Source organism: Euprymna scolopes, chromosome 29 (assembly GCF_053919585.1).
Source record: "Euprymna scolopes isolate OS-2025 chromosome 29, ASM5391958v1, whole genome shotgun sequence".
Taxonomy (NCBI): Eukaryota; Metazoa; Mollusca; class Cephalopoda; order Sepiida; family Sepiolidae; genus Euprymna; species Euprymna scolopes.
This window is the reverse complement of record NC_136510.1, coordinates 114488051-114560139: the sequence shown is the minus strand read 5'-3', so window position 1 is coordinate 114560139 and position 72089 is coordinate 114488051. Positions and strand designations below refer to the sequence as shown.

General features: G+C 34.0%; 1 protein-coding gene and 1 long non-coding RNA gene across 4 annotated transcripts; one reads left to right on the top strand and one right to left on the bottom strand.

Annotated features, from left to right (window-relative positions):
* The first annotated feature begins 19052 nt into the window (after positions 1-19052).
* LOC145252832 (uncharacterized) lies at positions 19053-46039 on the top strand. Its single transcript, XR_013863684.1, has 2 exons — positions 19053-19263; positions 45727-46039. It is a non-coding gene; the product is annotated as an uncharacterized LOC145252832 (long non-coding RNA).
* LOC145252829 (uncharacterized) lies at positions 26872-69163 on the bottom strand. Of its 3 annotated transcripts, XM_080112803.1 has the most exons (4): positions 69023-69163; positions 55208-55248; positions 46398-46466; positions 26872-38716 (listed from the first exon to the last, which is right to left on the bottom strand). In XM_080112803.1, exon 4 carries the CDS (start codon positions 38564-38566, stop codon positions 35729-35731), a length of 2838 nt encoding a protein of 945 aa, XP_079968929.1. In that variant the 5' UTR covers positions 38567-38716; positions 46398-46466; positions 55208-55248; positions 69023-69163; the 3' UTR covers positions 26872-35728. The 3 variants fall into 3 exon arrangements, with proteins under 3 accessions (XP_079968929.1, XP_079968927.1, XP_079968928.1); XM_080112801.1 differs by lacking the exons at positions 55208-55248; positions 69023-69163 and adding an exon at positions 47309-47458; XM_080112802.1 differs by lacking the exons at positions 55208-55248; positions 69023-69163 and adding an exon at positions 47193-47226.
* Positions 69164-72089: the final 2926 nt, after the last annotated feature.

The following is a 72089-nucleotide window of genomic DNA, read 5'->3' as shown; positions in this document are numbered from 1 at the left end:
ATAATTTCCCCCACTCTATCTGTGCCTAAACCTAAATGTAGATTCCATGAGCAAAGCTTCTTTCTTAGAACTGCACGCTTATGGAAGTGTCTTCCGTTTTCCTGCTTTCCAGCTGACTACAATATAGTTGTTTTTCAAGTCTAACATAAGTTTTTGTTGAGCCATTCCATATAAGTTAACAAATTTACCAAATTTCCATTACTAACGATTACTATATTGTCCAATTTCTATGGAACACTCTTTATCTCTTATCCTCGAGTGGCCTCTTGGCCTTGATAAGTGGTGGTGCCTATGTAAAAAAAAACCCTAACAAAAACATATTTTTATGCTTTTAGTTCTTTTTGGAAGTGAGGAGGTATTCAAATATAGAATGTATAGTTTTTAACAGGTGCTTCTGCAGTTTAATTAACCGTTTTTTTTTTCAGTGAGTAATGTGCCAATATTAACCGAGCAGAAGAACTGTTTAATATTTCACAAAAATTCTGTTTACATGGGGAGGGGGAGCGATGGAGGACAAGGGTTTGATGGAGGTGCGCGGCTACACAACATCCTCGCTCCTCCATGGTATTAACTTCTTGATTGAACATGGCTTCCTTTCATTTCTGTAAGTTTTAAACAAATTCTTTTGTATTTATTTTTTCCTAATTAAAATACACAATTTTTTATAAAATTTACACTAAGTAGTACTAAGTAATAGTAGTAGTAGTAGTAGTAGTAGTAGTAGTAGTAGTAGTAGTATGAGGATTGTTCCAAAATAAAGCCTTTTATTTTTTGCAACTAACATAGTTTAAGAGCTACGAAAACATGAACTATACCATAAAAACGAGCGACTTTTTGTGTTCTAGAATTTATTTTTCTATATAGTCACCACCGTTCTCAATGCACTTCTGCTAGGAATTCAATGATGCATCCTTGCTTCTGACACACATTCATAATAGGGCTTGCTTTTTTAAAGTTATACACCATGAATATCTGCAACAGTTCAGTCATCATAACAATTTACAATCTTCTCTGATCCATTTGGGCAGAATAAAAAATAAGAGGTATTACTTTTGGAACGCCCCTTATAATAGTTTGACCCCATGGAATCTCTATGTTGCTGTCTACATCAATCTGTATAATTTACTCTTAATAATAATTGTAATAGTCAATAATATTAAGAGAAAATGAATTCCTTTGTAAGAAAAAGTGTTGTCAGCTAAATATGAAAATGAATATGTTTCTTCTTTATATATTAAAATTGTAATAATTTAATTTTTTTAAACAATAAATATTCATAGTTTTCTTACTGTAAATATAATTAAGAGTTCAATATTCTTCCACTTAATAAAACATTTGGGGAATCTATTTAAATCTATTCATCTATTCAATCTTTTAGTCAACAGAATAACATAATTTTGTTTTTAGAACAATTCATTTTAAAATCGGTAAAGTCCGAATATTTTACTTTTATTTTATCAATTTATCACCAATCTGTTTTTGTTAATATGTGTGAAAGGTCATAATGCATGTGCGAATTTGAAGCAAATTGTTTATACACTTTTTTGTATGCATTTTTGGTTTTGTTAGTAGTGGTTTGTTACTGAGCCAATAAAAAGAGTGACCACTCTGAGCCACGATATCATTGTGTTATGTAGCCAGTTGGAGTGTATATGTACTGTATGTATATATGATGTGTACATAACGTGTGTATAAACAAATCTCTACTTACTGTTAATGTGTCATCTATTTATATTGATGTATTTCATGTGATCATTTCGAGTTATGTGGTATATTTATAAGTGTGTTTTTGTGCATGTGTGCGTGTTCCCATATAACAATAAAAGGACCGATACAATTCTATGGAGTGTACATCGGAGAATAGGGAAACATAATTTCCATCCGGTTGAGCTTGCGTTGATGGATACTTGCAAAAACTGCAATATGAAGATTCTTACAACAGAAGTCTTGGTTGTATTTGCAGCATTTATTTTCTAATGCTTCTCCATTGAAAAAGACTCACTGGTGTTCAATTTTACATCTGCTTGGGGCCATCACGATTCATTGACTCTGATTGTCAACTCCCCATTACAGACTGATTCATAACTTCTGTCGTTAAATTATTTGAGGTTAATACTTCATTTCATCAACATGTTTTTCAACGAATCTGTGTTAGGTAAATGTTGGGTAGAAAGAATTTATTCAGTTATCTGTTTATCTATCAATTTATTTTTCTATCTAATTAGTTATCTGTCTATCTAATTAGTTATCTGTCTAACGGAGTAATTAACAGAGACTGAATCATGGTGAAACACTAAGTTCAGCAAGCATGCAGGTGCAAAAAGTCAAACGGTCATGTTGTAACATGTATCAAACTTGGTTGACCAGTCTTTAGTACTAGAAGTATCTGAATGGGGACCGGACGTGGTGTGTCAGGTGTTCCAGTTTGAATAAGCTGAGTTCAGTTTAATGAGTTAGGTCCGAGAAACCGAGGAAGCAAGATGGGTTAAACAGGTCTCCCCATAAGGGGATGATGGTCTCCAAATGAATGCAGAGAAACGCCACAAGTTTGAGATCGTGGATTTGATTTCATTCCATGCTGCGGAAGATGAGATACCTGGAAATAATAATAAAAACATTATTATTTGTGTATCTTGCATGCGTGCTTGTCATAGCAGAACCCCGCTCTTCCAAGAAGTTGGTGAATTCCCCAGGCAATGGCCAAAAGACAGAAGGCCACACTGCAACAGGTATGTCATTATAAATGTACTGTAAATTATATGTAATACACGTACGCACTCATGAACACTAGATGAGTCACAGGCCGTTAAAATAGACATAAAAGAAATCTAAGGACAAATCATCCATTTAATAAGCACTTAGATAACACATGGTTTGATAACACATGGTTTGATAACACATGGTTTGATAACACATGGTTTGATAACACACGGTTTAATAACACAGTTTGATAATATGGTTTTATAACATGGTTTGATAATATACATTTGATAACACGGTTTGATAACATAAAGAACAAAATACGCAACAGGTGCTCGTCTGAACTCCAATCTTTGGTCCCCCCTCACCAATCTTTCACGAAAAACACCCGTCTAGTTGAATCCACTGTGAAAAATTTCCCCCACTCTTTATCTGTGCCTAAATCAAAACGTGGATTCCATGATCAAAGCTTCTTTCTTAGAACTGCACGCCTGTGGAACTCTGTTCCGTCTGCCTGCTTCCCACCTGACTACAACTTGGATGTCTTCAAGTCCAACGTTAACAAATTCCTAATGAACCGCCCCCCCCTTAAGTAAACACTTCATCAAATCTCCACACTAACGTAATGTACTTGCAATAACCCTTATCCCTGACTGGCTTCCGGGCCTTGATAAGTGGTGCCCACCGTGTAAAAAAAAAAAAAAAAAAAAAAAACTGTACTTGTTTAGACTGAAGAGAATTTGTACTAATGAATCACCACTTTTCAAGGCAAAAATTAAATTTGATGAATGAAATAAAGTTTGATTATGCTTCATGACAAATACTTTTTATTTTGCATTTGAAGACAACTGTTATAGTCTGCTAGGAAACAGCCCCATAGTAATGTGCAACAGGTCACGTTTGAATACATTTGGTAAAAAGAGATCAACTACTTTGTTATAACTTTCACCTTTGCCTTGTCTTGTGACCAGAGATGAGAATTCTTAACCCAATTATTTATAAAGCAATTTACATCACTTTTGTGTGACATTCAAATCGAAAGACTACAATATATGCAACCCCTAATTTTCACCGTTTATATTTTTTCTTGATATTGTTTTCTGCCAATGGTTATAATGATCAATGGTTATAACGATCAATGGTTATAATGATCAATGGTTATAACGATCAATATTCCAATCATTTTTCTTGAAGATGATCGTAATAGTGACATGCAGAGAACTGTTTTTAGGGCAGGTGCTCAACTGAAAAAAATGGTGTCTCGGTGGGACACAGGCCTATAATACATTCCTATGAAAAGGGCACTTTTAAAACAGGAGTAAAAGGGGCGGGTGCTTAGGCACCCCTAGCACACACACCCTCCCCTTCTGCACGTTCCTGAAACGTAACAATCTTACATCCTCCCAAATGATATAATGCCTACGAGGATTGTCTCTTTGGGAAAAAATGTACCTTTGGACAACAGGTTAAATACTGTCCCTAGATATCCAGAATGATTGCCAAGAATGTCTGATCATTTCCAACTGTTCTTTTTTAGTATATGTTCCTAGGACTTGCCGCTACACTGAATATTCAGCTTTTTACAAATAGCCTCATAGAGATATATACACGCTCCATCATGTTGCATTGTATAATAGCCATTCTTCATCAAAATCTTACAACTGGGTGTCAAATGGCTCACACTCTCTATTTCTGTATGGCAGAATCTTCACTTGCTGTCATTGCTGAGACCACTCATCTTAAAGCATTGATCATCTTGGGCAGCAGCCATTATCATTCTCTCCTTATCATAGTAAAGAGATCCTCTTTTATATTGAGAATAATAGCAGAACACAGACGGTTAATAGAGACTTATTATGTAAAGAGTGACATGCATGTTTGCAAATTTTTCCACTGTGAATACATCATAAGAAATTTTATTAAATTGAATGGAGATGAAAATGAATACTGAATATTCCCATTCTTTCAAGATAGACAAAGAATACAACCGAATCTCCATAAACAGGTGGCAACAAAAGACGGTAAAGACTTCTGAATTTTTTAGATGAGGACTAACTGTTTGTATTACTTGTTTTGATTGGACTATTGTTCTCATTTTGAGTGTTATTTGTGCAATGTTTTCACCGACCGAATGTTGCACAAATAACAAGATGAGAACAATAGTCCAATCATGACAAGTAATATAAAGACTGTTTAAAAAATATTCTTTGCATTATTTGGATTACTGTCCTTGAGTGTTATTCACACAATCTTTTGGTTGATGTAATCTCTCACCTTCAGTTGTATCCTGTCAAAGTCGAGAAACCTCACAGAAGTCTTAAATAATTCGCAATTGTATTCTTAGTATCACATGTACTGTAGATTAAACCTTCAACCTCCAAAAGAGTGTCACTTACAAATGAATGTTACTTAGTCCTTTACCCATTATGTCATGGGTAACACTTTAACTTAAGTCTTCTACCTAGTCATGGCTGACGGAACAAGAGCATTCTACATCAGATTTAATACAGGGTTCCATTCAGAATTCTGTGCAGATTCACAAGTTTGAAAAAAAAAAAGATTACCGAGTTTAATAAGATACACACAAAGAAGGTCTGCAAATGATGTTGTGCGAATGACATCCACGATGAGAATAATTTAAATAAATCAAATAATCCTCATCTCAAAAATTCAAACAAAAAAAAATATACATCAACAGTTGTTAACAAATTATAACACAAAATAAAGAGATGTGCAAGCTAGAATATTCATATAATTAACACAAGTTCCAAATAACATTGACTGCAAATTATTGTAAAAATAAGGTAAAATAACTTACATTAGCTTCAGATGTTGGGTCAAAAGGTTTTAGTTCGATGATGACCACACAAATAGAAGGAAAAAGTATAACAATCTGAAATATAAATATGATTTATGTATTTTTATATACAGATAAATATGGTTTCTTCACTACTTTTACTCCAGTGTTCAATTTTAGCTGATGTTCAAAGTTCAAATAATTAATTCTCTGAAAAGAATTAATAAAGCCCAACCAAAGATTCATGACGCCTTCTGACGGGATTATCTCCTCCAGGGAGCTGTTTGTGCCATGCCAGGACATAAAAGCTCTTGCAGAAACGTCTACCCCCGCATTACAAACCCAGCCCATGAACATATTACAATGCTATTTATATAGAAAAAGTCTATCAACAAATTAATGATTGTGTTTTTATAATTAATCTATATATCTATAAAAGTGAACGTGTCTGTCTGTCTGTCTGTCTGTCTGTCTGTGTACATTTCCCTACGCAATAACTCTGTCAATTTTTAGTTTATAGACTCGAAATTTGAAATACCGGGTACTGAGATTTGGGAAAATCGATGTGACGGGTGTCAGCCAGAAATTTGACTGTTAAGGGGTCAAATTTCAACGATTTGACCTTTAAGAACTCTACCAAACTCCTCCGACAATTTTGGGTCTAGAAACTTGAAATTTTAGATATAGGTTCCTTGAACCTGGATCTAACTTAATAAAGTGATTTGAGCCCGAAACTATAAATTTTAAGGGGTCATAATAGGGGTCAAAGTTTTAAAAAATTAACCATTTTTTTTGTTTTTTTACTTTTTTTGCACAGCATACACCTCCAAACACCTGAGCAACGCCGGGCACCCCTGCTAGTAAAAAATAAATGCAAACTTTTCTTGATCAACATTTGTAGAACCGTGTTTGTTCTGTACTAACAAATAATCTTTTTGTAAAAAATATTAACACTTTTATTTAAAAAATATAATATAAAAAATATTAACTCTTTTAATAGGGATGAGAATTCACCCTTTTACCAGAATTCAATTCTTTATTCAGAAAAGCAGATTTCCACTTAAATCGTTATTTTCCTGCTCTATCCAAAGGATGCCGACACGCTGACATATAAAAATATAACATCTTTATTTATTACATAAAAATATAACATCTTTATTTATTACATAAAAATATAACATCTTTATTTATTAAAAAGAAGGTACATACATGGAAATTTGACGAGTTCATTCTTCTCAGCCTAATTCTAAACCCACAATCCTTTTCAGTTGTTATCATATAAACATTTTTGACCACCTGAAAAGCTCATTTTGGGATGGCATTGTCATTGTAACCACATTACAATGGGGTTTTATTTGTCCATCCTCGTTCACTGAATTGACCTGACTTTTATTACATCCGTATAATCTATTTCCAAAAACGACCTTTCAAACATATTTTTAACTTATCTTTCTGACAATTTTAACTTTGTTGTTTTTACATGCAGAGGCATGTTAATAATTTTTTATTCAACTGACATTTTGGTGCATTTGACAGTTATTATTATTAATTCTTTTAACTTCTTAGTTAATCTGATTGGAGATGTTTAGGCCGCTCAGATTTGCTGCATGCTCAGCTTCCTTCAAAAACACAATTGATTTACAAAGTGCCTTCAATAATTTTCCAGACTTTTTTCATATGGGCACTTTTATTGATAGTACATACATGAAACTCTAGTCCCCTTCGAAATAATCTCCTTTGGCTGCAATGCACTTGTTGTACCGTTCCAGCAACTTCTGGAAGACCCCATGGAAGTCTATTTTTGTGAGTATGTCAATGACTCTCGTTACAGCATCTTTCATCGCCTCAATTATCTCATAACAACAGCTTCTAAGGTTTTACTTGAGTTTATAGAATAACCAAAAGTCACTGGGAGTAAGCCCTGGACAATAAGGAGGGTGAGGAATTGTCTTGATACCTGTCTTGGTCAAGTAGTCTATGACAAGGATGGAGCACCTTGGGAAAAACTTTGTGCAAATCTTCCACATTTTCAGTTCCTCACAAATAATTGTATTTACAGTTCCCACACTGACATCAAACTGTGCACTTATTGTCTCTATAGACACACAACGATCATTATCCATGAAATTCTTTATTTGGCCAATCAACTCCGGTGATTTGATTTCCTTACTCCTTCCACACCTCCCATCATCCTTCACGGACTCCCTGCCTTACTTGAATCTTTTATGCCACTAAACCATTTCATCACAGCCCAGTGATTCATCAGATAGCTTTGACACATTAACATAGTAACTGCTAATTTAACCTAACATTTGTTAAGTGAATGGTCACTATTATGGCTTTTTGCCTTTATTAAATAAAATTACAAAATACAAAGTATAATTTCCAATTCTTAAATTATATATATATATATATATGATTAGTTTTTTTTGGAAAAAGAATTCCAGCAGAGTGCTCAACTAACAACTTTCTGTACACAATATATATATATATATATATATATATATATATATATATATATATATATATATAAACAATTAAATAAAAAAGAAATTACAAACAAACTACAAAGTACAAATTGTAATTCTTTAAGTGAATAACTGTAAGCTGAAGTTCTGCACCTGCTGCTGCTCTACTTCCTCTTCTATTCTTGCTGCCTGCTCTCATAGTCTCCTCAGTATTTTTGCATCAACCTAATATATATCTTTTCAGTAGTCGAAGAATCTGAAATTGAAATAAAGTTTCTGGCAATAAAAAATCGTCACATATCAAAACAAATGGCTGCCAATAAAACTACACAAAATTCTTGTTATAGTTGTTTATGCTATAATTAAAAAAATACATATGTTCTTTTAAGAACTGGAAACGTTTCAGTGTAGAAAATTTTTGGAAATAGATGTTAGTCATACAAAAAAAACAAAAAACAAACAAACAGAAACTATGAAATAAAAAATATATTTCATAGAATATTTTGTACAAGTCTGTATGTGTAAAAATAAATGTAAACTTTTTTTATTCCAAATTATTTCTGCTTTTATCAATCATTTACTCGTTTTTTCTGTACCAAAAGTATTAGTTGACTATAGTCAGTTGTGTATGAAAAAATTCCAATTCCATATTTTCAATTAATGACAAACTAATGCAAATCTGCTTTATTTTAAACTAGCCTGGGTTCCTGTCGTTGCTCAGGTGTATGGAGGTGTGTGTTCACAAAAAAAAAAAAAAATAGTGGTAGTAGGCAGGTAGGCTCGAACCCATAGGAGGAAAGGAAAGTGAAAGAAAAAAAACATGACGTCTTTGCTGTTGCGTTCATCGCCAAACTGGAAGTGACGAAGGTTTAAATTGAAGATAGTCAATCGAAAAGAGGGGATGACTTTTGAAAATATCGGTGAAAAAAGCGACCCCCTCCCCTTTAGAAAAGTGGCCAGTTGAGGGTGAAGGAATTAATGTTTTTAGCCAATTGTTCAATATTTGTCATCTGAAGGATCAAGCTTCAAAATGACACCGATCTCGTGAAAATCCGTCGCCTTTGTTGAAAGTTTTAGGTACACATACAAACATACATACATGCATACATTCAAACAGACATGCGAGATTTATATTATAGATTAGCAAAATGTACCTGCCCCTGGCCAGCAATTAGTTACAGGAAACCTTTTTCCTTTACATATTGGTAATTTGGTGAACAACTATAAAACATAAAGGTGTTATCTATCTTTATATTCAATTAAATTGATTTCAGCATTTATAGTTATAATGACAAGCATTTCTTAATTCCAAGAAATATTCACATTTTAACCTTGAGTGGCTCTTGACCTTACTAAGTAGTGACCCAATAGTAAAAAGAAAAAAAAAAAAATTCTCACTAGATTACAATAACTCAGAACTTCACACTTTATAATAAAGTTTTATTTTTAGGTAAACAAAAATCCTCGCGATCATTCAAATTCTTTTCAAAGTTGTATTGCTGATGATTCAGTTAACAGAAAAAAATGTTTTCTACCCTGTAAGTAGATGCAATTTTCGTTTTAAATTTAATTCTTGAGAAAATCAAGGTTTCCACATCAGAAATATAGTTTTGTGGTGAAAGTAATGAAAAACGTGACTTACACAAGCGACGGCGCGTCTGTCTATCCTGTTGTGTGCGGAATCCAGAAAGGAAAGAGAAAAGAAAAAACTTTCGTGAATAAACAGTTTATTAATATACACATGGTAGTAAGTAAGAGAGAGAGAGAGAGAGAGAGAGAGAGAGAGAGAGAGAGAGAGAGAGAGAGGGAGGGGATTGGTGAAAATTACAGTTGAAGTCAAGAGTTGGCAAGAAGGAGTTTTTTTTTTTTTTTTTTTTTTTTAACTCTTAGATTCATTCAAGTTTCAAATTTCATTCTTAAAAAAAATGAAGATTTCCACATCAGAAACATTGTTTCTCTTTTGTTTCTTTTTTCTTCAAAGTTTTCAGAAATCAATGGTCCCTACTTCGTGTAGCTAAATTTGATCTTTATGAGATGCTTAGATATTCGAATATTCCATTAGAGTTCTCTTTCATCTCTCAATCGTTGAGTATAAAAAGTTAGAAATATTAATTTAACTCTCATTTATTGACCCGGTAACTATGTTAAAGTATCTCTTTCTTTTGATCTTTTAGTTTTACTGGATTCTAGAACAACAATTCCTCTAGTCTGGTGGAGTATCCAGCTTAGTGTTGTTTCTATTTACAAAATCACTTGTGATAAGGTGCATCACTGCATCAATCCTCATATAAGCTATACTGATGGGATTTTAGCTGTTCTTTGAATACAATGTTATTTTAAATACTTAGTCACGGTTTACTATGAGGCTGACGTATCCTCATGCCAGACTGTCCTAACAAACTCTTGTACAGAGAGACCTTAGACACTTCAGAAGTGTCTATAAAGCATTCAAGTCCTCACTTTTTTTTTTTTTTCCAATTTTCTTATCAGTTTGTTCAAGCTGGGAATGGGGCATGCTACTGGATGCCAAACCTGCTATGTCAGATATTTCACATGTCTTTTCCAGATTCATTTTTGAGTCAATTCGGATTCGTCCACTTGAGAGCAACATAATTTCTCTCTTTCTTTATATTAGTTCAGTTAGTTTTGAGAGATGAAGGCACCCACCGTTAAGGTTAACACTTTGTTTATAAATCACGCATTTATTCAAATATTCATTTAAATATATTTACCATTTCTCAAACCTTGAAGAATTACATTTTTCTTGCTAATTTTTTAGTTTCTTTTTCTTTAATTTTACACCAGTTATTTCTACACGATCAATGACTCCTTTCATTTAGATAGCATTTGATTTCTTTATTAGTTAAATTGATATCCGAATGCTGGTTTGAAGAATGACATGTCTTTTCCAATGTCATTATCTATACTTTACTAGAGCTTGGTCTTTCAAAAATTGTGTCTTGGTATTATTTTTTAGATTTTTCTTTTTGATTTTCAGATAATTTTGTCTCATTGTTTTTGTTTTTTTTAAATTTTTACATCAGTTTTAAGAGATCAAGGGGTCTACTCTTGGGGCAAACAATTAATTTCATTACGATCTGAATTTATATCCGAGGGCTCTTCTTTTAAAAATAGATGTGGTTCCCTTTATTACTGTTATCTGTATTTTGCTTCCAGGGATTGTGTCCAAGTATTTCTTAAGATTTTTTTTTCATTAGATCAGTTGGTCTTACAGCAACCGGCATGCTTATCTTTTTCGTTTTAAAAATCCTTCTTGTCCTGATACTTTGTCTCCTCTGTGACTCACCACATGTCTTTTAAATATGGTTTGTCTGGAAAAGCAATTCCACGTGGTTTCTCCTCCTTTAGAAAACACTCAATTTCTTTGGTAGCTAAATTTATATCCATATGCTCGTTACTTTAACAACCGTTTACTATTGATTTCTTATAGGCAACGACACTTGGTGCTTCCCTGGTGTTTGAGTGACAATACACCTTCCTAAAGTGCCAGTAGTCTTCACACTTTTACCCTGGTAGGGTGTAGTTGATGTTCTGCTTCAGTGATCTTTTATTCTCTTAGAACATTTTCTATTATATTGTCTGGTTAAAAAAATCTTAAGAAATATATATATATATATATATATATATATATATATATATATATATATATATATATGAGAGAGAGAGAGAGAGAGAGAGAGAGAGAGAGAGAGAGAGAGATATGTCCCATCGACGAAATGTCGTATCCCTCTGCTTGTTCTATGAGTATTTTAATAGTGGATGTTCCGACGAACTACAAGCCCTATTTTTTTTTTTTTTTTTTACACGGTGGTCACCACTTATCAAGGCCCGGAAGCCACTCAGGGATAAGGGTTATTGCAAGTACAGTACGTTAGTGTGGAGATTTGATGAAGTGCTTACTTAAGGGGGCGGTTCATTAGGAATTTGTTAACGTTGGACTTGAAGACATCCAAGTTGTAGTCAGGTGGGAAGCAGGCATACGAAACAGAGTTCCACAGGCGTGCAGTTCTAAGAAAGAAGCTTTGTTCATGGAATCCACGTTTTGATTTAGGCACAGATAAAGAGTGGGGGAAATTTTTCACAGTGGATTCAGCTAGACGGGTGTTTTTCGTAAAAGATTGGCGAGGGGGAACCAGAGATTGGAGTTCAGACGAGCACCTGCCATGGAAATAACGATAAAACAAGGATAGGCTCGCAACGTCTCTTCTATGGGAGAGAGGTTGCAGGGTAGAGAAAAGGGCATCCCCCACTAAGCCACGAAGTCGATTTTGTACTCTGTCAAGGTAGGATAGGCTGTTTTTAGAAGCTCCTGCCCAGATATGGCAGCAGTATTCCATCTTTGGACATACTTGGCTTTTATATAGATAGAGAATTGCATAAGTAGTGAGATCTCTTCTGGAGCAGTAGAAAGATCCCACCATCTTTCCAGCGACCTTGGCAACAGACTTGATGTACGTGTTCCATTTCAGATCAGGAGTAAAGGTCAAACCCAGAAGCTTGTCAAAACACGGGGCCTCTCCCAGACGAGAGGCATCCATCCCAATTGATGCCAGATGGGGATCAGAGCGTTGATGATGTAAGGATAGGAGTTTGGTTTTAGATGCATTAAAGGTAACCAGCCACGTCTTCCCCCACTGAACCACGCGCTCGAGATCAGAGGAGAGAGAATCAGAGAGAACTTTGTCATTTACAGCCTTTGATGTGTTGCCGTAGATGGTCGTGTCATCAGCATAGATGTCAACGAATGATTTAAGTATGTGTTTAGGGAGGTCATTGATGTAGATCAGGAAGAGAGTTGGGCCCAGGATTGACACTTGAGAGACTCCAGCATTAATACTGCAGGCCTCTGATTTTTGTCCATCGACCACTACTCTTATGAGCCTATCGGAGAGAAATGATTTAATGATTGAGAAAACATTTCCAGTTATACTGTAGCTGGAAATCTTGTGAATTAGACCCTTATGCCATACCTTGTCGAAGGCCTTTGATATGTCAAGAGCAATTGCCCTAGAAAGGAAGCCTTTGTCAAGAGATTCACTAATCTTGTGAGATATAACCGTTGGCACATCTGTGGTAGATCTTGCAGAACGGAAACCATATTGTGTGTCACTAAGAAGGTTGTTTCTGCTGAGGTGGTTGACTATTTCTCTATTTAATATGGATTCCAGCAACTTACTCATAACACACAGGAGACTTATTGGTCTGTACTGAGAGGGATATGACTTATCACCTGAATTCTTAAATACAGAGCAAACTGATGAGGTTTTCCAGGGAGTCGGAAAGCACTTCTCCTTAAGGCAGCGCTTAAACAGTTTCGTAAGTATGGGAGCAAGTTCTGGTTGAAGCTTTTTTAACACTATAATTGGGATGCTGTCAGGGCCAGTTGCTTTACTGGAATCAAGGTTCTTGATTAGCTTGGCGACCTCATGCACGGATATTTGTATGTTACCTAGTGTGTTATAGGAGGAAATATGGGGTGTTGATGGCCTTCGTTGTATAGGGTAGAATTAGCTGCAAAGTTCTTTGCAAATAGTCTGGCCTTGTCTAATGCTGACGAGATGACATCTGGTCCATCGATAATGGTTGGGATAGAACGCACACTTCTGTTCAGGATCCTATTTTTTATTTGCCAAAATTGGTGGGAACCAAGCTGTTGATCAGCTACCTTGGATTTAACAGACTGGGCATATAGCTCTCTTGCATTTTTTATTACTCTTTTGCAGTGGTTGCTGGCAGTCCTGAAAGCAGCTTTAGTCTCAGTGCATCTATTACGTTGGTAGTTATGGAAAAAGTGATTTCTGTGCGCGATAGCAGCAGCACATTCTGGGGAGAACCATGGCTGGCTGTTAGGTTTTTGTTGGAATTTTTTAGATGGTATGAATTGGTCTATGCCTACAATTAACCATTCGGTCAGATCTGATACTATAGAGGACACTTCCTTTTTAAACATGGAGTGCAGAGGTAAATCAGATATGAATGTACGGAAGCTATCCCAGTCAGCCATAGAGTATCGGTATACAGTACGGTGGCCCTTGTACCCTCTCGATGTTAATACCCCCAACAAACCAGACAACCAGCAAAATCCCACCTCTAAACAGTAGAGATCTCTAGATGTAAGAAAGCCTTTTACTCTAATAGTTTCTTCCTCAGAACTGCTAGACTTTGGAACTCCCTTCCGGGTTCCTGCTTTTCCAACTGTACAGACATGCAGAAGTTCAATTGTAATGTGAACAGACATCTAGCTGCTCGACTCCCCATATAGTATCCCTGCAACTACTGTCCCCGATAGTAGCCCCCTACATCAAAGTGGCACGGTGCCTTGTTTGCGTGAAATTGTAATAAAAAAAAATCAAAGGCTGGCGCCACTACATGCATGATTATTAGTAGTAGTAGTAGTAGTGAGAATGCCATGAGGACAGTTACGTATGCAACAATATTTGGTCGTGAGGATACTTTTCTTGTGGTCTCTTGGAATTACTACATCCGGGGACAAGAATACATCTAGTCTGGTAGAGTATCCAGCTTAGTGCTGTTACTATAGGTACTTAAAGAAGGTGCACTATTTCTTGTATAATTATAGTAGGTTAGTCATACCAAGGAGATTTGGGCAGCGAATACTATGTGATTTGGAATATTTGGTCAGGGTTTACTCATAGGGATTCATGCAGCCATTTTTTTTTACATAATGAAATCAATTGAATTTTACAAGTTAAATATTTTTCAATTTTTAAACTTTAAAAATCTATCAAAATTTTTCTACTGATTCAATTTTTACGATATTTTCAGGGTCAATGTGAAATTTTATTCTCTTTCCAATAAACCGAATATAATATTTTAGACAAACGTTTTTTTAAATCCCTCCCCTCCATTTTGAAATGTCTATTTAAATTTAAATAATGCTGGAAAACTGCTACTGTGGTACCAGTCTTCAAGAATTCTGGTGATCTGGACAAAACAGGGGAGGGTAGAGCAGGAGCCCTTGATATATCTAAGGCTTTTGACAGGGTATGGCACAATGGTCTTCTAAGGAAAATTAGATCATATGGTATCACTGGGAGAATAAACAATATAATTAAATCCTTCTTAAATAAGAGAAAAATCCAAGTTGTCCTCGACGGTCGTACATCTAAACAATATGATATAAATGCGGGAGTACCCCAGGGGTCTAGCCTTGAACCTTTATTGTTCCTGATATTCATAAACGACCTCCCTGATTAAATTGTTTTGGAGATGGGTATATTTGCCGATGACACCACTCTCTATAAGAGGCACGAGGAGAAAACAAATGAACACATATCTAAGGAAATGGCAGAAACACTAGAGGATGACCTCCAATCTGTAGTGGAAATGGGGACAAAAATGGATGGTCACATTCAATGCTGCCAAGACTAAGCTTGTTTCCTTCAATACAAGAAACCTTTTCTACCACCAATAGCAATGGCTAAGAATACACTGCCTGAAAGTACTTCCTTTAAACTCCTCGGCCTAACGTTTACAGGGAACATGAAATGGAATATATACATTGAGAGCATTGCCAAGGCTGCTGCAAAGAAGTTGGGCTCTCTCTACTGTGCTAGAAAACTACTTACGCCTGAAAGTATCCTGTACCTCTATAAGGCCACCATTCGCCCATGTATGGAGTATTGTTGTCACATTTGGGCTTGGGCATCTGCTGCTTGTCTCTCGCTCCTAGACAGGGTTCAACAAATACTTTAATGGTGGCTGCTCTGACGAACTGCAAGCACTCGTATCTCCTCGACATGACTACCCCCGACGGACATGACTCCAATAGTTTCTTCCCCAGAACTGCAAGTCTTTGGAACTCCCTTCCGGGATACTGCCTTCCCAACTGTACTGATATGCAGAAGTTCAAGTGTAATGTGAACAAACATCTTTCTACTCATCTCCTTTCATAATGCCCCCGCAAATTGTCCCCGATAGTAGCCCCCTACTTCAAAGTGGCACTTGCCTTGTTTGGGGTGAAGATTGAATAAAAAAAAAAATAATAATTAATGTAACAAAGTTTTATACATCACAAATTGAAGATAAAAGATCAATAAATAATATATTGTAAATTAAAACAAAAAAAGAAGTGTTTTTTTTTTTTAATTTACCTGTAAAGTCCAAAGTGTAAATTTTTTTTTTTTTTTTAACCACGTTGATTTTTTTTTTTTTAATTGGAAGCCTATGTTCTGCCTATATTGTCCAGTAAGTAATGGACGATAACATTTTTTTTTTTTTTCATTCAATATTTTCTCTTTTTAGATGATAAAAAAAAAAAATTTCACTCAACAAAAAGAATGAAAATATAATAAATCAAAAATTTATGTATTTCTTTGAGAAAAGAAAAAAATTCCTGGAGTGTTTTTTTTTCTAAAGGAATAATCTTACGAGTAAAATTTGACTATTTTTAAACTATGGGAACACATATTTCTCCAGGTACAAAGCCACACGCCTAACGCAAACGTGTGGTTTTTATGCTTTTTTGTTCATTCGTAGTTCAAAACAAGGAGAAAAATTACTTCTGGTTGTTCGAAAAATGCTTCCATGATCGCGCGTTTTTCAAATAGTCGTTTAAAAAAATTCTTTTATTTAAAAAATAAATGGAATTTAAAATATAGCTATGAATAAATTCTTAACAATGAAGAATGGAACTATACATTGAATATTTTTTTTTTTAGTTAAGTGATTTTTTGGAATTTATATCGATCTTTTATACCCGAAGTAAGAAAAATTTTGTTGATTTTCTTCAAATCTTTTTTAAAGAAAGCCGATTTAAAAAAAAAAAAAATATTGCATAATTTACTATTAAACCTGTTATTTTTTTAAAAAAAAAAGGGTATTTTCTCCTTTTAATTAAAAAAAAATTAGGGTTTGAATTACATTTTTCAAGTAGTTATAAGTTTGTAAAAATAGGAGGTCGAATTATTCAACTTTTTTTCACGCATTCTTAAAATCGCTTTCTGTCACTGCTAATACTTTACTGTGGCGATCTTATTTAGGTCTTATTTGTGATTTTGAATATTTAGTCACGGTTTACTTACAATTAAAAGTATCCTCATGACAACCTGTCTTGACAAACTCCTGTACAGAGACACTCGAGGACAGTGTCCAGTAGGCATCCATCCAATTTCTTTCCAGTAGGCATTCAAGTTCTCCATGTGTGTGTGTTAAATAATTTATTTTTTTTAGTTCGTTTTAGTCTTCCCTTATTATTATTATTATTATTATTATTATTATTATTATTATTATTATTATTTATTTTAATAAATGTTTGGCAATTTGGAAGTTTTACTGATTGTTCTAAGGGAAATAACTCTATTTTACTCAGAGATTCGTTAAGTTTTTCATACGATAATTTAGGACGCTAAACATTCGAGGAATTGTAAGATAGCGATGCATGCGACTATTTTTTCCACTACTTTATTTAATAAACAGAGTTTTTAAAAAAATGCGACCGTATTGTAATTTTTCTTAAACAAAACATTCGAAAAATTGTAAGAAAAATTTTTACTACTTTATTTCATGCAACAAAGTTTTATGACGTTAATAAAAAAATATATAAACTTTAACATCACAAAAAAGATTTTTTTTAATTCTTCTGCAATCATCGTCATATTTTCCTTCTTTTTTTTTTTTTTTTTTTTGTAATGTGAAAACTTAGTTTTTTGTTATTAACGTTATAAAACTTTGCTACATTAAATACAGTAGTTGGCCTTCGGTACGATGGAAGCTACCTTTCTAGGGCAATTGCTCTTGACATATCAAAGGCCTTTGATAGAGAATGGCATAAAGGTTTACTTCACAAGATCTCCAGCTACGGTATAGCTGGAAATGTCTTCTCACTTATTAGATCATTTCTCTCTGATAGGTTCATAAGAGTAGTGGTTGATTGGCAGAAATCAGAAGCTCTTAGTATTAATGCTGGAGTCCCTCAGGGTTCCATTCTGGGCCCAACTCTCTTCCTGATCTACATTAATGATCTTCCAAATCACATCCTTACATCATTCATAGACATTTATGCTGATGACACTACTATCTATGGTAGCACAAGTAAGACCGTAAATGACCAAGTTCTCTCTGATTCTCTCTCCTCTGATCTTGAGCAAGTAGTACAATGGGGAAAGAGGTGGCTTGTTACATTTAATACATTTAAAACCAAGCTTCTGTCTTTATATCATCAACGCTCTGATCCCCATCTGGCATCAATTTAAATGAATGGCTCCCATCTTTGGAGGCCTCATGTTTTGACAAGCTTCTGGGCTTGACCGTTACTCTGGATCTTAACTGGAACAAATACATTAAATCTGTTGTCAAGGCCGCTGGAAAAATGGTGGGATTCTTCTATTGATCCAGTAGATATCTCACTGCTGATGCAATTCTCTATCTATATAAGAGCCAGGTACGTCCAAGGATGGAGTACTGTTGCCACATTTGGGTAGGAGCTGCTAGAAAGGACTTATCCTGCCTTGATAGAGTTCAAAATAGACTTCATAGCCTCGTAGGGGATGTCCATTTCTCTTCCCTGCAACCTCTTTCTCACAGAAGAGATGTTACGAGTTTGTCTCTGCTTTATCATTATTTTCATGGCAAGTGCTCGGCTGAGCTCTAATCTATGGTCCTCCCTCGCCAAACTTTCACAAGAAACACCCGTCTAGCAGAAAACACTATCAATAATTTCCCCCACTCTATCTGTGCCTAAACCTAAATGTAGATTCCATGAGCAAAGCTTCTTTCTTAGAACTGCACGCTTATGGAAGTGTCTTCCGTTTTCCTGCTTTCCAGCTGACTACAATATAGTTGTTTTTCAAGTCTAACATAAGTTTTTGTTGAGCCATTCCATATAAGTTAACAAATTTACCAAATTTCCATTACTAACGATTACTATATTGTCCAATTTCTATGGAACACTCTTTATCTCTTATCCTCGAGTGGCCTCTTGGCCTTGATAAGTGGTGGTGCCTATGTAAAAAAAAACCCTAACAAAAACATATTTTTATGCTTTTAGTTCTTTTTGGAAGTGAGGAGGTATTCAAATATAGAATGTATAGTTTTTAACAGGTGCTTCTGCAGTTTAATTAACCGTTTTTTTTTTCAGTGAGTAATGTGCCAATATTAACCGAGCAGAAGAACTGTTTAATATTTCACAAAAATGCTGTTTACATGGGGAGGGGGAGCGATGGAGGACAAGGGTTTGATGGAGGTGCGCGGCTACACAACATCCTCGCTCCTCCATGGTATTAACTTCTTGATTGAACATGGCTTCCTTTCATTTCTGTAAGTTTTAAACAAATTCTTTTGTATTTATTTTTTCCTAATTAAAATACACAATTTTTTATAAAATTTACACTAAGTAGTACTAAGTAATAGTAGTAGTAGTAGTAGTAGTAGTAGTAGTAGTAGTATGAGGATTGTTCCAAAATAAAGCCTTTTATTTTTTGCAACTAACATAGTTTAAGAGCTACGAAAACATGAACTATACCATAAAAACGAGCGACTTTTTGTGTTCTAGAATTTATTTTTCTATATAGTCACCACCGTTCTCAATGCACTTCTGCTAGGAATTCAATGATGCATCCTTGCGTCTGACACACATTCATAATAGGGCTTGCTTTTTTAAAGTTATACACCATGAATATCTGCAACAGTTCAGTCATCATAACAATTTACAATCTTCTCTGATCCATTTGGGCAGAATAAAAAATAAGAGGTATTACTTTTGGAACGCCCCTTATAATAGTTTGACCCCATGGAATCTCTATGTTGCTGTCTACATCAATCTGTATAATTTACTCTTAATAATAATTGTAATAGTCAATAATATTAAGAGAAAATGAATTCCTTTGTAAGAAAAAGTGTTGTCAGCTAAATATGAAAATGAATATGTTTCTTCTTTATATATTAAAATTGTAATAATTTAATTTTTTTAAACAATAAATATTCATAGTTTTCTTACTGTAAATATAATTAAGAGTTCAATATTCTTCCACTTAATAAAACATTTGGGGAATCTATTTAAATCTATTCATCTATTCAATCTTTTAGTCAACAGAATAACATAATTTTGTTTTTAGAACAATTCATTTTAAAATCGGTAAAGTCCGAATATTTTACTTTTATTTTATCAATTTATCACCAATCTGTTTTTGTTAATATGTGTGAAAGGTCATAATGCATGTGCGAATTTGAAGCAACGTATGATAATGAAGATAAAAAATAAATAATATAAAATGATGTAAATATAAAAATATAATGAAATAATGTAAATATAAAAATATAATAAAATTATGTAAATATAAAAATATAATAAAATGATGTAAATATAAAAATATAATGAAATTATGTAAATATAAAAATATAATGAAATTATGTAAATATAAAAATATAATGAAATGATGTAAATATAAAAATATAATGAAATAATGTAAATGTAAAAATATAATAAAATGATGTAAATATAAAAATATAATAAAATGATGTAAATATAATAAAATGATGTAAATATAAAAATATAATAAAATTATGTAAATATAAAAATATAATGAAATTATGTAAATATAAAAATATAATAAAATGATGTAAATATAAAAATATAATAAAATGATGTAAATATAAAATATAATAAAATGATGTAAATATAAAAATATAATAAAATTATGTAAATATAAAAATATAATGAAATTATGTAAATATAAAAATATAATGAAATTATATAAATATAAAAATATAATGAAATGATGTAAATATAAAAATATTATAAAATGATGTAAATATACAAATATAATAAAATGATGTAAATATAAAAATATAATAAAATGATGGAAATATAAAAATATAATGAAATGATGGAAATATAAAAATATAATGAAATGATGGAAATATAAAAATATAATGGAATGATGTAAATATAAAAATATTATAAAATGATGTAAACATAAAAATATAATGAAATTATGTAAATATAAAATATAATGAAATTATGTAAATATAAAAATATAATGAAATTATGTAAATATAAAATATAATGAAATTATGTAAATATAAAAATATAATGAAATTATGTAAATATAAAAATATAATAAAATGATGTAAATATAAAATATAATGAAATGATTTAAATATAAAATATAATGAAATTATGTAAATATAAAAATATTATAAAATGATGTAAATATAGAATATTATAAAATTATGTAAATATAAAAATATAATGAAATGTTGTTAATATAAAAATATTATAAAATGATGAAAATATACAAATATAATGAAATAATGTAAATATACAAATATAATAAAATGATGTAAATATAAAAATATAATGAAATTATGTAAATATAAAAATATAATGAAATTATGTAAATATAAAAATATAATAAAATGATGTAAATATAAAAATATAATGAAATGATGTAAATATAAAAATATAATGAAATTATGTAAATATAAAAATATAATGAAATTATGTAAATATAAAAAAATAATAAAATTATGTAAATACAAAATTTAATGAAATTATGTAAATATAAAAATATCATAAAATGATGTAAATATAAAAATATTATAAAATGATGTAAACATAAAAATATAATGAAATTATGTAAATATAAAATATAATGAAATTATGTAAATATAAAAATATAATGAAATTATGTAAATATAAAAATATAATGAAATGATGTAAATATAAAAATATAATAAAATTATGTAAATATTAAAATATAATGAAATTATGTAAATATAAAAATATTATAAAATTATGTAAATATAAAAATATAATGAAATGATGTAAATATAAAAATATAATAAAATTATGTAAATATAAAATATAATGAAATTATGTAAATATAAAAATATAATGAAAATATGTAAATATAAAAATATAATGAAATTATATAAATATAAAAATATAATAAAATTATGTAAATATAAAAATATAATGAAATTATCTAAATATAAAAATATAATGAAATTATATAAATATAAAAATATAATGAAATGATGTAAATATAAAAATATTATAAAATGATGTAAATATACAAATATAATAAAATGATGTAAATATAAAAATATAATAAAATGATGTAAATATAAAAATATTATAAAATGATGTAAATATACAAATATAATAAAATGATGTAAATATAAAAATATAATGAAATTATATAAATATAAAAATATAATGAAATGATGTAAATATAAAAATATTATAAAATGATGTAAATATACAAATATAATAAAATGATGTAAATATAAAAATATAATAAAATGATGTAAATATAAAAATATTATAAAATGATGTAAATATAAAAATATTATAAAATGATGTAAATATAAAAATATAATAAAATGATGTAAATATAAAAATATAATAAAATGATGTAAATATAAAAATATTATAAAATGATGTAAATATACAAATATAATAAAATTATGTAAATATAAAAATATAATGAAATTATATAAATATAAAAATATAATGAAATGATGTAAATATAAAAATATTATAAAATGATGTAAATATACAAATATAATAAAATGATGTAAATATAAAAATATAATAAAATGATGTAAATATAAAAATATAATAAAATGATGTAAATATAAAAATATTATAAAATGATGTAAATATAAAAATATTATAAAATGATGTAAATATAAAAATATAATAAAATGATGTAAATATAAAAATATTATAAAATGATGTAAATATACAAATATAATAAAATTATGTAAATATAAAAATATAATGAAATTATATAAATATAAAAATATAATGAAATTATATAAATATAAAAATATAATGAAATGATGTAAATATAAAAATATTATAAAATGATGTAAATATACAAATATAATAAAATGATGTAAATATAAAAATATAATAAAATGATGTAAATATAAAAATATTATAAAATGATGTAAATATACAAATATAATAAAATGATGTAAATATAAAAATATAATGAAATTATGTAAATATTAAAATATAATAAAATTATGTAAATACAAATTTTAATGAAATCATGTAAATATAAAAATATAATGAAATCATGTAAATATAAAAATATAATGAAATTATGTAAATATAAAAATATAATGAAATTATATAAATATAAAAATATAATGGAATTATGTAAATATAAAAATATAATGAAATTATGTAAATATAAAAATATAATGAAATTATGTAAATATAAAAATATAATGAAATTATATAAATATAAAAATATAATGAAATTATGTAAATATAAAAATATAATGAAATTATGTAAATATAAAAATATAATGAAATTATGTAAATATAAAAATATAATGAAATTATGTTAATATAAAAATATTATAAAATGATGTAAATATAAAAATATAATGAAATTATGTAAATATTAAAATATAATAAGATTATGTAAATACAAATTTTAATGAAATTATGTAAATATAAAAATATAATGAAATTATGTAAATATAAAAATATAATGAAATTATGTAAATATAAAAATATAATAAAATTATGTAAATATAAAAATATAATGGAATGATGTAAATATAAAAACAAAGTCAAAACAAAGGTAATCAGACAGAGAGGAGCGAAGCCAGTGGTTCACCTCTGCTGTCATATGATCACCCGTCACAACCATCGCTTCTATTGACCTGAATCCTCTCACCTGTCACATTACCATTTTGTAAAATAAAAAAAACTTCATTGATTTAAAAAATTGTTGATGATTACAAAAACCACTGTCATCAATGTATATACATTTTGTAAAAGTGTGTCTATAAAATAGGCAGATGACAATATAACAATATTCAAATTCAAATAGTATTCGCAGCCAAATAAGATCTTTTTAGTATGGCTAACCCACACTAGCTTTTATGAGGAATAGTGCACTTTCTCCAAGTGATATTACCTCAGGTAGCAAGCCTCCCTGCGTTGCCCAGTTATAAAATATGTTTAAATATGTTATAGTATCTCTGTTACTTTAGCAAATATTTAAGCATATTTTTAAATAACTATTTCTTAACTAAATACCAACAACTATCATTTCAATATGATCTTTTAATTCATGCAGATTTTGCATTTATTATTATAGAGCAAATTTTCTATTGATTATTATATTGTACCCATATATATATATATAGTAAAGGTTTCAAAAGTAAAAGAAAATTACTTTGATGCCATCAACTGAAACCGAAACCATAACTACTCTTCTTGTATAGGGTAACCTTTGCAAAATGGTTTCGTCACGTGAGGTCAAATCTGTCTCCAGTGTATACTAATTCCGACCAAACTATTTAAAGACTACTTCCAAATTCTGTGTGATTTGCAGCTCAGATAGAAATTTCTGGCACCAACAAGAAACACATTTCTTCTCTTGCTTCGATCATCTAGACACTGAGTAAAGCTATCTTCACTTTAAGATATATTGCTTCGAGACTTTCAATAGCCAACAAACTTAGTATTCGATTCCTTTTTTCATTGGTTTAACTTTTGACAGCCTACACGTAATGGTGTAGGTTGCTTAAATATATGATTTTTTATTAATAGATTTCTTTTTTGCTATTTGACGATCCTTTTTATAAAATATTATAAGGGTTGTTATTACAGTCTATGCAAAGAGAAAGCCTTTATAGGTTATTTACGTTGAAAGAGTATAGGTGTAATGAGGTCTTTATAGCACATTACTTGTAAAATATGCACAGTGATAGTATTACTCCATACACGAATGAAAAACGATATTGTAGAAAGAATCTACCTTCTTTAGTATGAATGAAAACAAAAGAAGTCTCAGTCTAACATTTAAAAACATCTTTATTGGTTATCTTCGTTAGTAAGGATAATGAAACAGATTAGTCGTGGAAAGAGTTTCTGCATACATTAAAGATTAGACAAGCCTGTTGAAAGAGATAAAAGTTCAGTGGATACGTGTTGAAGTTGGTAATAGGAGTGTGCGTCCATGTATAGATGGGGGCAAAAGATTAAAGAGTCCCATGGTTAAAAGAGAGTATGTCTGTATGTACCTTATGGAAATCCGTGTACAGAGGTAGCCATGTTGGCTTGTTTGTATAACGTCATAGTTGAACACCAGGCTCAAAGGTCGGGTGGGTTTGGTTGAGTCCCAAGAGAAAAGTTAGGGCAATAGGTCTGTTCTACATGGAGTTGTTGTCCGTCCAAGATCTGGGAAGAAAGAGAGAGAGTGTATTACTGGTTTCACGTTTTATACTCTCTGTCACATGACTGAGACCTGGTTTCTGATTGGACATGGCAGAAAGGAAGTGTATTTCAAAATCTCCAACCGTGAGAATTTGCTCCTGCTTTTGTTCGTTGCAATTTTCATATGCTACACTTCTTTGCAGCAGACTTGGTTCCATCATCTATATACTTATTCCCCTGTATATCATTTGAAAATGTCAGGTCAAGGAGTATAGGGACGCTTGTCGAACTACTATTCAGTTTTGCTTGTATGCAGCACACACACAGACATAATGCACAAAACCCTCAAGTTTGAGACATATCTGGTTATTGCCCCTTATTTCCAGAGTTGCATGTTTAAACCGATAGGTGGCGATATCGACTTCTTTTCTCTCTCTCTCTCTCTCTCTCTCTCTCTCTCTCTCTCTCTCTCTCTCTCTCTCTCTATCATCTGAAACACCATACTGTATGGACATGTGGAGATTTTCTCCTAACTTTTTTATAAAACATGTCTTGTACCAGTCGTCCGTAATAAATTCACATTGTAAGTTACATATTTTGGTGAGCATTGTTTATTTGTTGTTCGCCCATTAATTTGACCTTTTTCAATGTGATAGCTAACATTTGATGACGTCAACTGCAGGAGTTTAAAGGTTGGATTCTTGAAAAGAACTATCAGTAATGGATCATCAATAGTTGGAAACGTTTCTTAGTTGTCAAAGGAAAAGAGTTTTGTTGAGATAGCATTAAATGTGCAATCTATTTTTGGTCACTTTCTATGAAAATTGTTCCAAAAGTAAGGCTTCCTATTTTTTAACTAAAAAAACTTAAATGTTGAAGAGCTACAAAGATGGGAGTAATACCATTAAAACGAGCAAGCTTTTGTACCTCTAAATTATTTTTCTACACAGTCATCAACATTTTTAATGCACTTTTGCCAGCCTTTTTTGATGCTTTTAGTCATAAAAGTCTGAAGCGCGTTTTACGCTCACATTTTTGTCGCTACTCTGAAATCAACAAACCCATCTTCTAACTGTGCTGACATCAACTGTATTGGTTTGTAACTATTCTATAGGTGCCAATGAATATGGATAGGTTCAAATTTTTTCTGCATGAAGGGATTCAATGACGCATCTCTGCTTCTGACACACATCCATGATAGGAGTTGCTTTCTTAAAGTCTTACACTGTCAATATCTGCAAAAGAGAGGTGAAATTTTCAAGTCATGAATGCATAAGTTCAGTCATCATAATGCAATTTTCAATCTCCTTTGATCCATTTTAGTGGAATAAAAAATAGGAGGCATTACTCTTGGAACGGCTCCATAAAAGTAAAGCAGTTAAGGCTAAGGTGGTAGCACTAGGTATCTCCAAGGCACTTGACAATATAAGATATAGTCAAATTTTTACTAGTTTAAGTATAATCCAGGACGTGTACATCTGTCATGAACGTGCATCAGAAGTAGGGATGCATTGAGAATAGTGATGACTGTAGAAAAATGAATTCTGGAACAGAAAAGGTCGCTCATTTTAATGATACAACTACCGTCTTTGTAGCCCTTCAACGTAATAATCTATGAGTGTTCATATCTGAAAGTATTCAGTTGTCATTTTTGTCATTATATATGATATGTGGAAATTTTATTTCCACCATTTTATTCTTCTTTCTCTTATTCTTCCTTCTTTTCTCCCTTCTTCTTTTCTTCCTTCTTTTCTCCCTTCTTCTTTTCTTCCTTTTTCTTTTCTCCCTTCCTCTTTTCTTCCTTCCTCTTTTCTTCCTTCCTCTTTTCTTCCTTCTTCTTTTCTCCCTTCTTCTTTTCTTCCTTCATCTTTTCTTCCTCCTTTTCTCCCTTCTTCTTTTCTTGCTTCTTATTTTCTCCCTTCTTCTTTTCTTCCTTTTTCTTTTCTCCCTTCTTCTTTTCTTCCTTCCTCTTTTCTTCCTTCTTCTTTTCTTCCTTCCTCTTTTCTTCCTTCTTCTTTTCTTCCTTCTTCTTCTTCTTCTTCTTCTTCTTCTTCTTCTTCTTCTTCTTTTCTCTCTGAATTATTCTATTTTTATCTCTTTAACAACACTTGATCCCATTCGGTTCGCTGATTGGATGAGCCACTTATTTTCCCACTCAACGGTGAAAAATTCAAATTAAAAGACAGTTACTGACAAGAGGTCTTAGCGTTAAGATGGATTAAATATGTCTAAGTTACTTGACATATTTTGTCGAAGTCTCAGGCAAGAAAAAAAAAAGACCAGAAATCTTATCGTGGACACTCAGCAACTCTGTCTTAACTAAGACATAAAAATTAGTTGTAAAATCGAGTAATGGCAGAGAGTGAATCTTTTAATTATCACGAAAAGGATAATTACAGAACAAGAATCCAAAATTCGTCTTAAGAAGTTTTTCTAAGCTACCTGAAAAACGACTATGAAATTATGCCGGAACCTGGAAATTTATCATTTCTAACCCCATCGAAAGGAAGACTCTTGAAGATATGTGAGGAATCGTTCACTTGCTGTCCACACTATAAGTGCAAGAAATGTTTAGATTAATTCGGTTAATTTTCTTTTGTAGAAGAGGAATATGGATTTGTTCACTTTAGTGAATGTACTAAGTATGAGAGAATTTATGCAAAGAAGTTTATTAAAAAAATTTTTTAAAAAGCACGATGTGCTAAAAACATGTTTAAAAAAGAAAACCGGGATTTCCTTAAAAAAAAAAAAAAAAAAAAGAATACGATAAAATGCCTTTCAAAGGAGAATACTATTATAAGCACAAAGAACTCTTCTAAAAAAGGGGGGATTTAATTTGAACTCTGAATATTTTGCCATCGAGTAAGTCCGCCTTCTCTTTCTATTTCTATTTTTTTGAAAACTGTTACTGTTACTTCATAATAAAGACTAATTTCTTATAAACCTGATGGATATATTTTGGCAGCTAGCAAGTTACTAAACTCTTTTCTATAACCTTCATTTCTAGGACTGTCCGCAATAAAAAAATGATTTTTCCCAAGTTCTCTCTTTTTTTCTTTTCTTCCTTGTGTGTTTCTTTATGACGTTCAGCTAACAGTTTCCAGCGATTGATCCTGTCTCACTCAGACTGTCCCAGATTGTATGATCTCCATTACCTAAAATTTGTCATTTCGATTCTTGATAAATAAAACACGATATTCATTGTCTATAAACGAATGTCAGTGTCTGCCAATCTTCTTTTGCTATTGCCGTTATCTTTTTACTTTTGTCTATCTTGTGGTTGTATGATTGATTGGCACCTTCACGTGGCTTTTCGTCCTGCTGCAACACATCCCACATCATCACCCAAATTTTTTGCAGTCGAATGGCTTAGCAGAACGTTGTGTCCAGGCAGTGAAATCTGCATTCAAGAAAGCTGTTCCTATTTACTATGCCTCCCCACGGGACAGAGTTAGACACCAGGGTCATTTTTTAATGTGGAGAAAAGGAACAAAAATTAAAATTGTCTCAGTCATGAAGGATTTCTCCTTCACTAACAGAGAACAGGAAAGACTTGGGCATAGTATTGTTATGTCTATAGACAACTCCTAAAGATTATACCATGTCATAACCAGGTGAACTTCTGTACCAAAGGAAAGCTAACTGGAAACATCTGTCAAATGCACAACGAATCACCAAAACGATAATGACACGCTTGCTTAGAGGCAAGCAAATCAGAAGATGTATCATGATTAACAAATTAAAGATCTACCCAAACTGCACGTAGGATTGTAGCAAGCTGCTACTACTACGAGACTAGACTGTATTCTCACCTTAGTTCTCTCTTTCTCCCTACTCTTTTCTCTTTTCCTTCCTTTCTCCTTATACGTCATCAGAGGTTCCAGCCAATGAAAAGCAAGAACGGTTTACGTGGGATATTCGAGTGAAGGAAACGTCCTTACTTCCACGGCGACTAGAGACAGAACACACGCCTCACTCCTCAGCTCCCGTTAGGTAGCCAAGAGGAGCATTGAACATTAATACAGACTTTACAAAATGCACTGTCTTTCTTTGTAACCCGAGTTTCGGGAAAACACACATATATATTGGATATATAAAAGCTCATGAATTCATAACAAAGTCGCGTTACACGTCCTCATTTTTATAAGAAGACAATGTCTTCTTTTACCAGTATTTCTTTCTATTTCAGCGCTCCAGTTTTCCCTGTTATCGGAGGCGCCCCGAAGTGGGAGCCTACCGAAATGGTGACCTCTAATTAGTACCCCTGTTAATGTATGGTAATAATACCATAGGATAACCTGAGCGTATTTTAAATAAAGAGGCACTTTCCAAACAACTGAGCAAAGAACCAAGGTTGTATACAGTACAGACTACTTCTGAAAAACTCTCTCAAAACTACACCCAACCGAAATTCCTCAGGAGTCCACCAAAAACTGTACACCCAGCGTAGAGATAAATAACATGCAAAAGCAACAGTCACTCCTTAAACAAACACAGCTCAGAGTACCAAGCACAAACACATACAACAACAATGCAATGGATCAAACAACCAGCTGTAAACGTATAATCAGAGCACCCAAAAGATTGAGAGATAGAAGAATCACAAATTAACGTTTTTGTTTAATCATTTTCTAAAAATTTTCCTTTTCTTCTCTTTTCATTTAGTCAGTTGAAAGAAGAGGATGTGATACTATGTCATAATTACCTTCCTTTAAAGGGTGTTCCTAAAAAAATCCCTTGTCTTTCGAACTATAATAAAATAATAAAGAGAGGTAGTCGTCATGGCCACTTTCACTGTACCATGTGTTCTTTCTTTCTAAAAAAAAACAATATTTCAGAAAATATTGCAACATGAAAGTTGTAAAACAGATCGTTCCCAGCTATGAATCATAGATGACTGACATATAATGTTAAAGCACAAAGCAAGTAGTCAGGCAACAAAACAGAGATATGAGTCGATATGATGAATTATGTGATCATTTGTCAAGCTGAGAAATAAATGAAGGTTTCAACCCTAACCCTAACCCTCACCTGTCTATGGAAGTCACATGCTGTAAGGACCCCCCCCTCGCCAAATAAAGGAATTAAGAAAACTTTAGTCTATCTCTTTTGTGTGAGTCAATTCTTTTAAAATAAAATCCTTATAAACTCTCAACGAACATCTCTTGTCTTTCTGTATAAAGAGAAGTTTTAAATGTCTAGCGCCAGAGATGACGGATGTCAGCCTTACAAGAGACAAAGAATTAATGCAACGATGGTGACTTAATGAGAAAGAAGCATCTCAATCATGAAATCATCACAACAATCAGTCACATTCCAAATGAAATACCTATGCACACTCTCAATTTAAATTTCTTTTTCTTTTTTTGCTATTTCCAATTGGACCAGATTATGCACTAACATTAGCATTCTTATGACAGTTTTCTGAGCATTACTACTTTCATGTTGACTTTTGATGAATTGGAAGCATGTGACATCATCACTAGAATATTGCTATACAGCACCAACAGTCTCTCTGTATCTGGTTTTGTGTTTCCATGGTGACTCCCTTGTAAAACAAAACGCCTCTCCTTTCCTAGATATATACTATCTTCACCACAGCTGAGGCTCTCCATTTACCTCCTGTATGCTAACCCATAGAATGTCATAGAGATGTTAACAAGTACTACATCTTGTTGTGACTTGGAAATATGCAAAGCAAGGGCGTTCATCTTCCTGAGGTATTATACAAACTGATTTACTTGAATACATACAGCACTTAGTGTTCCAAAATAGTCACCCATCTGGTATTGGCCAGGTTCACCATTGTTTAACTCCACTTATCTAATGAGAACCGATGCATCAACATGATTATGTTATACATCCTATCAGCCTTTAGATTATAGTTATTACTTACTATCCTACTTTGTCGTAATCTTATTACATTAGAATCAGTATTATAATGAGTAATACAGAGTGAGAACAATGAGCCACCTTTTCCAGTAATAGAAACATATTATTATATAGATTATATAAAAAGTATTAATACTTTTTCTCCTATGAACAGTCTAGTTCTTCAGTAGAGACCATACAAGATGTGTCGGCTCAATCCTTGCTTCATTACATTAACTTCCTCTTAACTTGAATGCCTATTAGAGAACATTTGAATGCCTACTAGACGCTACCCTCGAGTGTCTAAGGTCTTTCTCTACAAGAATTTGTCAGGAGAATCTGGCATGAGGATACGTTTCCCTAGAAGTAAACTCTAACCATATATTCAAAACCCCATAGTATTTGTGGCTCAAGTAAGATCTCATCAGTATCGCTAACCCATACTGGCTTTTATAAGAAATGATGCATCTTCTTCAAGTCATGTTACCATAAGAAATAGCACAAAGTTGGATACTTCATTAGACTAGATGAATTCTTGTCCTGGAATCCAGTAAGACCAAGAGACTCTAAGAAAAGTTAACTAAAACATATTTACATGGCCAATTGAAGAGGAAATAATGTTCACAATTTCTTTTCTAACTCAGTGTTTAAAAGATAAACGAGAACTTTAATGGAATATTCAAATATCTACGTATCTCATATAGAGATCAAGTGTTAGTTCAGGAATGGGAGACCCTTGATTTCTGAGAACTTTGACTGAAGTAAACTAAAACAAATTTTAGACAAAATTCAACTTTATCAACATTGTGTCCTTCTGTGTTGATAAACTGATTCCAAGGTTTCTCAAACAATTTGATTCTTTTTTGGTAAAGCTTGTTAATAGCCTCAGTTTCTGATATCACTTGCTGTTTGGATTCAAATCTCTTTCACTTGGCATTTTTTTTTAATTTTTTATTTAACTTCTAACACCTTCTATACAGCAGTTACCGTTGTGAGAAATTCCAGTTACAATGCTATTTTCATGTTTTAAGCCACCTACCCACAATTCTTGTAGGCAGCCTGTCATTGGTTAATTTGTATGAGCCAAGATAATTACTTGGCACCTTTTTTGTAAACATCCATTTGTTTTTGAGTCTACAAAAACCTCCGGGAAGAGCAAGACTCACCAAAAGTCGGCCCCGAGAAGAATGCCTTATCAAGAATGGAGCCGCAACAATTTCGTGTTTATATCACCTCAATGTTTGGTGAAAAGGACTTGAAATCTCTATGAGCAGAGACACCTTTATATTTGTGCCGAAGATATCCCAATTAGAGGATGGCATCATTTGAACATTTTCATCTTGTTTATATCATCTAAATGTTTGAACTTTTCTCAATTCAATTAGGATCCCAAGAGACTCGAACTCTTGCAGAGAACACCATGAATTATCATGGACCTTTTTGAAGGAAAATCACGCTACCACTCCAACAAATGGAGTTAACTACTGGCTCTCAATTTGAGAGGCAAAACTGACCCATCGTTTTGTAAGGACTGTACTCGGACCAATAACCTTTCTTGGATGTTATAACTGAATAAAATTTGAGTTTAAAGGTATGGTTTTGTAATTGTGGAATTATTTTTGCCTCAGCCAGGGAGTATTGAATTTGTGAGATTCATTTCTCACACCGTTTTATGTGAGACTAGCAGGGACAGGGGTGCCCAGCTTTGCCCGGGCGTAAAATACACTTAAATATAATATTTTAATTCATCCAAATTCTGTATATATTATTAGAGCCGTGATTTCAAAAGTAAGAAAAAATATTTGGGTGCCATCAGTTAAAATCGAAACTGAAAGCAAAACTGTAGCAAAGCTGGTGACGTTACCACTGTAGCAACATGACACACATATGAACTGATTAAAAATTAAAAACAAAGATGAATGTACGAAATGTATGATTTTTCAATTTTGACCCATTTTTAACACTTAAAAACTATTTTAACCGGCTAAAGACCCATAAAAGAATGACCCATAAAAATTCCAATCATTTGAGGCCTCGAGCTCTGCTCTGCAACTTTTAGTTTCGGAGAGATAGAGTTTGAAAATATGGAGCCAGACAGACATATAGCCTTTTATATATTAGATGGCTAGAAACTGAATGTCATTTGTAAAAAAGTGTTTATCTGATCCGAGTTCAATTTAAATTTTATGGATTTAAATTATTACATACTTTGTTGTGACAGGCAGTGTAAAAAGCATCTGCTAATAGGATTTGACATCCAGACATTAGGTGGCTCTCAATTGCTGATTGGCAAAAGCTGCACAGGTCATTTGCTTGTAGGCCAACCATTTTTTTTCATTAATTCATTTTAAGCCCTGATCTTGTCCAGCTACAATTTCCTCATCAAATAGAAGTTTCCCATTCTTGAGTCATTGAACTGAAGCATCATTGTCTATATATGCCTGATTAAGCTTCCCCAAGAACTTTCCGGCTCTCACCTGTGTTTATTTTTATGTGATTTTCCAAAGTTTGATCTGAAATGCAAATTTACATTGCATGGCACTTCATTCTGATCTGATATGATCATATAAAATATTTTAACTAATGAAAATGCTTTTATTTCTTAATTATTCAGAACATGTATTTACTTTACTAGGTAAATATCATATTGTTTTTCTCAGACATTAAAAATCAAGTAAATAAATTATTCATTATACAAAATCTATTACTTAAAAAGTAATTAGATCTGAATTTTTCTTGCAATTTTACAATCAAATAGTGGCGTCTTCATGTTGAGATGCATGTTGATACCTTATGCTAGTTTGATAGAACACACTATTCCTTGTAACTGAAATAAATATGACTCTTCATACAAGTATAAAATTGAAAAACTTTATATTGAATGAAATAATGTATTTTTATAATTATTCTGACTACATTCATTTTGTATAAATGAGTTGCTTTTGTTTTTTTAAATAGAAATACTCTTCAGTTCTATATTTATTTTACTTGTCATCCAAAATGTTTTCTTTGAAAATTTAATTTGCTATCACCTAGGATGAACTGAATTTATCTTCCCCTTCCTCAGAGCTGCATTTTTCTGCTATCATGTCATGGTAGATGGAGATGGGAACATTCATAGTATTTTAACATCCACTATTGAAAGTAACAAAAATTTTAAAGGGGAAAAACTAGTATACCAATCTGGGTTCAATTCCAAAGTTACAGAAGGAAAGCATTACTTTCAATTGAGCAACTAGTTTTGTAAGCAATAACTCACAAGATGGGTTTTTACACAAGATCCAGTGTTTCTTTCCTGAGAAAATTACCAGTAGGCTCTGTAAATATTTTGTTAGTCATATAGATTTCTCAAAAAGAGTAGTTACTTACAAAAGTATGGTTTCTCTTATGCAAGTATTTATATGCACTTTTAAAGTATAATTCTATAAAAAGGTAGATTAAGCTTCTGAATTTTTTAGATAACGATTGATTGTTTATATTATTTGAATTTTTTAGACAACTGTTCTCATCTTGGGTGTTTTTTTACACAATGTTTCGGTACGTGTAACCTCCAACTCTCTTCAGGTGTATTTTGTCAAATTCAGGAATTGTTCTGTTAAATTTAAGAATGTGTGGAATTTTGAATGGAACCCTTTTCTTTAGTCCATAGGGATAGCATGCTCCCATTCTATCAGCCATGACTGGGTAGAAATCCTAATTTGCAATTGTATTTTGGGCATCACTGATGTGCAGAGAACCTTTTCAGGGCAGGTGCTCAAGTGAAAAAGACAGTGTTTCAGTGCAGCACAGACCTGTAATACATTTCTTTGAAAAGGAAGAATCATATTGTTTTGAACAGCTGCTGTATGATCTCATTGTTATGAGAGAATTGTCAGAGGAACGATGACAATTCTTTTGTGATATTGAGATCATACTGTTCAAAACAATACAATAGTCTCATGAAGAGGATTATTCTTAATTTGGCCTTAGGTAATATACATGAATTCTTTTATTCATAATTAATACAACCAAAGAATAAGAAAAAGTGGCAGCGATGTCTCTTTACATCTTCGAAATCTTGATAATCACTCCAAAATAAGAAATAAAACAAAATGGTTGCAGAAACCTACCCAATAAATGTCACTGTAAAATTTATTGGGGTGGGTTTCTACCACTATTTTCTTTGTTTTATTTCTTATTTTGAAGTGATTGTCGAGTATCCAAAGACATTGTGGCTATTTTTTCTTGCTCTTTGGTAGCACTCAATATTAATTGTTTTTCAAACCGAATAAGCATTTTACATTAAATAAAAACACTAAAATTTTATCCAGATAGGTAGAAACATAACTTATTTTGCCTTTGGTAACATTTGTTATATTTTTTTGACAACTTTTCCATACTTCTATAGATTTTAATACAAACTTAGAATATTCTTAATTTTCTGAGAGATTTGCAATCAATTTATACATGAATTTTCTCATGTGAATATTTTTTAATTGTCTAAATGATAGATTTGTGATCAATTTTACAACAATAAATGCTAACAAACAAATAATACAATATGGTTGAATTAGACTGAAGGGTATTGCAAGATACTTAGTGAGTGGTTTGCAGAGGAACGATGACAATTCTCTGGTAACAATGAAATCATATAGCAGCTGTTCAAAACAATACAATTGAGTAATCTAAAAAGATAAACCAACAATTTATACATGAATTCTAAATATTCTGAGAGATTTGAGATCAATTTTCCAACAATGTGGTTTCTTTCCTGTGTGATTTCATATGAGAATTGAGAGAAGATTTTTGTATAAAAGCCGAACCACAAACGAAACAGGAAAATGGTTTTTCTCCTGTGTGAATTTTGCGATGTGTCTTGAGGTGTGCATTTTGTGAAAAAGCTGAATCACAAACGTCACAACGATACGGTTTCTCTCCGCTGTGAACGCGTGAATGATCTTTCAATGCGGAACGAACAGAAAACTCTGACCCGCAAATTTTACAAGAATATGGTTTCTCACCGGTGTGCACTCGCATATGCACTTTCAATCCAGCATTGAATTGAAATGTTGATCCACAAACCGTGCAAGGATATGGACGTTCACCAGTATGCGTTCGCATATGATATTTCAGATTGTGATTCTGTGCAAATGCCGATCCGCAAACTTCACACCGATATGGCTTCTCACCAGTGTGTGTCCTCATATGAACTGCCAGACGCGATCGATCGGAAAATGAAAATCCGCAAATCGTACAAGAATGTGGTTTTATGCCTTGGTGCATTTGCATATGATTTTCGAAGATGGATTTGCTCTGAAACGCAGATGCACAAACCGTGCAATTATACTGTTTTTCATTTTTATGTGTTTGCAGGTGATCTACCAACTTGCTGTTGTCACTAAATTTAGACCCACAAACTTCGCAAGAAAATGTTTTTTCTTCTGTGTGTATGAGCATGTGTGTTCGCAGACGAGAATACTTAGAAAACCCACATCCACAAATTGTACAAGGATACGGTTTCTCTACAGCATGGATTTTCATATGATTTTTTAAACTGCCGACACGAGAAAATGCGGATGGACACAACTCACAAGAATATGGACGTTCTCCTGTATGCATTCTCATATGGATCTGCAAATTGCCGTTTGTGTTAAATGCAGATTTACAAAGCGTACATGAATAAGGTTTCTCTCCAGTGTGTCTGCGTATGTGTGTTTTTAAATGTGAACTTTGCAAAAAAGAAAGTCCACAAACTTCACAAGAATATGGCCTTTCACCAGTGTGGATTCGATTGTGATCTTTCAAATGTCCGAGTTGTGAAAATACAGATCCACAAACTTCACAAGAATATGGTTTCTCTCCTGTATGTATTCTCACATGGATCATCAAGCCGGATCGCTCGGCAAATAAACATCCGCAAATCGTGCAAGGATGTTTTTTTGCACGTTTTTTCTCACTTTCTTTTTCAATATTTGCATCATTTTGTTTTGGCTGTGGAAAGGGAATCGTATCAGGTGCTAAACAGTCACCTCCTTTTTCTATGGCCTTTTTCTCACTTTCCTTTTCAATGTTTGAATCGTTTTGTTTTGATAGCTGAAAGGGATTTGTATCAAGGGCTAAACATGCACCTCCTATTTCAAAGACATTTTGCCCACTTTCTTGTCCAGTTTTTGCGTCATTTTGTTTTGACTGTGGAAAGGGATTCCTATCAAGTGCTAAACATTCACCTCCTATTTCAAAAGCATTTTTCTCACTTTCTTGTCCAATTTTTGCATCATTTGGTTTTGATAGCAGAAAGGGATTCATATCAGGTGCTAAACATTCACCTGCCATTTCAGGAACTTCAACCGAGAGATTTTTTTTCTTGTCATTTTCTAAAAAGGATTTGATTTGAAATTCAGATCCACAAGTTGTGGAATTATACGTTTTGTCACTCGCATGTGTTGTCATGTGACCTATTAACTCATTATCGTCACTAAATGTAGAGTCACAAATTGGGGAAGAATGTATTTTCTCTCTTTTTTTCTCAGTCTCTTTTTCATTTTTCTCATCTTTTTGTTTCTCTTGTGAAAGAGAAATCCCATCAGATGCTAAACATTCACCTGTTTTCCTAGAGACACTGATTGGGAGAATTCCTTCTTCGCCTGTGTGCATTTGCATGTGATTTTCAAAAGTAGATTTGATCTGAAATACAGATCCACAAACTGTACAATTATATGATTTTTCATTTGAATGTGTTTGCAGGTGATCTATCAATTTGCTATTCTCACTAAATGTAGATCCACAAACTGTACAATTATATGATTTTTCATTTGAATGTGTTTGCAGGTGATCTATCAATTTGCTATTCTCACTAAATGTAGATCCACAAACTTCAGAAGAAACTGTTTTTTCTTTTGTGTGCATGATCATGTGCATTCTTAGACGAGAACTCTGTGAAAACCGACATCCACAAACTGTACAAGGGTATGGTTTCTCTACATCATGGTTTTTCATATGATTTTTCAAATTGCCAATCCGAGAAAACGCGGATGAACACACTTCACAAGAAAATGGTTTTTCTCCAGTGTGTATTTGCATATGAATTTTCAAATTGCCGCTGGTGTTAAACGCAGATTTACAAAGTGTACATAAATAAGGTTTCTCTCCAGTGTGCCTGCGGACGTGCGTTTTTAAATGTGAACTTTGTGCAAAAGAAATTCCACAAACTTTGCAAGAATATGGCCGTTCTCCGGTGTGGATTCGATTGTGATCTTTCAAATGACCAAGTTGCGAAAATACGGATTTGCACACATTACACGAATATCGTTTCTTTCTTGTGTGTATTTGTAGATGGATTTTCAAATTGCTATCGCTATCAAACGTTGACTCACAAAATGGACAAGAAAATGGGTTTTCATCTGCATGAATTCGCATGTGAATTTTGAGTGTGTTCATCTCAACAAATGCTGCGTCACAAAAGTGACATGAATATGGTTTGTCTCCATTGTAGATTTGTGCGTCATTTTTTAATAAAGATTCTTGAGATGATTCACATTCGCCAATGGAAAAAGATTTCTCTCCAGTAACAGGATTCTGCATGTCTTCTTGAACAGGATTTCTCTTCAAATACTGCCAAATATTTATTTTTCTGGAATTGTATCCAAATTAAGTAGAATAGTCCAGAGGTTTCTCCACTCTTTGTTTAGCAATCGTCTTTTGTAAATCATCCTTTCCCATAATAATCTGAATCTGTAAATAAACGACATCAAACATTAACAAAAAGAATTTCATATTTACCTTTAATCAAAGTTTAAATAAATCATATTTTGTTACTTTATGGCCCAAAAAAATCAAAATGTCAATATCAGTCTTTTATCTCTCTCTCCCTCCCTCTCTCTAAGTTTTTAACTTTTATTTCCTCTGTATGTTTTCTGAAAACAAATATTTTTTTTCTTGGGTGAGTCAGCATGTAGCCAGGTTATGGCATATTTTGCTTTTACTGATTAAAGGTTTTCTACTTGTTATTTTTCTTACTCGTTTTATTAGGAGGTGATGGTGGTCAAGTGGTTAATGACACAGACTGACGACCTGGGCGTCCTAAGTTCAAATCTAGCTCATTCCATAAAATAACTTTCACTTAGGATGCTGGCAACCTTCATGTGGTCCGTCCTGTAATCTCTGATGTGTTTCTGGAAAGAATTCTGACTATAAAAATATCAGGGAAACCAATGTCAACCACAGAACGTTTGGATTCATTTGATAATGATACAGAAAGATTACATTAACAATTTTGACAAAACAGAATATGATTCGGATTATTTTTGTATGAGTGGATTTTTTTCATTGGTGGATATGTTTAGTAAGGAACTAGTTCATTCAATAAAGTCTCCTTAAAGAAAAGGAGTTTTATAAACTTATTTCAGTCACTTATGAGACAGTAAACTATTTTAAATAAATTTCTCTTTCTATCTATATATATATATATATATATATATATATATATATATATCTTTACTTATACAAATACTCTTATGAGTCAAAGAATGAATAATAATTATCGACATATACAATCAAGTATGGAGTATTACTAAGTTTCTGTGAATAATTACAGCACTTGGAGGAAAGATGATGTCATATTGAGCTGAGCAAAAGAAAACCGATTACTGTCAGCTAGTACCGAGTTTCATTACATTGCTAGAATTGTCAGAGTAATGTCGTTAAATGTAAAAACAATGTTTAGAAAGAAATAGTATCTAGCAGAATTCAAAAGGGAGTTCTGTTGTTCTCCCATCTTGGTATTGTCCATATTATCAGCAGAAGCAAAACACTTCTCCATGAAACAAGGCCAAATGGAATTACCTGTCAGTGGCTGCAGCAACACAATAAATCAATTCTATATAAATTTTCAATTTTTTTTGTCTTTTTCTTGTGAAACTTCTATACAACTGTTTTGCATTCTTATTTATACTATTATTCTAATTGTCATAACTATTGGTTATTCAATAAGAATGTTAATTTTTACTCTTATTTTTAGTTTAATATGAGTTTTACCTATTTGGCTGATTCAAGCTTGGCAGACATAGATGTGTTTGAAAAATAACTTTTTTTTATCTGATAAAATTAAAACTTCTTTCCTAGGTTAAGGGTGTCCCTTATTTATAAAAGACTATGGGATGAGTTTACAGGTGTTTGCATCAGGTTCAAATATTCTGTCTGTGAATATGTCTTGCAGTAAGCATGCCAAGATTAGCGTTTTTGACATGGTAATAAAATGATATCAGATGGTTATAGGGACCAAATTTTAATGCTGACTTACATATTGATGTTTGAAAGTGTCATTTTACCAACACTCTTGAGTTGAACCTAAGAGTATTGCAAGATACTTGGCAAGTAGTTTACATCTGGTATCCAGAAAAGGCGATTGCAAGCATAGATGATCTGTAGTCTTGAATACATCTTTCATTAAAAGAACGCCTGAGTATGCAGTTCACCCATCTATTTATTCATAGGATATACACTTTCAGTACTTCCATCTTGTTTGCCTCTTTACTTACAGTAGAGATGGATATTTTCAAGTATGTGTAATTTGACAGGCACCAATGATAAAGTTATAAACTTTGTTACATCCATCTTGGAGAAGTTTAGGAATACCAAGTGTTAAAATTTGTAAAATTAGTTTTCATTTATATTATCTTGGCCCTACACACCATTTATGGAAAATAAATTCTAGATAGAAACTACAAGAAAGCCTTTTCAAGTTTAAAATGTGTTCATTTTGTATTTTAATTGTTGACATACCATGAAGATGCTCTTATAGATTAAAGATAGCCTTTGATACCCAATTGTTGTCTTATAAAACATTAGATACGATCATAATTAGAATAACTGTTCAAGATGATATGGATTGATGAGGGGAACTACTCTTAATTTTGCCTTGGGTTGAAATGATGCACCAACAATAAAGCATAACTCACTTTGCGGATGAAATTTGAATCAGCAACAAAATTTATTCAGTTAAACCTACTTGTATATATTTTGGTGAAAAAGAAAAGTCCATAGCCAATACCTTTTTTACTGTAGTTTTGTTTGGCCATTGTGTGCATTGATTCAGGAAACATGTGTACTGAAGAAATCTTTTTCTAGCTTTGACTGTTTGCGCAATTCAGAACAAGTATTGGGTAAAGAGAACTAGTGTTCTTGTGATTACTATTACATTATGAAAGGGAACCTAAGCCAGGATCTATTAAATCTTCTACTATTAAGAGAAATATTCTCAACCAGTCTATGTATAACATTGGTAGTAGAGCAGTGGTTGTCAATCAGAGAGTAAATTATTCCATCTGGGGGAAATTTTAGAGTCACAATGATGGAATCAACAGTACAGATGAGCAAACACAAAGTATGAATACCTATTTTGAGTCAGATATTTTTAATGTCAGAGTCATCCATAAGTCATGGTGAATTGCATCAATTATTTTGTTTTGCTGAATAAAATGTAATTATCGATGATCCAAGACCACAAAACAAACAAAGCGAAATATATAGATATACCAAATTGCAATGTAATTATTCATTTAAAATGTTCAGTTAGAAAAATAATAAAATGTCTTTTATGTCTGTAGTTTGAGTGTGTATATGCATGCAATGGTGTAGACATTTGTGTGAATGTGCGTTGCTTTGTGTTAGATTGTGTAAGTGCATGAATATGTGTGTGTGTGTTGTCTTTTGTCATATTGCATAAGAGTATGTTTGTGTATGCTATGCATGAGTTGAGAATGGATTGGGTGTCCCTTGACTATGGGGCAGTGTAGGCCTGTGTGTGTGTGTGTGTGTGTGTGTGTGTGTGTGTGCTGCTTTTTATCAACATAAGTATTCTAAGTATGTGTGTGCTGCTTTTTGGTAATGTGTGTAAGCATGCCTGTGTGTGTATGTGTGTGTGTTCTGCTTTTTGTCAATGTGTGTATGTCTATGTGTGTGCATGTGTGTGTGCTGCTTTTTGTCAACGTGTGTGAGTAAGTGTATGTACGTATACTACTTTTTGTTAACGTGTGTATTTGTGTGAATTGAAAATGAACAGTAGCATCCCGAGTTCTGAACCCCAGGAGAGGGGTGTAGAATTGAATTATTTTTAAATTAGGTATTTGGTGAATCTTGAGAGATTTTGATGGTCAGGAGACAATTATTTTACATAATTTTATTTGGAGAAATTTGACAATTTTTCTTATAGATGTCACATTTTTCTTTTCTATGACCTTTATTTTTAGTGAAAGGACTTAATCATATAAGTGCAATTTTGGACATTGATGCGTGTAATGGTCGAACATAGAGAGTAATAGCATGACCCACAGACATTCATACAGAAAGCCATTGTATTCAACACAGAAAACACTTTTATTAGTCTAAAAAACTTAAAACATAAAAACATTGCTCTCTTCTGTGCAAATAAAACTCACTTTGCATTAAATAAATTGTTTAAACGATACAAAAAAATTGAATAAAACAATTCCTTTCTACACCCTAAAACTTCAAAACAGTGGATAAAAATGAGTGCTATAAAAGAGTTAAGAATATTGGATATCCAAAATGAATAAACGTCAGTAAAAGAAAATAATTGACCCAGGACGGAGTTCTGTGCCTCAGATTTGTCTTTTGGTGAATTGCAATATCTGCTGTGACTATCCTGGATCAACATGCTCTGTTGCAGTTGCCACAGATGCAGATGGTGTTGCAACCTTTGTTTGTGATCTTTCATTACTCTTGAAGCATTCCTTTATAGCTCTTTTTTAGCAACTACAGTCTTAAGCCACAGATTTCCAGCCTGCTTTCATGTCCCACTTGTAAATATCTTTCTGCTAGTTTGGAGCCAAGTATTGGTTTACCATAAAGAATATCCTTTAGAATCCTTCCATTGTCCATTTGCTTGGCATGACCAAGCAACCAGCCATCATTGTGTGAGCAAAGCAAACATACTCGGGATGATTACCTGATCAAGAACAGTCTTGCTTGAAATGTGGTCCTGTCAACTGATTCGTAGAATTCTCCTGGGGTTATGCAAGTCGAAGGTGTTCTGTTCTCTTGTTAAAAGTAGAAGGCCGATAATTCACTACCATAGAGCAACATGCTGAGGACATAGGTTTGGTACACCTTCATTTGGGTATTGGTTGTCAGCATCTTGTTATTCTAGAGTCTCTTCATCCAGTAAGCCATGGTTGTTGCTATCTTGCCTATACATTTGTGGAGTTCTGCATCCAGAGAAACATTGTTGGAGATGGTGGAGCAAAGGTATGTACAGTCCTCAACAGCCTCGAGAGTGTAGTTGTCAATGATGATACTTGGGATACTGCTTACATGGCCGAGGATGTTAATCTTTTTTTAGACTGATAGTCATGCTAAACTCTGCAGGCTGCCTCTGCTTTTGGTATGAAGAAACACTTTATTCTCTGACTTATTGGAAGAGAGGGAAAAAATGCCAAAGAATGTCAAGGCAAGTATGCACTCCTGTTACACCCTCACCCTTGATTGGAAAAGGGTCCAATTAAGAGTCATTGTATTGCATGGTACCCTGCAGGTCACCATGAAAAGATGTAATAACTTTCAGGAGCCTGGACATAATTCAATCTTCTGCAGCAGATTAAAAAGTCCTGCTGACAAGGTGAAAGGTCCTGATCAGGTCAATGTGCAGTGGGCTTCTCTATACATGATATTTTTCTGGAATTGTTGTAGGAAAAAGATTATGTTGATAGTTGATCTTCCACACTATGCCTCAGAGTATACATGATAATGTATAAAGATTTTTGAAAGAGCAGGCCCCAATCAAGTCATCCTTTGAAAAAAATATCCCCATCTTAATTCTAAATTAGCGATTATGTTGACTCCCCCCTCCCTCCATCCATCATGTACTGCGTTTCATTTTTAATGCTACAGGAGAATTAAAGGTGCTTATTCAAATCAGCACTTATGGCAGAAATTAAAAATAAAGAAAATACATAAAGGTTTGTATGATGTACATACTCGTTACAGAACGAAGATATCATATTCCAAAAATTACATAATTTGATCAAGTAGTTTTTCATTAAAGAAAATCAAAAGGTGCTTGTTTAGTCGACAGATCAATTTTCTTTAAATATGTGGTTTTTATCCAAAACAACAATACTTATTTAATTGCCATGTCAAAAAATTATGAACATTTATATTTACCTCCTTTCATATAAAAATAACATTAAATTCTTTGAAATTTGAAAATTATTTAATAAACAAGGAAACTAATTGTAATTTGAAGCTAATTTTTTCAACGTTAAATTGAAAATTAAATGCAAAACAACAAGGTTAGACTAAGTATGGGCAAAAATGTTGGTAAAAAGATAGAACATAGTTTTGAAAGCCGGTTTATCATAATTCTTTTGTAGGTTTCCAACAACTTTTTGATTGTATTTGAAAGATTAACGGGTACTTGTACAAATCAAGACATTAAAAAAATGAAAATATCGAAAAAAAAAAAAAAAAAATTATATTGTACGTATCCATTTTGGACTAAAGATCTCCGAAAAAAATTTCACTTAATTTGATCGAGTAGTTTTTTGTTTTTTTTATAGCCGTAAAATACATTTTTATGACAGTATGTTTAAGATGGACATCTTTGAATTTTTTGAACATGCCACGGGGAGATAACTCCGTTTAAAGCGCTGACACTCTCTCCAAATTGTTACAAAAAAACTACTTGATTAAGTGAATCTTTTTTTTTTCGGAAAACTTTTTTCCATAACAGATATGTACAATATAACCTTTTCTTAAAGGATCGTAGTTATTCCCCTTGGCCGCAATTAAGGATTCCGCCATATTGATTCTCGAAAACACGTGTATACTTTTAAGTTGATAAAACCTTTACGAAAGGCATTCCTGTTTTCTCTTCTTTTATCTCTACTCATCATTTCACCTCCCCATCTTTAATACTAGCTTTTCTTCCTAAAAATCGAACCTTTTGCTCGGTATCATAACAAATTGTTTTTGGTTTTTTTTTAGCTGTAAGAAAAATCTACTTGATGAAATTAAGTGGAATTTTTTTGGGGGGAGAACTTCATTCCATAACGGATATGTACAATATAAACTTTTTCGATAAACGTTATCTAAGTCAAGATAAGTTACTTTTCTACCTAGCTGGATATGTTTTTAGTGTTTTTATTTAATGTAACATGTTTATTCAGCTCGAAAAACATACAGTGTTTATTGATGTATTGGAAAATTAAAAATGGCGCCCGACTCTCTCTCTCTCTCTCTCTCTCTCTCTCTCTCTCTCTCTCTCTCTTTGACATGGTAAGTTTGGGAAAAGGAGTTATAAATAAAAAACTAGACGAAATACGGTTAGAAACTCGCTCAATATATGTTACCGTGACATAGGCTGACATATACTCGGTGGGTTTTTAACTGTATTTTACATATTTTTTATTTTTAACTCCTTTTCCCAAACTTCCCGTGTCAAAGAGAGAGAGTTGGGCGCCATTTTTAATTTTCCAATACATCGGTAAACAAATTTTCGAGCTGAATAAACATGTTACATTAAATAAAAAACACTAACAACATATCCAGTTAGGTAGAAAAGTAACTTATCTTGCCTTTGGTTACATTTATTTGTTATATATTTGTTTTTTTGATAACTTTTTCGAATCTATGTGTACAGTAATACAAACCCATATTTTCTTTTTAATTTGAGTTCTTTATCTAATAAGATTTTTATTTTTAACTTTTTTTTTTTTTCACTTCAGCGAGGAAATCAAATTTTAATGGCCAGCTCTGCAAGAATTCCTCTGTCGGTGACGAATGAAACGAAACTATTTTAGAAATATTTGGTTTTTGATAAGTTTTTTTATAGTGTTTTATAAAAAAAATTAACATTATAAAAAAAAAAAACATTTTAAAGTGAGAAATTAAACAAAAAAAATAATACCTTCAAATAAAGACTGTTTGTAAATTTAAAAAAAAAAATTATTTTCTAATGTTTGAGTGATGTTTAATGTTGAAAAAAATGATTATTGATGTTGAAAAAAAAAAGATTTTTAGAATAAAAATAAAAATATTTTTATGGCGTTTATTTTTATGTCTGTGAAAGTAAAATACATTTTTATAATGTTTTATTAAAAAAAGATTTTTATGATAAAAACGATATTTTCTTTATAAAACATGTTTTTGTTTTTTGTTTTTTTTTCAAATGAAGACGTTTTATTTAAACCCCTTTTAAAATATATTCTTTATAAAAATTCAAATAACAATCGATACCCAACCAAGACTTTATAACACTTCTGGGCATCCATACTGACTTGAGAGGCCCCGATCAAAATTGGAAAGGCGTCTCTTCAATTTAACCGACAACAAAACTTGAATGAATGAAAAATAACTTTCAAACAAACAATTAATATCACGAAGAAATTATACTCACTTTTATGTTTTTGTTTGTTTTGTTTTTTTTTCTTTCTTTTGATTTTTGGCCAAAACTGAAGATGAAAATCTATTAAATAAAAGAAAAAATTCGCATTTAAATATTTTTGTTTTGTTTTGTTTTTGTGTAGAGGAATTTTGCTTTATTTTCAACAATAAAACAATGTCGAAAAAGACGGAAATCATTCCAATATATTTTATACGAATATATATTATCTAGAATCTTGAGCATTTATGCCTAATACGGACCATGCTGATATAATAACATTATTATTTAGAAAACCATTCTTAACATGGTGAGGGGAAAGGCATTTTGTTAACTATTCTGTACTTTCAGCTAACAATTTCATCAAATTTTAAAAAAATAGCACGGGGCGTATTCTTCATAGGCACCAAATCTTAAGTATCTTTCTTTGAAAATAAAAAGAATATGTTACGTTATCTTCAAGTTCCGTCACCCGATGTTTACAAAGGTTTTGGCCGGAGCAAAATGCAACGACTTGTTTATTTGTTTGTTTGTTTGTCGTTGTTGTTTTTTTTTATTGTATTTTTTTTTTTTTTTTTTTTTTAATATTCAAACGAACAGAAAAAAATGATGAATCAATTTTTTTTTCTAAAATGCAATTCGGAAAAGAAAAGAGATAAAAACTCCAGGCAAAATCTTTGTAAACACAGGGTGATGAAACACAGGGTGATGAAAAGATAATCAATAATTAAATAAATACAACATAAATCGATTAAAATAAATAATTAAACAATAATAAAAAATAATTAACTTGTAAAAGTGCTGACTAACTTTGATCGTGTTTGGAGTCATACACCAATTTAAAAAAAAAAAAAAGATCGCTTATGTTCTTAATAATATTTAAAAAAAAAAAAAAAAAAAAAAAAAAGGTGATGGATTTCACCAACCTTCATTTGATCGCGTTAATCGCGGATACAAGAAAACTGGGCCCTAATTATCGATTCTCAATGGGGGCTGATTATGACATTTAATGTGGAGGGGAAAATAAGAAACTCACACTCACACACTCTCTCTCTCTCTCTCTCTCTCTCTCTCTCTCTCTCTCTCTCTCTGTGAGGAAACTCTAAGAAAAGAAGAATTACAACTACTTATTGTATTCCTACACACATGACCGTCCATGCATTGTAATCAAATCGCTCGAATGTTATGATTTCGACTTTCAAACTTCTAACTACCATGAATTACTACCAATATCTTTATGTTATTCTACTATTTTGATTGGAATAATTTCTTCTCGTTTTTGTTGACTCTGAATTGTTTTAGGTCTATTTTCATAGTCGCGAATTTGACAATATGTTGTTTGGTTTCCACGGTTCCAAAATACAAATTTTTTTGTATTTTCATTTTCTCTTTCGTAAATTAAAAAAAAGCACATCAAAAAATAAGAAGGGAGGTGCAGGTGCACACACACACACACACACACACATGCTGGACCGACCACCTCCACCATAATAAGATTTTACTTTTTCTTTTTTTTCAGTGTTATCTCCCTGAAAAACATGACGAAAAGAAAAAACAAGTGAAGAAGCACTGAAAGCATAAATGGTTTGCTTAGGTGTATCAGAATTTTTGTTGGAATTTTTGACACCCCTAACACGAAACTGCGAATAAAATATTAAAAAAAAAAAAAATCGTAATTTCTCTTTTAAAGTTGGTTGTTTATTTTCTTTATGGGTTATACTTCCAAAATAAACTATTAAAGTTGTTTTAAAAATAATAGAAATATTTTTTTTTATATTTAAAAAAACAGTAAGGAATTTTACGAACTCAATATTTTTCAATTTTTAAACTTTAAAAATCTATCAAAATTTTTCTATTGATTCTATTTTTACGATATTTTCAGGGTCAATGTGAAATTTTATGCTCTTTCCAATAAACCGAATATAATATTTTAGACAAACGTTTTTTTTTTTAATTCACCCCCCCCATTTTCAAGTGTTTATTAAAAAGTAAACAATTAATTTACTCACCAAAGTTTTATATATCACAATTTGAAGAGAAAAGGTCAATAAATAATATATTCAAATTTAAAACAACAAAAAAGTAGTGTTTTTTAGAAATTTACCTGTAAAGTTCGAAGTTTAAAACCTTTTTTTTTTAACCACGTTGTTTGTTTTTTCTTTTGTTTTTTTTATGAAACCTTAGTCCTTGCTCCTTTAACTGAAAAAAAAATTAGGGCTTGAATTACATTTTCCGAGTAGTTATAAGCTTGGAAAGACAGGGGGTCGAATAATTCACACCTCCCATTTTGAAATGTCTATTAAAAAGTAAATAATTAATTTACTCACCAAAGTGTTATATATCACAAATTGAAGAGAAAAGGTCAATAAATAATATATTCAAATTTAAAACAAAAAAAAAGTAGTGTTTTTTAGAAATTTACCTGTAAAGTTCGAAGTTTGAAACCTTTTTTTTTTAACCACGTTGTTTGTTTTTTCTTTTGTTTTTTTTATGAAACCTTAGTCCTTGCTCCTTTAACTGAAAAAAAATTAGGGCTTGAATTACATTTTCCGAGTAGTTATAAGCTTGGAAAGACAGGGGGTCGAATAATTCACACCTCCCATTTTGAAATGTCTATTAAAAAGTAAATAATTAATTTACTCACCAAAGTGTTATATATCACAAATTGAAGAGAAAAGGTCAATAAATAATATATTCAAATTTAAAACAAAAAAAAGTAGTGTTTTTTTAGAATTTTACCTGTAAAATCCGAAGTTTAAAACCTTTTTTTTTTAAAAAAAAAACACGTTTATTTTTTTGTTTTTTTCTTTTAATGAAACCTTGGTCCTTGCTCCTTTAATTGAAAAAGAAATTAGGGATTGAATTACATTTTTCGAGGAGCTATAAGCTTGGAAAGACAGGGTGGAATTATTCACTATTTTTCACGAAATTTCTGATACACCTAATGCATGGTCCCCTGCGAGTGCACAGTGAAACTAGGTATAAAAAAAATATGATTAAGTTCAGCAGTTTTGTCCGCCCTCCCCATTTAGCCACAAAAGTCCCTAGGGGACGTCAAATCCTGGTGAAAACGAACAAATGGTGCAGTTTTAGGCCTTAGCATATGTAAATTTGAGTTATGCACGATGCAAAAAAAAAAAAGAAATGACTAAGTCCATCATTTGCCCCCCCCCCACCCATTTAGCCCCAAAAGTCCTCAAGGCCTTAACATATTTAAATTTGAGTTCAGCATCATGCAAAACTGCTAAATCTACATACGCAGAAAATTTTGGGCAAATATGGTAAAATAGTCCCAAAAATGGAGTGTTTTTATTAGCCATAAAAGAGCCCCTGGGGCACACTCAAGAGTTATCGCAAAGTATAGACAAACAAAATTATATAGAAATCAGTTAGTTACAACTTTTCAGAAAGTTTTATAAAAATTCAAGGTATCAATTTTTTTTAATAAGCACAAAAGTGCTAATTTTAGCTATTTTAACCCAAAAGGCACCTCTATGGGGCAATCAGAGTTTTCCTGGAATTTTTTACTCATATCATGTTTAATGTTTGTGCAAAATTTCAAAAAATTCCAAGGCATAGTTATTGAGAAAAGTGCAGACAGACGAACGGACAAACGGACAAGAGTGAATTTACAGGTCCACCCTCCTTTTGTCGAGGAACCAAAAATTATTTTAGAGTTTAAACATGGGATCATTTTCATGCACAAATTTCAACACAAAATGATCTTCAACTTCCGGACTGTTTTAGCTTTTTAGAGCAGTTAACTAATTTTTTATCACTAACCTTAAGTACAAGGCTAAGACCATAAATCTACATGTAATCGCCTAAAACACATATACACCCCGCCACACACACACACAAAAGCACAATTTATCTACCATATCAAGTAAAAAAACAAAAAATTAGTAGAATGGCCCAGAAATGGAGGATTATTTTACGTTCAATTTATATGCGAAATTGATTCCCACCACCTTTTTTCATTCTTCCACAATTTTTCAATGTTCACATGTAATCACCCCCAAAAGTATAATCTTGGGTTATGAAAGAGGTAATTTACAAGGTGTCTTCAATAAGTTTCCAGTCTTTTTTTTCATATGGACACTTTTATTGATAGTACACACATGACACTCTTGTCCCCTTCAAAGTAATCTCCTCCGGCTGCAATGCACTTGTTGTATCATTCCAACAACCTCTGGAAAGTCTCATGACACAGCCTCTATTATCTTCTCAGTTGTCTAGTGATGGTGTCTGTGGTTCAGTAGGATAACCAATTCATAATCAGGATCTATCAATTTTCAACACCAAGGTTGCAGGTGCAGGAATCTCTAGAAGTCGATAGTAGTAGAGTATCCACAAGACCATTAAAGGTAAATTTACAGAAGGCTTCCACTAAATCACATCATCACACACATAGAAATGAAAACATGAATAACTCCAGAAAATAATGACACTTGCTAAAAAACTGGAGATCACTGTGAAATAACATTTACATGTTAGAGAAATATTTCTTTTATTCCATTTTCACTCCAAAAAAGGTACAGTGCAACTTTGATGTAGGGGTTACTATCGGGGCTATAAGTTGCAGGGATACTATGTAGGGAGTTGAGCAGCAAGATGTCTGTTCACATTACATTCGAACTTCTGCATGTCAGTACAGTTGAGAAAGCAAGAACCTGGAAGAGAGTTCCAAATGTAGCAGTTCTGGAGAAAAAATTATTAGAGTAGAAGGCTTTCTTACATCTAGGGATCTCAACTGTGTAGGGGTGGGATTTTACTGCTGGTTGGGTTTGTTGGGGGTAGAAGGGCATGTAGTTCATCTGAGCATCCACCATCAAAATACTTGTAAAACAGGCAGAGGGATGTAACATTTTTGTCGGTGGGGCAGAAGCTGAAGCTTAGATGACAGTTCAGGACCTATCAGGTTGGTGACTCTCTTTTGAACCCTGTCCAGGAGTGAGAGACTAGTAGCAAACGCATCAGCCCAAATGTGACAGCAATACTCCATGCATGGGCAAATGATGGCCTTGTAGAGGTACAGGATACTTCCAGGCATAAGTAAATTTCTAGCAAGGTAGAGAGAGCCCACCTTCCTCTCAGCAGCCCTGGCAATGCTCTCAATGTATCTGTTCCAACTCATGTTCCCTGTGAACATTAAGCCAAGGAGTTCAAAAGAAGTACTTTCAGGCATAAGTATCTTTAGCCATATCTATTGGTGGTTGAGAAGGATTCTTATAATTATTGAAGGAAACAAGCTTAGTCTTGTCAGCATTGTATGTGATCATCCATTTTTGTCCCCATTCAATTACAGATTGGAGGTCTTCCTTTAGTGTTTCTACCATTTCCTTAGATATGTGTTCATTTGTTTTCCCCTCGTGCTTGTTATAGAGTATGATGTCATCAGCAAATATACCCAAAAGCAGAGACAATTTTATCATGGAGATCATTTATGAATATTAGGAATAATAAAAGTCCAAGGATTGACCCCTGAGGTACATCTGCATTTATATCATATTGTTTAGATGTACGGCTGTCGATGACAACCTGGATTCTTCTCTTATTTAAGAAGGATTTAATTATGTCAAGTATTTGTCCAGTGATACCGTATGATCTGATTTTCATGAGAAAGCCATCATACCAAACCTTATCAAAAGCCTTAGATATATCTAAGGCTACTGCTCTACCTTCCCCTGCTTTGTCCAGTGTATAATATATACGGTCAGAGATTACAGTTAGGATATCGGCTGTAGAACTGGCTTGCCTAAATTCATATTGTTGGTCAGTCAGAAGTTTAGCAGCTGTAAGATGATAGACTAGAACTTGGTTAAGTGTGGGTTCAAATATTTTGGCGGAAAGTGGGAGGGAGCTAATGGGGTGATAATTTAATGGGTCAGTTCTTTCGCCAGAATTCTTGTAAACTGGTACCACAGTTTTCCAGCAGTTTTTTTTTTATTCAATTTTTACCCCAAACAAGGCACAGTGCCACTTTAAAGTAGGGGGCTATTATCAGGACATCAGTTGCAGGGGTATTATGAAGGGAGATGAGTAGCAAGATGTCAGTTCACATTACACTTGAACTTCTGCATGTCAGTACAGTTGAGAAAGTAGAATCCGGAAGGGAGTTCCAAAGTCTAGCAGTTCTGAAGAAAAAACTATTGGAGTAGAAAGTTTTCTTACACCTAGGGATCTCTACTGTGAAGGGGTGGGATTTAGTTGCTTGTCAGGTTTGTTGGGGGTATTCACGCCGAGGGGCACAAGTGCTTGTAGTTCGTCAGAGCATTCACCATTAAAATACTTGTAGAAAAGGCAAAGGGATACAACATTTCGTCGATGGGTCAGAGGCTGAAGCCTAGATGACAGTTCAGGACTTATTAGGTTGGCGACTCTCTTTTGAACCTTTTCAAGGAGTGAGAGACAAGTAGCAGATGCACCAGCCCAAATGTGGCAACAATACTCCATACATGGGCGAATGGTGACCTTATAGAGATACAGGATACTTTCAGGTGTAAGTAGTTTTCTAGCACGGTAGAGAGAGCCCATTTTCATCACAGCAGCCTTGGCAATGCTCTCTATGTATCTATTTCAGTTCATGTTCCCTGTAAACATTAGGCCGAGGAATTTAAAGGAAGTACTTTCGAGTAATGTGTTCTTGGCCATTGCTATTGGTGGTAAAGAAGGTTTCTTGTAGTTATTGAAGGAAACAAGTTTAGTCTTGCAAGCATTGAATGTGACCATCCATTTTTGTCCCCATTCCACTACAGATTGGTTGTCTTCCTCTAGTGTTTCTACCATTTCCTTAGATTTGTGTTCATTTGTTTTCCCCTTACAGCCAGGATAAGATCGGGTTCACATGCTTTTAAGGTGTCTAGGTTTTTTATGATACCATGTATCTGAGAAGGGGTGATTTTCAAATCATTTAGTGTGGCGTCTGTCTGCAAAGGAAAGTCAGGGAGCGAGTGGTGTACCGGGTCCGATGTGAAGTTTGAGGCAAACCGACTGGTTAGCGTTCTTGGTTGCCGTGCAAACAACCTGATAATTGTTTGATAGTGGCCAAATCATTGACTACCCATTATTTATTACACTGTTGTAGATTTTCCAAAAATCACGAGTTCCTAATTTCTGTGCTTCGATGCATTTTCTGGTGGTTTCTGTGTATTCTGTCTTAGCTGTCGCTATTTCTTTCTTACAATTACTTCTAGCTTCTATATAGTTCTGTCTGTTTGAACTGGACTTATGTCAGTTGAAACTGCGGTACACATGCTGCCTTTGAGCTTTGGCAGCTGCACAAGTAGAAGTAAACCATTGAGGAGAGTGGAGTTTGCTATAGAATTTCCATGTGGGAACATGTGCTTCAATTGCAGTTTTGAAGTTAGGAAAGCAAGATTCATTAAGACATTTATTGTAAAATTTGGAGAGGACTGGAGCAACCTTAGCAGAGCATTATTTTAATAGCACAGCCGGGATGAGATCAGGTACGTATGTTTTTGGCGTGTCTAGGTTTTTTATATCATGCACCTGAGAAGGAGTGATTTTCAGATAATCTAGTGTGGCATCTGTCTGCAAAGGAACGTCAGGAAAGGAGAGGTTTGCTTGGTCCAATGTGGAGTTTGAGGCAAACCGACTGCCAAGCAGGTTAGCCTTCTCGGTTGCCATGTAAACAACCTCATGATTGTTGGATAGTGAGGAATTGTTGTTTGCCCATTAGTTTTTTCTTGCAACAAATGTTCATTAAATGTTCATTAAATGTTCATTAAATGTTCATTAAGCCGGCGTAGCTAAATGAGTATCTTGTGAAAATGGCATGAAGCTTTAGATTACTGATTTTTATGGTCAGAGTGTCACACATGGTTTGGTTGGACGTGGTTATTTTATGAGGGGAAAAATTAGTCATTAAACCACGTAAGCGTAATGCGAGTGGTCATCACATAATAAAACAGTAGTTCGAAATAACATTTTTGAAAATTAGATTTCAATTCCCGTTTACTGTGATGATTTTCCACGATGGGTGTTTTAGAGAAAAATTAGTTTGATTTTGTTTGTCGTGCGCGTAAAGTTCAGATGAGGGATTTTGATGTCTTCCTTTTGATGGAGTTTGTTAGACACGTGTCAGGCTGGAGAAATCTGAAGAGAAATTGATTGGATTTTTGCAGGTGAATCCTTTTATAGAGACATTCTCAAACATTCCAGTTTTTTTTTGTGTATCACTATGCATGAAACGCAACATAGTTCCTTTATTTCATGCGTGCGGATGGTTAAATTGCAACATTATGTGCGTTCTGATAAACGTGGGCGTTGAAACGGTGATTGCTATGAAAATGTCTTTGCCAAAGATTTTTCCAGCTGTATATAGCAGTCGCTACAGTCTTACAATGAAAGCCACTAAAGTTTTCCTTGAGTTTAGGGAATAACCAAAAGTCACAGAAAGCAAGGTCTGGACTATAGGAAGGAGGATGAACTGTCTTGATTTCCATCTTGATACAACAGGTACATTGCAAACATAATGTTCAAGTTAAAGTTTGGAGTCACATGGAGACACAGAAAATATTACAATGCTAAAAAGTTCTCTTTTACCTAGATGATGCTATGTCATGTGTCACACGGTTCCTCACTTCACTGTGATGAAATAATAATGTTATTATTTAGAAATACATGCTTCATGTGTGGAGGGAGCTTTGTTAATTATTCTATACTTTCGCCTAACAATTTAATAAACAAAACTGGACTTAAATTTTATCTAAAATTAAACGTCATTAAACGGTCATTAAACTGCACAACTATCAAATAAATTTTAAGCAAGTATTATTACGACATGGAGGGATTATACTTACTTTTTGATGTTTTCCTTCTTTAGCCAAAAACGAAGACGAGACTATTAAATAGACAAAAAATTGCACGGTTAAATATATAAATTAGTATAAATTACAAAACTTATGAAAAATGATCCAGTAGAAAAATAAAATTACACATGAAAATAAAATTAAGTTTATCTATTTATAGTTTTATCGTAAGCTTTAATGTTTAATGTTGTCAAGTTCGCAAAATTCAGGGAAGGAAACTGCAATTGATCAATTTTACAATCTGACATTTCAAAATACAAAATGTTGCATCGTTATTGTGGATGATTTTTTTGTAAAACTAGCTCCAGGATCTTCTATGGATCAAATTTTGGAATTTTGTGAATTCGTACTAATTTCGACATGACTCGCAATAATACTGTTTCCGTTAGAAAAGTTCAACAAAAAATTGTAGCAGGAATCCAACAAACATGCATCAAAATCTAACGCAAACGAGCAATGTAACGAGCAACAATAATCTTTACAGATTCTTGTACTGCTTCTCCGCCCCCCCCACCTTCTCAATGCAAGCTACTTTCATACAGTACAGGTACCCCTAATTTGCATGCGTACAATGTGAGTTCACGTGACTTTGAGAGACTACATGTTATAAAAACTATGCATGCTATCTGATTCTTTTCCTTTCTCAGTCAGACCCTGCAGGATGCTTAAGCGATAAGCCTTCTCCATTTTCCCCACTGTCATGATATAGGCTAAGAGACTATTAGTCGCCTAGAGTTATGCCCTTTGGCCCGTGACGTATGAATCTCGTCCGCCATTGTTTCTCAGTGCAACGTTTACTACTAGACAATAAAGAACGCATTTTACACCACCTTCGAGTCTGTTTATCAATGCTTCCAAAGTATGTATTATCACGACATGGTGTCTGAAGTGGGATCCTCTAAAGAATCAAAGGAATAGTAACAATATTACACCAAAAAAAAAAAAAAAAAAAAAAACGAACATTTTCGGGATCTAAAAAAAAAATTAATACAAAACACACGTGGTGTCGGTATTTTTCTCGCAATCGACGATGAATACATATTCGCAACTACCACCTCCAACAATCGATTGGAACACTTCAAATTTGGCCAAATCAATGGACCGATTTATCAGGCAAGTTCATTTATATTTCGACGGCCCAATGAAAGACGTAGATTCAGACACAAAGTTAAATTACTTGCTAATATGGTCTGGTATCGAGGGCCAGGAAATAAGTGACACTTTTCCCTTTCGACAGGGAGAAGAAAGGACATTGGATAAATATATCCAATTTTTTAAGGAATATGCGAATCCGCGATCGAACTTTCGTGTAGCTAGACACAACCTACTAAAATGTAAACAAAACGCGGATGAATCGGCACACGCATTTCTAAGTCGGCTGCGTCAGACAGCCAAACAGTGTGAATACGGTCGGACGGTGGAAGAGACCATTGTGTTGGACCTATTCATATTCGGTATTTATTTACAGTCTGCACAAAAGTCCCTAATAAGAGAAGGAAGCGATCTCACGATCGAGAAAGCACTCGGAATCGTCGAGACAGAAGAAGCCACGTGTAAACAAATGGAAGCATTACGTACAACAGCAGTAGAAGACAGCTCTACACTCGCAGTTAGAGCCAGACAGCCCAGTGGACCTACCACATGTGGTAATTGTGGCACAAAACACCATCAATATAAATGCCCAGCTAAAGGCAAATACTGCCTAAAATGCAATAAAAAGGGGCACTTTGCTAAAGTTTGCCACTCTAAAATGGGAGACGAGGGGCACACACGCAGACAGTCATTCCAGCCACAAAGGAAATATAATAAGAATAAAATCCACATGGCAGCAGCACACATGGGTAGCAACGACGACAGTTCCACAGAGGAGCTGTACTTTCACACAGTAAAGGAATTACCGTTAGCGACCACAGAAGCTTTCACAAAACTGAAGATAGGCAACAGCAAAGCCCAAATAGAGGTTGACGCGAAAATCGACACAGGTGCAATGAGCAACCTGTTACCTAAACAGGTATTCAAGGAACTGAAAGGAGTACCACTGGAAAAATCAGCTATAAGGCTAATTGCGTTTGGAGGCTCAACGATAGACCAAGAAGGGACCTGTCGTTTAGGGGTCAGATCCCGCGACAAGTTCGTTAAAGCGACCTTTCATGTGGTGAAATCAAGAGACCCTATACTAATAGGACTCCAAACATCAAGAGAATTAGGGCTAGTCACCCTTAACTTGGCTATAAAAACGGACACAACTCATGTGACGGACAAAGCATCCCGGCCTACTCCCCCGCACGACATGAAACCGGTCCCCGTGCAGGAACCATGTACGATGGGAAACCTTGGAGAAAGGAGGAAAATCATTGAGGAATTTCCAGACGTATTCGACTCCATTGGTTGTCTGCCAGGTGAACACACCATCCATTTAAACCCCGAAGTACCACCAGTTGTCCACCCACCACGTCGAGTCCCAATATCCCTAAAAGGAAAGTTGAAATTGGAGTTGGACTCCTTAGAGGCCCAGGGAATAATTTCCCCTGTAAAGGACCCGACGCCCTGGGTAAACTCATTCGTCTGTACCACTAAAAGGAACGGATCGGTCAGGCTATGCCTCGACCCCCGAGACTTAAATAAAGCAGTGCACAGACCACACTATGCGACTCCGACATTCGAAGACATCACTGCGGAACTAGACAACGCTAGATGGTTCACAAAAGTCGATATCAAGTCTGGCTACTGGCATTTGAAACTGGACGAAAAGTCGAGACGTCTCACAACATTCATTACCCCACATGGCAGATACATGTACAACAGGTACCCCATGGGAGTCAAATCTGCCCAAGATGAGTTCCAAAGAGCCATGCAGGAAAACTTCGGAGACCTCGAAAATGTCCTATCCATATGCGACGACATAGTAGTGTACGGATTCGAGGAAGACGGCAGTGACCATGACAAGGCACTGAGGCAGCTAATGTTTAGAGCAAGGGAAAGAAACTGCAGGTTTAATTCAGAGAAATTTGTGGTGAAAACCTCCGAAATCCCTTTCTACGGCCACATAATCTCAAGAGACGGTGTCAAGCCAGATCCCCGGAAAATAGAGGCGATCACACAGATGCAACCCCCCGAGGATGCAAAGCAGCTCACCAGCTTCCTAGGCCTGGTGAACTACTTGAACAAATTCTCTCCACGACTCGCGACACTGACAAAACCCCTACATGAGTTAACATCGAAGAAGAATGACTTCACATGGTCTTCACAGGAGCAACAGGCATTCGAAGAAATCAAAAAAGAGATCGGAAATCATACGACACTCCTAAAGAACCAATAGTGCTACAGGTAGATGCGTCTTCAATGGGTATAGGCGCGGCTCTGCTACAAAACGACAGACCAGTAGCATTCGCGAGCAAAGCACTTTCCGGACCAGAAACACGCTACTCAAACATAGAGAGGGAGATGTTGGCTATCGTCTTTGGCCTGGAGAAATTTCACAGTTACGTTTGGGGCCACAAAACGACAATTCATACGGATCACAAGCCATTGGAGTCGATAGCATTGAAAAATCTAGCACAAGCACCTCCAAGACTGGCTAGAATGTTATTGAAGGTCGAGGGATATGATTTTACTGTAAAATATACCCCAGGAAAAACAGTTCCAATTGCAGACTGCTTGTCATGAGTAGCACCCAGACCCAGTGGGCACATTGAAGGGATCGATCTCAACGTCCATAGCATGATCTCATACCTCAACTTTGCGCCGACGAGAGTTGAAGATATAAGAGTGGAAACATCCCAGGATCCACTCCTAAAGCAACTTGTAAGCATGGTATTGACCGGCTGGCCTTCCAACCGGGCTGACTGCCCAGGAATTCTCCTGCCATTCTGGAATTTCAGAGATGAGATTGGGGTCCAGGATGGAATTCTACTCAAGAGCCAGAGAATCATTATCCCAGCCTCATTGCAAAGAGGCATACTGGAAGAGCTGCATGCTTCACACCAAGGAGTAGAGAGAACGAGGTTACGAGCGCGTTCAGCGGTGTACTGGATAGGGTTAAATAAGGACATAGAAGATATAGTCCGAGAGTGCCACACATGCCAGAAATACCAAGCCAGTATCCCGCTCGAATCAATACTCCAGCACGAAACCCCTACGTACCCCTGGCAGTACGTCAGCACAGACTTGTTCACATTGGCAGGGAAAGAATATCTGCTTGTGGCAGATCAGTACAGCCGAAACCCCTTCGTACGACGCCTTCCGTCCGCCTCATCAATATCCGTTATTAGAAGTATTAAGACGATATTTGAGGAACAAGGAGTGCCGGAAATCTTGTACTCGGACAATGGTCCACAATTTACAAGTAAAGATTTCAAGGATTTCGCCAGGACGTACAGCTTCCAACACAGGACATCGTCCCCACATTACCCCAAGTCTAACGGATTCGCCGAAAGAATGGTGGGAACATGCAAGAAAATTTTGACGAAGGCAGGGGAAACTGGTCAAGACAGCTACCTAGCAATGATGGCTTACAGAGCCACGCCACTGTCATCAGACATTAAGTCCCCGGCAGAGTTACTCAACGGACGAAAAATACGGACACCCCTAGTATCCAAGCAACAACTTGGCGATGAGCAGACTAGGACAGCCATACAGAAACAGAAAGATCAGTCTAAGGTCTGCTATGACAGGAAACATAACAGACACCACTCCCACCTACATGCAGGACAGAATGTCTATGTCCAGCAGGAAAAAGCAAAGATATGGGAGCCTGGAAAAATTCAGCGCTCCAGCGTGACACCCAGATCCTACATAGTTGAATCTGAGAACGGTAACACCTATAGAAGGAACAGGCAGTTCCTCAGACCAGCTGGGAGGAGATCAACAACCGCAAATAGATCCGACCAACCTCGCCCCAGCGACTCTCCACCGGATCCCACCCAGAAGGAAGGTCCCCCCCCCTAAACAAATCGAACAGCCGACCACCGAACAACACTCCAGCGGCATGCCTCACACCCGAACTGAGAAACTCACCCCCGAATTAAGAAGATCTCAGAGACGAGTGAATGCTCCTCAGAAACTGAACTTATAGGTTACACTATCCTAAAAAAAAGAGACAATACCATTACCCTAGAACAATGGAGACAAGCTAAATAGTATATTAGAGACTATGTTATCCCTTAATCAGATAAAGGCTAAATATCGCCCTTGGACTATATACATATATATGGAAGGGAAGGGATGTCATAATATAGGCTAAGAGACTATTAGTCGCCTAGAGTTATGCCCCTTGGCCCGTGACGTATGAATCTCGTCCGCCATTGTTTCTCAGTGCAACGTTTACTACTAGACAATAAAGAACGCATTTTACACCACCTTCGAGTCTGTTTATCAATGCTTCCAAAGTATGTATTATCACGACACCCACAGCCCCCTTTGTTGCGTTAGTTAAGTCCCTTGGACAAATCAGAAGTTAGGAAGAGTTACTTCCCTTGTACATTTTTGCCTGTTATGGAGTCTTTTGTAAATAAAACCTGTATTCTTTAACTCTCGTTCTTTCTTATCCATTCTTTATCACAACCATCCTATCGGATCAACCCCCCCTCCCTCCAACATAACATGGTGTCAAGAGTGATCCGTGTAGATCTTTTTTTTTTTACCAAAACGAATCGAATTGGAAATAATGAATAAGCAGTGACATTTGTTTTTCCACACAAGTTTTTTTAAAAAAAGACAACCATGTACGAAGCTGCTAAACATGAAAGGTAAGATGATTATCTTATACCAAATCGATATTATTTAGTATGGAAGCTTCATCCCAAGTTCTACCACAAACAATAGATTGGTTCAGCACAAACCTTGCCAAATCAATGGACAGATTTATTTGGCAAGTTAGGCTTCATTTTGAAGATCCGATGCACAATGGTAACGATGATATCAAGGTTAGATATCTTTTGTTATTGGCTGGTGTTGAAGGACAAGAAATAAGTGACACATTCGTCTTTTGGCATGAAGAAGAAAGGACAGATGAAAACTACATTAAATATTTTTGTCAATATGCGAATTTTCACGTGGCAAGACACAAATTGCTGCAGTGCAGACAAAATTCAGATGAATCGGCACACTCATTTTTTAAATAGTCAAACAGTATGAATATGACCAAATAGTGGAGGATACCCTTGTAGTCGATCTATTCATATTCAGAATTTATCTAAAGTCAGCGCAGAAATCCTTAATCAAAGAAGGTAATGATCTCACAATAGCATAGGAGAACAAAGGAGGTAACGTGCAAGCAAGTTGAAGCAATGCACCCCAGTGGAAGAGAGCAATACACATGCAATTCAGGTTAGGAATAGTAAAAAGCCAAGAGAGTTTGGATATTGTGGCAAAGGACATCCTCGAGGAGAGTGCCCAGCAACAGGAAAATCGTGAATGATATGCAACAAAAAAAAAAAGGACACTTTGCTAATGTTTGCCACTCCAAGATAGGGGATAAAAAACAAGGACAGAAAAGAACGATACCCCCACAATGACATAAAAACAGGTGAATCCTCATGGCGACGCAAGGCGAAAGTAACATTAGTGGTTCAAGAGAAGACATTTTAGTCCACTCCATTCAACAGTTGCCATCATACACTACCGAGGCATATGCTAGATTAAAAATTGTCAATAGTCAGAGGAAAATAGACATCAATGCGAAGGTCAATACAGGTGCTATGAGCAATCTTTTACCCAAGGAAATATACAAAAAACTACACGGAGTACCACTCAAAGCAACAGCTATATGATTAACTGCCTTCAGTAAAACAACGATTGAATAAGAAGGAACATGCTGACTGCGGATAAGATTCTGCAACAAATTTATCAGTGCAACATTCCACGTTGTGAATTCAAAAGGGCTCATATTGATAGGACTACAGACAGGGAGTTAGGGCTAGTGACCCAAACTTAGCTGTGAAGTCAGTCGATACAGACAGTTCAAAAAAGCATCAGGTGCAAACAAACAATGACCAAGCATCACAAAAAAATACAAAGCCCGTTCTAATGCCAAGATCAAGTTGGAAAAATCATTCAGAAATTCCCTGATGTATTTGATGCTATTGGTTGTCTTCCTGGTGAATATGCTATTCATGTGGACCCTGAAGTACCGCCAGTTGTACACCACCACAACGAATCCTGATAGCTTTCAAGGAGAAGTTAAAAATGGAATTAGACTCCTTAGTGGCACAAAGCATACTATCTCCAGTGACTGAGCCAACACCATGGTGAACTCATTTGTTTATGTGACCAAAATCGATGGTTCGATTAGACTATGCCTAAACCTCTGGGACTTAAATAAAGCAGTGTGTAGACCACATTATGCAACTCCAATGTTTGAGAACGTCACCATTGAGCTAAATGGCACAAGATGGTTCACAACTGTCAACATTAAATCTGGGCACTGGCTTCTAAAACTGGATGAGAATTCCAGAAGACTTATGACATTTATAACACCATATGGTAGATACATGTTAAATAGGCTTCCCATGGGAGTAAAATGTGCCCAAGATGAATTTCAGAGGGCCATGCAAAAGTATTTTGGTGACCTTAAAAACGTCCTTTCTATATGTGATGACATAATCCTATATGGATTAGAAGAAGATAGTAGTGATCATGACAAAGCACTTAAGCAACTAATGCTTAAGGCAAGAAAAAAAACTGCAAATTCAACTCAGAAAAATTTGTGGTAAAAATATCCGAAATACCCTTTTTCGGTCATATCATTTCGAAACAGGGTATCAAACCTTGATCCTTAGAAAGTAGAGGCGATTATGCAAATACAACCACCCGAGGATGTAAAAAAACACCACGACAGCAAATGTACAAGGGAAGTAACTTTTCCTAACTTCCAATTTGTCCAAGAGATTTAACTAACCAAACACCCTCTCTTACTTTAGACAACAAATGTTTTCACCTGAAATGTGTGTTTTGAACGTGAAAATTCTGTACAAGTACAACAATTTTTGTTTATGGATGCAAATTTAGTGGGTGTTGTTGATTTCCACAATCTTTGTGATTCACTTTTGTGCTGGCTCAGGAAGTTAAGCAGGGTGAGGGCTAAGCTAAACACTGTCTTTGTGCCAGACTCAATGTTTAACAGAAGAGTTTTTTTTATTTGTACTTTTATTAGCTCCAAATTAGGCATGTTACCACTTGGATCTAAAGGACTACTATATGTGATTATGCCTGCAATTACATTATGTAGGGAGTTGAGCAGCAAGATGTCTGTTGACATTACATTTAAATTTCTGCATGTTAGTACAGTCAGGAAAGCAGGAAAGAGGTAGGGAATTCCAAAGTGTAGCAATTCAAAGGAAGAAACTATTAAAGTAGAAAGATTTCCGGTATTAAGGAACCTCTACACTGAAGAGGTGGGATTTTGCTGATTGTCAAGTTAATTGAAGGAATCAGTAGATGTATATGCAGCAGAAATAAACTGATTGCAGGATTAGCTGGATATTTGGGATGAAGCCTTGAGAAGACTATTAAACTGGTTATTAAACCGACTTTCATGAGTAGTTTTCCTGACCGCATATCTATAGAACTGCAACAATTCGCTAATATTGAAACCATGGAGGTAGAAGAAATTTTGAAGCATACCAGGGTGCTGTCAAAACATCCCAGTGAACTAAGAGCAATTGCAATTTCTACTACAAACAAGTAAAGAAGAGAAGAGATAGAGCTGAAGATTTACTGGAAAATGCTTCAGATATCAGGGGGTTCACCCGAGGAGAGATTGTTTAGAACTGAGACTGGACATAATCTATTTCGGATGTGGTTAGTTTGGCCAGAGTATTAAAATCTGCCCTTCTGCTTCAGGGAAATGAATAAAAGGTTGCTGTTGCACCAGTAGTTGTCCCTTTAATACTGAAAAGATGTGTGAGAGTCTGTTGCCACAGATAGTGGTCACTGTCAACAGGAAGACTAGATCCCTTGTTGATATCAGCTGTACAACTACGCTCGTCACTACAAGTGTTGCTGACTCTTGGGGTAGAGCCAGCAATATTATGGTGGGTGGCAAAGACGCAAAAGCTTGTAGAGAGACTGATGTCGAGGTCATGGTAAGGAAAACACCACTACAACTAAGAGTGATCATGCTCAATAGACTCGTCACGGAAAGGGCTGTAAATGACAAAGTTCTCTCTGATTCTCTCTCCTCTGATCTCGAGCGCGTGGTTCAGTGGGGAAAGATGTGGCTGGTTACCTTTAATGCATCCAAAACCAAACTCCTATCCTTACATCATCAACGCTCTGATCCCCATCTGGCATCAATTGTGATGGATGGCTCTCGTCTGGGTGAGGCCCCGTGTTTTGACAAGCTTCTGGGTTTGACCTTTACTCCTGATCTGAAATGGAACACGTACATCAAGTCTGTTGCCAAGGTCGCTGGAAAGATGGTGGGATCCTTCTACCGCTCCAGAAGATATCTCACTACTGATGCAATTCTCTATCTATATAAAAGCCAAGTACGTCCAAGGATGGAATACTGTTGCCATATCTGGGCAGGAGCTGCTAAAAACAGCCTATCCTGCCTTGACAGAGTACAAAATACTTTGTGGTTTGGTGGGGTATACCCTTTTCTCTACCCTGCAACCTCTCTCCCACAGAAGAGACATTGCGAGCCTATCCTTGTTTTATCGTTATTTCCATGGCAGGTGCTCGTCTGAGCTCCAATCCCTCGTCCCCCCCCCTCACCAATCTTTCACGAGAAACACCTGTCTGGCTGAAACTACTGTCAATAATTTTCCCCACTCTTTATCTGTGCCTAAATCAAAACGTAGATTCCATGAACAAAGCTTCTTTCTTAGAACTGCACGCCAGTGGAACTCTCTGCCGCTTGCCTGTTTTCCACCTGACTACAACTTGGACGTTTTCAAGTTCAACATAAACAAACTCTTGACAAACCGCCCCCTTAAGTAAGACTCTCTATCAAAACCTCCAATACTAATGATTACTACAATACTATCTCATTGATTACTGTACATGCAATAACCCTTATACCTGAGTGGCCTTCGGGCCTTGATAAGTGGTGACCCCTATGTGAAAATAAAAAAAATGGACGATGATCAGGTGGTGGAACAATCCATTGACTCTGCACTATCAAAGCATAAAAAAGGGAAACAGCATTTAACAGAGAATTCGTGGTGATTAGCACATTCCTTGTATGAATCATATTTAACTATGATTGACTTTGGAGCTGGAAGAGTAACAGCATAGCAAAACATTAGAGCAGAAACAGCAAAAGAGTTGCTCAAGAGGTGTGCATGGAAAGGAGGCCAGTATAAAAGGTTTTGATGGTTAACGGTATGTCTTTCTGCTCAGAAGCCTTTAGAATGCTGTTTTGAGAAGTGTAGGCAATACTATAGATCTGCATACCACCCAAAGCTGCAATGGAATTATAGAGAGGCACCATCCAACTATAAAAGCTGTGGCAACAAAAAGCCAAATTTCGCCCCAGGAAGCGGTTTTTTGGTATAACATGGCATCAAAAACTGGCTAAGACAAAATGTCAGTGCCACATCGATCTGTTTTTATATACAAATGGTGACATTTGCTGGCCATAATGAAGAGAGCAAAACAGGTGCACGCAATGGACAAGAAGGTATGGGTGAAACCATCCAATTCTTGCTGTACAACCCAATGGGGAAAAGAGACAGTAATTGAAGTACTCTCCAAGAACAAAGTGGCAGTTGACAGAGTGCCACGTCACATCTTATACATACAGAGTTTCTTTACCAGGTGAAGAGGAAATCAATTAAGTCCCTCAAGAAGAACCCAAACGATGGTCGCACCACAAATACACCACTTGGCTTAGATGATGGAATATAAGACCAATAATTTATATTGAAGATCAAGAGGGCATGCGATTAAATTCCTTAAAAACTGGTACAAACCTGTTTTGGGGCAGCTTGTAGTGTTCAGTGCAGACAAAAAGAATAAAGAAAAGAAAAAAATGGCTGCTAATTCTTTTTATATGCTTGCAATCTTGTCACCTCATATGCAAATGAGATGCTTCCGTCCCCATTAAGCTACAGACTAGGGACCATTTTCTTAGATTTCAGTCATTGCCTTGGATATGTGTACTTCCTTTTTAACTTCAAGCCTGATATAGAGTATGATGTCATCAACAACAAATATACCCATCTTGGACACAATTTGATAAAGAAGATAGTTTAAAGGTCCAAGGATCGATCCCTAGAACACACCCGTATTACTATCATGTTGTTTGGATGTATGAGAACAACCTGGATTTTTCTTTTGTCTACAAAGAATCTGAATTATATACAAGGGTTGTCATCTCGATCTAGCAAGCTCACCAAAAATAGAAGAAAAGAAAAACAAGATGATAATTGAAAGAAAAAAAAGGTGACTAAAACAATGTTGAGATGGTAAGATATATTGTAATGTTGTGGCCCTTAGGCTATGATCACACCTTAGTATCTGTTGTGGCAGGCAGTGCAAAGGGTCAAAACGATTATTATGATTAATCGTTAAATTATTTACATTACAAAGATATTCCCCCAAAAAAATGTTTTAAAAGAAAAGAATGTTAGTTCAAATATTTTTGTTAAATATTTAATTGGGGAATTTTGGCTCAAGGAAAAATGTTACAAAAGAGGAAAAGCATAAACAAAGCTCGTTTGAAATTTGGTTTAGTAAACGATGATGTGGCTTACATGACAAACAAGACTGTCCACCCTGGCTGATGTCAGAGACGCATAGGCTAAGAGAAATCAGAATTAGGAGTTAGTCTGTAATGGAAACGGGTTGTGAGTTAGCTAGCACTGGGTTAGTTAGCAGACAGAAATTGTCTCTGTGGTTTGATGGAAGCATCTACGGAACAACTAAGGAAAATATAAGAAGATGAAGAGCTGCAAACTCTGAGATGTGGAACATTTAGAAATAAAGATCTGGAAATGTTAACTCAGAGTTTGGGTGTTCTAATCAGGTCAGCTGCCAAAGGAAAGGGAGACAATAGATAAGGTATGTTGGGTGTCAAGCAGACAAGGGTGTTATTTGTCCTTATTAAAGACTGTCCATTATTGTCTCGGTCATTAGTATCATGAATATGAGAAAACACTCACACATACATAGAAAGACTATTAAAAGAACACGTAACAGATCAACACATACAGACACTCCATATACAAAAAAAAAAGTGCCTGTCCTTATAACTCAAACCACTAGATTATACACGAGCATTGATTACAGAAACACATATACTTTATATACACAGGATGGTACTTCTGCAATTTAAAGCTGTTTTTTTTGCAAATCTTGCTCAATGAATGATGGAAATCGCCGGATTATACTGATCAGCAAAAAGAGATGCAAACAGACGGTAAAAATTTGAAGAATAAAAAAAGAAAGGAAATGTTTGGTACTTATGTTTTTGTAAACCCCTTGTGAAAACTTTATTTTTTAGATCAATTGAAATGCATTAAAAACTACGTAAGATAAAAAAAAAAAAATGAACCATATATTTTTTTTTGAAAACTTTATTTCAATCGGTAAATGTCGCCGCATTACTCATGGCAAAACGGTTAATTAAACTGCAGAAGCACTTGTTAAGCTACACAAGTTCTATAATTGTATCCCCCCATAAAAAAAGAACGAAAAACATCACCTGTTAAACTACAGAAGTTTTATAATTGAATCTCCTCCTGTCCCCAAAAAAAGAACAAAAAATGTTTACTTATGTTTTTGTAAACTCCAAGTGAAAACTTTGTTTAAATGCATTAAAAACTATGTAAGACAAAAAAAAATGAACCACATACATTTTTTTTTAACTTTCTAATTTCAAATGACCGCTTAAAGACTCCTGCCTGATGTGATAAGTCACTTCACTACACCCGTTCGCATGTGAACACATTATGTAAGAAAAACACTACTGAAGGCGGTGAAATGGCATAAAATAGTCCCAAGGTCTAGGGGTTCATACCATGCAAACAGTAAATTTGCAAGGAGTTTGATTATCAGATTTGTTGTTAGCGACCTCGAATACCCCTAAAAAAAAACAAATTAGAGTGGTTGGTTTTCTGTTGTAGTGTAAGGTAATATTTACCAAAGCTTCTTCTTTTAAATGGTAAAAGAGTTAGGATGATAATATTAAATTAAATTACAGTTACATTGTGTTACATAGAGGGGGGGGTAAATTGTGGCGCGCGTTGGAGGTACCTAATATACATATATTTTTTCATAAGTTTTGGTTTTTGTTTCGATTCAAGCTGATGCACCCAAGTCATATGAATATATATATTTTTTTATTTTTAAAATTGCAACTTTATAATATATAAAAATCGATAGAACATTAACTCTATAATAATTTATACGAAATCTGCAAGAATTAAAATATCATATCTAAGCGTACTTTACGACCGGACTATGTCGGGCGTCCCTGCTAGCTTAGATAAATACTTTTGCAGTTTTAACAAAAAAGCTACAATAATATCAGTGTCTCCATTTACGCTGTGAACATACTGAATGCCAACAATCAATATATTATATATGAATGAGACCCCTGTGGAATTTCCTCAGGCCCCGCTAGTTCATACTAATTTCGTCAGGACACATAAGTAATGTTTTCACCTGAAATGATTTAAAAAATTACCAATCTACACAAGCACTTCTTTTTTTTTTTTTTTTTTTTTTTTGTGTGTGTGGGGTGGGCCAGTTGAAAAAACATACGGTAATTCTTCCTCTTTTAGATTTTTCTTCGTGTGTGTGTGTGTGTGTGTGTGTGTGTGTGTGTGTGTGGTAAAGAGAGTGTGAAAGAGAACAAACCGCCTCTTCTTTTATGCACATTAAACTCAGTCTTCAGAGGTAGCTGGTAGATTGGACCCTCTTCAGTTTTCCGTTTTAAAACTATCAACTAAGGGTAGTGACGAGAAAACAACGCCGGAAACACTTAAGTAGTTTTAATGACGTAAGCGGTCCTTTTTTTTTTTTTTTACGTTGTTATAAGCGACCAGCAAGTGAGTAAATACGTTTTCTATTTAGTTTTTTAATGTTTATTATTTTTTATTTTTTTATGCATTTATTTTTTATTTAATTAATTATTTATTTTTATTTGCGAAGTAATTACTTGTTATGTCAAAAGAGAATTCTTCGCAGAGTCGTTTTAAACGTAGATTTAAAATGGGCATGAAGACAAGACGTGTTCACTTACTTCACTTCACTGGTGTTACTGTTACATTGAATCATTTTGATTTCGTTTTTGACATTCTTAATAAGGTATTTTATTTTTACGACCTGCACCAGCGTAGTATAAACACCCTCAACCACCACATGTTAAAAACGGCTTTCGGAATAAACACCCTCTCAACCTCCCCATGTTAAGAACGGCTTTCGAGGTTAGGGGTGTTTATTCCGAAAGCTGTTCTTAACATGTGGAGGTTGGGGTGTTGATAATACGCTGGAGGCACGTCGTAAAAATTTACCCTTATTAAAAAACAAAACAAAATTTTTCGATAAAAAAATATTTAAATGTGAAATATTTCCTTTATTTAATAGATTCTTGTTTTGTTTTTTGGCCTAAGAAGACCAAAAGAGAAAAACATCAAAAAGTTTTCTCATTGTTGTCACAATGTTCGTTTGACAGTTATTTTGATGCTTGTACAAAAAAAGGCAAAGTATAAAACAAAGATGATGAATCGTAAACAGGGGAGATTTTTAAAAATTAAATTATGTGAAAGTACAAAATAGTTACACAACATCCTCCCTTCTCCATGTTAAGAATGGCTTTCTAAATAATAACGTTATTGTTTCAACGCGGTACAATAAGTACATAAATACCAATTTAGTTAAACAACAAACAGCAAAAATAGTACTTCAATCAATTAAAATTTCAATAATTTCCAATCCTGTTTTTTGTAACTTTTTCATATATTTTTTAAATAGGAAAGTAATTTAATTGGTAATTGTGGCTGAGTAGACCAACACAAAACCTACTTTAAAAAAAAAACTTGTTTTCTAAGGATTTGCGGCAGTACTGAAAACGAATATCGCATTTTAAATTGGGGACAGCAATTAGTTTTCACGATACTCAAAAGATATTTTCCGCATGTTTCATGTAGTAATGTAACATAGCGGCCATATTTGTTCAAAACAGAAACGACATAATGAATTTTCAAGATAATGAAGAGTTAATCTTTTTTTTTTATGCGCGTGCTTGCGCATACAATAATGGCTACCACTTATAGCATAAATCATTGCATTTAAATTTTCCGCAAATAAGTAGTTTTCCCGCTATTAAGCAATGTAATTATTTATGTTATAAATGATGGCCCTTGTTGTATGCCAAGTGCATACATATTTCTGCCACAATTACCATCTAATTAAATAACAAAAAATAAGCAAAAATTGTAAGTAATATAAATATGCTTTTTAAAATAAGCAATCTGAGTTACGTTATAGGCTCATGCCCTTTTAAATATAATATGCGTTATTTAAATTGTAAACACATACATACACCTTTAAATACAGTACCAGTTACCTGCCCCTGTAATCCTCGTTTGCCCCACAGATGGCATTCTCTATTTCCTGTTCCTTTTTCTCTTTTCCTCGCTTGCCTTTGACCTGTCAACATATTCCTATTGTCCATGTAAAGAGCACACCTTTAAACACACCTCAACAGAATTTTAATCCTTTCAAGGTAAATATGTATAATCTCGTATATCCACACACCGTGTACACGGTTAACATTTAATGCATGAAGACACACACATGCATCCAACTATATACACAACGAAGTTCTTAATCCATACACATGTATTAAAAACTCTCATACATATAATGGATAATCCAATTCATGCATGAAATATACATACACGTGCGTACACCAATTCACCTTGTATTTTTCAGTATGAAAATAAATTCTTCTGTATATATGTAAATATGTAACTCTGTTTCAGTGTTCTTTGTTCTTCTTTCTTAAATGTACTCAGTAAACTCGATCTTTATTCTTGGTCATTTTTCAATGTCCTAAATCCGATTTCCTAAATGTACTCGTAGCACATGCTCTTATTGTTGATTGTTTTCATTACGCTGTCCTGGTAATAAACGATGACCTTCGACCCTTCGTAATCAACACATAACCTTCTCAATAACTGGTTCCTCAAATCAACCTGCAAAGTGGGGACCCCAGCTTATAAATGGGTAACTAAACAACTCCCAGAGTCTCCCACAAATATCCTTTGTTTTTGCAATCTTATTTTAACAATCAATCTGTCGCCTTTTTGTACAAGCACAGTCATTTTCATCAATTCAAGTTGTGTTGTCTTGCATCTGTTTTATTTTCAATTTAATGTAAAAATAAAAATTAACCTAAAATTAAAAGTTCTTATTAAAGACGTTTTAGATTTCAAATAATTGAATATAAAAAAAAGGTACTAAATAAAAATGTTTGTGCATTTGATTTACATTTTTTTTTTTTGTTATTTTTTTGCTTTGAAATGCGAATTTGTGGTTTCAATTTCATCCTTTTATGGTGTTTCAAAAAGTACATAATTATTTTATTTGTTGTTTTATTCTCGGTTTTTGTGTCATTTTTCAGTATTTAATTCAGATGTAACATAAAAAATAAATAGATCATGAAAAAAGAAATGTTTATGCAACAAATGTTCATGCAACTGCCAATCTTGATTATAGACAACACAGTATGTTTCAGGTATTACTTAATGCCAATTCCACCAGAAGAAAAAAATATAATCTACTTTTTAGGCGATTACATCTAAATTGGTATAAAATCTTGGCAGTAGAAAAAAACAATAATCAATATTTTAGATTGAGGGATCAGTTTCGCATATTAATTTAATATAAAATGAGCATCTACTTCCTGACCAAATAGCAT

Excerpts from the sequence above, each read along its gene's own strand:
- LOC145252829 (XM_080112803.1), bottom strand. The coding sequence starts at position 38,566 with ATGCAGAATCCTGTTACTGGAGAGAAATCTTTTTCCATTGGCGAATGT.